At 38.5% G+C, this 72,089-nt stretch overlaps 1 protein-coding gene across 2 annotated transcripts; it reads right to left on the minus strand.

The window, feature by feature from the left end:
* Window positions 1–23,168: 23,168 nt before the first annotated feature.
* LOC137823790 (protease Do-like 9) lies at window positions 23,169–42,737 on the minus strand. 2 transcript variants are annotated; one of them, XR_016514733.1, is made up of 9 exons: window positions 41,858–42,523; window positions 40,078–40,277; window positions 39,798–39,978; window positions 35,110–35,301; window positions 30,209–30,431; window positions 24,606–24,707; window positions 24,454–24,504; window positions 24,272–24,376; window positions 23,169–23,660 (listed from the first exon to the last, which is right to left on the minus strand). XR_016514733.1 is itself a non-coding variant. In XM_068629061.2 (9 exons), exons 1-9 carry the CDS (start codon window positions 42,399–42,401, stop codon window positions 23,562–23,564), a joined length of 1,707 nt encoding a protein of 568 aa, XP_068485162.1. In that variant the 5' UTR covers window positions 42,402–42,737; the 3' UTR covers window positions 23,169–23,561. The 2 variants fall into 2 exon arrangements, 1 of the variants encoding a protein (XP_068485162.1); XM_068629061.2 differs by having other exon boundaries at window positions 30,209–30,441; window positions 41,858–42,737.
* Between the last annotated feature and the right edge of the window lie 29,352 nt (window positions 42,738–72,089).

Genomic DNA, 72,089 nt, shown 5'->3' on the forward strand with positions numbered 1-72,089 from the left:
AGTATTCGGGACCACTTTAATTCAGCTACTTTCTTTTAATGATAAACAAACTGAATGAATTCATATCTAGTTTGTAGTACTAAGAATTGAGGTGTCGATCCTGATGGAGATATTCCCCATCTTGGTCAGGCTATGGTCAAATAGGTCAAAGTGGGACTTATTGCAGTGTATCATAAATTCATAATAACTTAAGAGTTTAGCTAATTTCACTTGCTTGATGTACTAAATCTGAAGTTTCATTACATGCATTAGCTAATGTGTTTGTTATGCTTTGAGAATTCTACAAGAACCAAACCTACATCATTCCTTTAGAATCTACATCCTGACACTGGTTTCTAGATGTCAAATTCCCTTATAATTCTCACTCATGAAAGTTTAAAAAAAATAATAAATAAAAATAAAGGCTAAATTTATGGAACTTATACTTAATTCTTAAATTTTGTATACCTGTGTCGAGACAAGAACATTTTTGTTAACAATGACACTACTTCTTGCACTATTTTTGGTAGTTGAGCTTCAAGAGACAGTTTTAAATGTAGTGCTAGTTTGTACAATATGGTTTGTGTTTTTTCACGTGCACGATATTGCTAGCTCACTTCAATAGTAATTTGTTGGCCTTGTTTGAAACAAATTAATTTGTTTGTTTTTCCTTTATTATTCCTTATTTGTTCTTCCTGTGATACAATATGTGGAAGTCATTGACTGGGTTGGGTGGATAAGAAACCAAAACCATTGCATTGGATATTGTAGAGATTTTTTTTTCTTTAATGTTCTCTGTTTTTTCTGGATCTTATGGTCATAATTCTCGTAATTTATTTCATTTGATTTAAATAAATACAACAGATTATTCTCTGTGTGATTGTTTCAAATTAAGTATGTCTTGTCAGGTTTGATTGACTTCACTTTTGAACAAAATATATTTATTTTAACATGTGATAATAGCTTCATTCACCAAAACACTGTAACATATGGGTATGCATCCCCACAAATAGATCTTTACTAGTTGTTGACTTTGTAATTTATTATTGCCATCCTTTCCTGATGATATAGGAAATTTTTTGCTTTCATTTAATAACTGAATTTCTTGTCCATGGCTAGATACTGCATTTGTTTTGAATCCAATGTGTGCATGCATCTAGTTATGTTAGTATAATTTATTTTTGCTGGATTTGTGTGTCGAAAATACAATAAATAATTTATGTGGAAGGATCAGGGATGATAAGTCTAGTGATGCAACTTAAGAATTAGAAGAAACCATTAAAGAAACGAAACCTATCCTTATCTCTTTCCTGGTAAGTAAATTTTTTAGGACGAAAATTTTTCTTGTTAAGGAGAATGTAAAGACCGAGAAAAATAGTCTTAGAGTAGAAATGGTACAATTAAAATGACACCTGAATATTTTATTATTAAAGTGAAAAAGTTATATAAATAGAAAATTAGTTATTCAGGTTTCATTTTAAAAGAACCACCATCTCTCTAGAAGTTTCCTTTTCATTTCCTCTCCCTTCTCTCTAAGATTCTTACCTCCTCGCTCATTTGTTTGACGATCGGAGTCCACCATTAGACTCCTAGTAGCGAGATCTACAAGACTGCCCGATCAGATTCTTTCATAGAATAAGTTCATTTTTTCCTTTTTCCTTTCCTCTCCCTTCTCTCTAAGATTTTGACATCCTCACTCATCAATTTGATGATCAGAGTCTGTCATTGGACTCTTGGCAGTGAACTCTACGAGATTGCCCAATCAGAATCTTAGATAGAGTAAGTTCATTCTTGGCTCATTTTCCTTTGAGTTAGTTTTGATTTGGTTAGGGTTGTCTTTTAGTTAAGTTTGCATGTGAGGTTTTTATCTTCAGAATTAGTCTTTGTTAGATCAAAGTCATAGTGATATAGTTAGATTTGTGATCAGGACTTTGTGGTGCTGGTTAGGCTATCGTTAAGCTTTTGGTGGGTTTGGAGCTCTTAGTGAGCATATGCTCAAGTCCAGGTAAGGGAAGCTAATTTTATTCTTTTATATATATAGAACCCTAGGTTAGAAGATTTGGATGTGGGGGTGACGTGGTCACCAGTTCAAATTTTTGCTTGCAAGATTGTCTCTTTTGAAGAGTAAAGTAATATATTGATTGAAATGGTTAATTCTGAATATTTTATATTGATTAAGGTGAATAAGTTGTTGAAAGTGTTTGTGTTTGAAAATTTAAAATGTTTGAATGATAATATAAATGAGTTGAATTGTTTTTGAATATTTTGTTGAATTACTTAAATGAGATGTTTGATGAGAAGTGGTTGTTTGATTTTAGATGATGATTGGTTTAGAAAGCATATATTTGGAACTTAGTTATGTGTTTAAGTGAATTTTTAGATATAATTGAATTGTTTAGAATGGTTTAAAATATTTATATGATTAGTGAATGAATTGTTGTGTGATTTGGAAATTCTAAACTTTGGTATGATTTGATCGTGTGATTTGGATATATATTGTGAGAGTCAAAATATGAATTTTAATCAGGACATAGTATTTTCAGGAAAGAAAATACCGTGTTAAGATTGTTTAGGATGTGCATTGACTAGGGATTCATCTAGAAGGAGATATCCTGACTCTCCTGAGATAATGGAATCATATAGATGAAGTTATTCAGGTGGTGAGAGTCGAAGGAGGTTTATATGAATGGATAAGTTGTTTGAAAGATGACTAACTTGACCTGTTATATGAATTAACCCTGTCATACTAGGAGAGAGATGATATTGAGATAATTTATGCACATAGCTGTGTGGATTTCACAGTGAGATAATATGACAGGTGCGGATCTCTGAGTCTAAGTCAACGCACGAGTCTTCCGGAAGTAAAGTCAAGTGTCTATGAGTTGTGAGTCAGTAGAAGACTGACATGAGAAAGATGAATATTGAAATTGTTGATAGACACTTGATGGTTATGTGAAATGCATGAGAAATGATGGATTTATGTGGATGTTTAAAGTTATATTTATGTTATAAGTTTTAAAAATACCTAGCTTACCCTTTGTTTTGTTTTGTGGTTGTTTTTCTTTGATCTGTGATGATCGTGTATTTTACACGGGAGCAGATGATGTTACAGGTGATAGAGCTCCTAAGTGAGAAGTTGGATGATGAAAATATTTTATTTTCTTTTGAACATTTGTTTGAATTTTATGTAAATATTTTAAATCTTATGAAGAGAGAGATATTTTGAAACAGTATATGAAAGAATTGTAGATATATTTGTATTACGGTTATATATTTATTTTAATATTTCATACAAGATTATGGTTATTAGATATGGAAAATATAGGGATGTTACAGAGCCAAATTTTATGACAAAATGTTATATAATTTGGACAGCCTCACTGCCAGTGGCAAGTCTAGTGTGTTTTTGGTTTTTACTCTATTTTAAAGCCATTCTTAAGGTCACTTTTGTTTTGTGCTAGCCTTTTATTCTTATCTTTAATTGTTGTTTGTCATTTATTTTGTTTTCCATTTTAGTTTGTCACATTAAACTCTTTCTTATATAGCTTTTCAAATTGTATTTTTCTTACTTTATTTCTTGATTTCCTTGGTTGATGAAGGATTTGGAATTTGCAAGTTATTGGTATTGATAAAATAGGATTCTTAGGTCTATTCCTTGAGGTGATCCTTTTAAAAATAATATCAAAGGAGAGAGAGAAGGCCACAAGAGAATATATTTTTAATATGTACAAGGATTTATGAAGCCGACAAATCTATTTTTGAATAACCTTAAAGAAAGTAGCATACTAGTTTTGGGATGTTTGTCTTAATACGTACAAAGATTTATGAAGTCAACAAATCAGATTTTCCCCCTGTCAACGAAATCCAGGAGGAAGCTCCATCTAAAAAATTTCATGAACGTCACCATGCAAAAGTACATTTTGTACGTCAAGTATGTAGGTTTAGGGTTTAGGGAGATGCTTGAGACATGTAGAACGTTGAAGTGGTTGTGTAGAAATATCAGGGGATGAATTAGGCATAGGAGATTTAGTGGTCATAGGTTCAGGAATAGGCTCTATGGGTGGAATGGGTTCAATGGGTATGGATTCGGTAATGGACTCACTAGGAGAAGTTGGTGAAGTTCATTGTGAGTTCCTTAGTGTGGTATGAAATGTAGAATTTTTATAATATAAGTCAATGATCAAATTTGATAGGACAAAAGAGTGTGAGAATGGTGTTGTTTCATGAAAAGGAAAAATGGTTTCATATAAAACTACATCCCTACTAACAAAAATAGTGTTGTCTTCAAGATCATATATAATTTATAGCCTTTATGATTAGGTGGATATCCAATAAAGATGCACCGTTGAGCGCGAGGATCAAATTTGTGTTTGGGATGATTCACTTTTGCATAACATAGGCTGCCAAAAATACTTAAATGTGTAACAAATGAAACTTGGTTGTATAATAGTTGAAAGGGTGTTTTATCTAACAGAAAAGGTGTTTTATCTAATGGGGAAGGTAAACAATTAAGGAGGTAAACCGCGGCTAAAACACAATCTCCCCAAAAATGAATAGGTAAGTTAGACTAATAAAGAAAAGATCGTGCAACTATGAGGATATGATGATGTTTGCGCTCAACCACCCCATTTTGTTAGGGGTATAGACACATGTACGTTGACATTTAATGTCGTGATCAAGAAAAAATTGACGCATGGAAAAAAGTTTTGTACCATCATCTGTTTGGACGACTTTAGCACGGGTGTGAAATTGTGTATATGCAAATGTGATGAAAGATTGTAGTAGACGCTGAGTATCAAATTTGTTGCATAAAAAAAACCCAAGTGCATCTAGTGAAATCATCAATGATGGTTAAAACAAATTGTGCATTTGAATAATAGGTGATTTATGAGGACCCTAAATGTAACAAATCTAATGGATGTTGTGTATTTATTGTACTAGAAGTGAAAGGTAGTCTTGCATGTTTAGCAATAGGACAAATATTGCAGTTATGAGTAAACATATTGAAAGAAAATAATAAAGATGCCAATTTTAAATGGGATAAAGATGGATAGCCAAATCTCATATGCCAAAGATCTGTGTTGCTGGAACATGAAAAGAGTCGGGCAATGTTTTGGAAGGTTTCATATAATAAAGATCACCTCGTTGTTCACCTGAGCCAATCATCCTCCCCATAGCTAGATCCTGTAGGATACAACCATTGGGAAGTAAGACAATACAACAATTTAGAGCTTTAGTGAATTTACCTGAAATAAAATTTAAATGAAAACAGGGGACATATAAAGCATGCTCTAATTTCATATCCCTATTAAATTAGATGGTCCCTTTAGACGTGATTGGGGTGATTGAGCCTATAGGAAGGTTTACTAAAGAAACTGGTGATGGAGCTTAATTAATAAAGATGCCAATTTTAAACGGGATAAAGATGGATGGCCAAATCTCATATGCCAAAGATCTGTGTTGCTGGAAACATGAAAAGAGTCGGACAATGTTTTGGAAGGTTTCATATAATAAAGATCACCTCATTTTTCACCCGAGCCAATCATCCTCCCCGTAGCCAGATCCTGTAGGATACAACCATTGGGAAGTAAGACAATACAACAATTTAGAGCTTTAGTTACTTACTAAAATAAGATTTAAATGAAAACACGAGACATATAAAGCATGCTCTAATTTGATATCCCTATTAAATTAGATGGTCCTTTTAGACGTGATTGGGGCGGTTGAGCCTGTATGAAGGTTTAATAAAGAAACTGGTGATGGAGCTGAATTAATAAATAATTATGAATTTGAAATAATATGATAAGTTGTCCCACTGTCCAAAATCCATAATTTTGTGAAAACAAAATTTACTGAAGTATTAAAGTTCATGAGAAAATCTATTGCATTTGCGTAAACATCATGTTTACTCGAATTAATCATTGAAATTGCTTTAGCAATTTCTATAATATGTAAAGCCTGGAAATAAACAATTTCTAGAATTTTTAAAGCCGCATTTTTGTTGTGCACGATCAAATTGGCCATTCTTAAGCCATCACCTATCTTTTGTATGTCCTCACTTATCCCAAAAATTATAATGAAACTTTAAAGTCCTATATTTATCAATCGAGTGGTCACTCCTCGAACAATGTTCACAATACTTGTCTTTATAATTTTTCTGATTCGTCCATCCCTGTCCATGATAGTAAAGTGGATATGCCTGTTGAATGTTAGGCAAGGGAGACATCATCAAAATATTAGATTGGACACTTTTATAGGTGTCATTGAGACCCATAAGAAATTGCATTAAACGGTCTTCTTCCTTCTTGTCATTGTGTACTTTCATTTTATTACAAGGCCAGGATGAACGATATGTGTCTAACTCATCCCATAAGCTTTTGATTTTTATGTAATATGAAGAAATAGACATTGTACCTTGAGTAACTGAGGCAATGACTTTCTATATCTAAAAATTTGCATGCACATTCTTTTGTGAGAACTAATCTTTCAAATCTTTCCAAACCTGGTGTGCTAATTTCACGTTTATGATGCCTTTGGCCAAATCTGCTTCAACAGAATATGTTAACCATGAAAATATCATGCTATTGCATTGATTTCATATAGCGTATTTTGTTAGCTGCTTGATCTCTTAAGGTGCACTTATTCTACCATCAATGAACCCTACTTTGTTCTTGGCTATAAGGGCATGAGTTATTGATTTGCTCCACGTTGGATAGTTTGAGTCATTCAATTTTTTTGGGACAAGTAGGTTTTCGAGTTGATCTGAATGATGTATGTAGTATGAATTTGATGTATCCATAATTGCGTCTTTGGAGTTTCCGACAAACATGGCTGTCGAAGAAAAAGAAAAGGGCGAAAGAAAATTTTGTAGAGTCACCAAAAGCGGTGCTCTGATACCATATCAAATATTACGGAAAATATATTTTTATGTATTCATTCGACATATACCTACTGTTTATATACAATCATATTGGAGAGATATGCTCCATATAATTCACTACTCCATATATTATGCTTATATATCAGCAATTACATTAAATTATCTATTGTCTTATTTTTACCACATATATTATATATTGATACACTTATATATATATATATATATATGAAAAATATAATAATTCCAATATGTATTGCACTCGTTGAAAATTGTTATCAAATCATCATCATTTTTAGTCAATTGAAACTCTTAAAAACATTTGTTAGAACATTTTTTACATGCCTTGTACTGAATAGTAAAGTTGTATCCCAAAAACGTTGGTAACAAGTAACCATTGTTGTTGCTCTAGTGTTTAAAGATTCTGCACCAATAATTGTTTTAAGTCTTTCTGATAAGTTTTAATTACAATTTGTGACCAAGATGGGTAACATCTCTGAACTTGGCAAAAGCCTCAGTTATGGCATAGAACTCTCCGATATAAGTGGATTTTTTTTGAATATGTAATGATAACTTTTTTTGAAAAATAAGATATGGGATGATTTCCCTTACTTAAAACTACCCTAATACCTGAAGCAAAGGCATTTGTCTCCATCACAAAAGGCTGTTAAAAATTCAAAACAGCCAACACTAGCGCAGATGTCAATGTACCCTTCAATTGATGAAATGCAACAATGGTCGATTCAATCCAATTGAATGAGTCCTTTTTAATAACTCAGTCAGTGGAGTTGCTATAATATCATTATTCTTGAGAAAACACCTATAATAACCAATCAGACTATTATATTTTGGGAGGGACCATAATCATGTCTTTCTATAGTAACAATTCATTCCTATTGTATACATCCATGTGCACTCGTTGAAAATTTTCATCAAATGATCATCATTTTGAGTCAATGTCACTATATTTTGCAATCAAACTCTGGATAAAGAATTTGTTGGAACATTTTCTTTCCCTGCCTTGTAATGAATAGTAAAGTTATATCCCAGAGAAACTTTGGTAACCATTGTTGTCGCTCTGATGTTTGAAGATTCTGTACCAATAATTCTTTTAAGACTTTTCTAATAAGTTTTAATTACAAATTTGTGACCAAGATGGGTAACATCTGAACTAGGCCAAAGCCTCAATTATGACAAAGAACTCTTGAATACAAGTGGATTGTTACTGCATATGTAAGGATAACTTTTTTCTGAAAACGAAGATATGGGATGCTTTCCCTTACTACTACTACCCTAATACCTGAACCAAAAGGCATTTGTCTCCATCACAAAAGGCTGCTGAAAATTCAGAATAGCCAACACTACTGCAGATGTCAAGGTGCCCTTCAATTGATGAAATGCAACAATGACCGAATCAATCCAATTAAATGAGTCCTTTTTTAATAATTCAGTCAATGGAGTTCTTATAATTGCATTATTCTTGAGAAAAACACCTATACTAACCAATGAGAGCCAAAAAAAAACACCTTTTTATTGTTTAAGATTCATTGTCTGAGGCCACTCCTTAACAACAACTATCAAGACAATTTTTCTTAATATGTCCTTAAAAGTATCATTTACAAGACTCCGAAATGTGGTTGGAGAGTTGGTTAGCCTAAATGACAATACAAGCCATTCATAGTGTCTGTGCTGAAAAGTTGTATTATGGTCTACCCTCCAAATTTAGCAAAGTTTGATGGTAACCCGATCGCATATCCAACTTAAAGAAATAACAAACCAAATAATTGATAAATAAGTTCATCCACCGTACGAATAAGAAAACAATCCTTAATTGTAAACGGTGAAAACCTTGCAAGAACCAATTGTCTTCTTAACCAAAATTATTGAAGATGTAAAAAGACTTTTAGTAGGTTGTATAATGCCTACCTACAACATACCATCTACAAGTTTTCTCAATCTCCTCTTTTTACTGTGATGATATTTATAGGGCTTCACTCTCACTAGGGCAGATCCCTCCACTAAGGAAATGGAGTGATCATGAGTACAAAGAAAAGGAAGGTTTGATGGAATGGTTAAAACGTAACTATAAGTATAAAGTAACAGCCAATTTTGGCTCCAGATAAGTAAGGATCTCCAAGAAAGGAAATTGTGAAGCATTTGGGTACAATAATTGCATATTCTAAACTTACACTATAATTAGTACGAATCAACCTGCGAATGTGATACAAATAAGCTTAAGTAAGGAGTTGATCCACATCATACAAATAAGCTTGAGTAAGGAGTTGATCAACATCCCCTTGTACCATAACTATATTGGACAGGAGTGCTCGGGATCTCGGTCCAAACATTTGGGTGTGGTCGGCTGATTTTGGATCCAAAGGGCGGGTCATGAACCCAGCCCAAATTTAATGCTAAGTACGGTGAAGAATAATTAAAGTAGAGAAAATATTAAATTTGATTATACGTTAATATAAAATTTGTTAGTTGAATATATATTAATGAATATATAAATTGTTATTAATTAAATATAAGTCAAAGCGGTTGAAATAGTTAGCACCTTAGAGTGATGGTGCACATGTAAAACTGAATGTTTTCTTGTTGTTGGCACCAGAAGATAAGAGGTGCACGTGAGCAGGTGGTTGTTCTGTTATGATTAAATACTTTTAGTTAAAATTATATTCTCATGGATGAAAGTTGTTAAAAGGATAACTATAAAAGGGGTTTGAGTCTCCCAAAAAAGGTATGTTGTTTCTGAGTACTAGAGACTAAAATTGATTATTAGTTTGTATACTCTCACTGACTTGATCGTCAGAGTGTGATTAACAGGTAGAGTCCCCTCTGTCCCAACGGAGCGTTATTCCAGTGCACCAAGGAGGCAAACTAGAAGCGGATCTTGCCCATCCATTCAACCCGAGGTCAACCGGCGACAATATTTGGCACCCACCGCGGGGCATGGTAAAACTTGATCCCATCTGCATTTCTGATTGAGCCTTCTGACGTGATGAGAAACACAAGGCAAGGCCCGTAGGGATTTGAAGGAAGTGATGCCCCCTTCTTACAACAACTCATGGATGCCATAAGGGCTCTTCAGGAGGCCAACGAAGAGCACAGACGAGAACAAGAATGAATCCAAGAGCGGATCCAAGAAGAAGCCAAGGCTAAGCATGAGAGGCTACAAGCGGAAGCCCGAACTGAGCAGGAAAGGCTACAAGCGGAACCCGAGCTGAGCAGGAGAGGCTACAAGCGAAAGTCCGAGCTGAGCAAGAGAGGATACGAGAGAAACACTACAAAAAAAAAGTGTATATTATGGCGGTTATTTTCGTATAAACTGGCGTTTATAACCGCCACAATATACGCTTGTGGCGGTTTTCCAAACTGCCATAGAACTGGCCGCCACAAAGTTTAATGTGGCGGTTTTACGCTACCGGCCGCAACACCCGCCACTTTAAACATAGTGTAAATAATGGCGGTTTTTATATGTAAATAGTGTCAGTTATAACCGTCACAATTTACATTCATTGAAGAAGATTATGGCGCCATAATATACGTAAGTAATGACATTTTTAATTGACGTAATTTTAATTCTGAATAAATAAAATTTAACCACTATTTTTTTATAATCTTTTTTATAATCTATTTTATATAATTATAAAATTTAACCATCACTTTTTTATAATCTGTTTTATACAATTATAAAATTTAACCAGTTTTTATAATTTGTTTTATACAATTATAAAATTTAACCACCACTTTTTCATAATAAAATAAAATAATGTACAAAGCTATAAACATCCATTCATTTCATTGAAAATTAAAGCACACATAATAATGTTCAAAAGTTTATATGTAATTGAAAATTAAAACACATAAAATGTTCATAAATCCCTAATCAAGTTTAAAATTACAACACATAATTATTTAAAAGTTCATACATCCATAATCAAGCTTAAAATTAAAAAACACATCACTAATCAGTTTTGCTTCCAGCACTTGATCATTTACTTGATTAGGTGATGGAGCACCACTTCCATAATCTGATGCCTGAAATAAATAATTTTAAGTTAATGAATTTGTATGTTTATAATTATAAAATAAAAGACACCAATAAATATTTAAATATATTAATACTAACAAAATTTCTAGCCAATGAAAGAAAACTTGTAGAGAAAAGATGTTGAACCTAAAAAGATATCACTTGCAAAAGAAAAATACAGAGATACCTAAACCTTGCCAAAAGAAAGTAGGAGGAAAAAAATAAACACAAAAGAAAAATTATCTTTTAAAACTCATCTTTTTCTTATTTTTACTTTACAACTCTTTTTAATAAATTTTTTTATATTTAATTAAAAAATAAATATAAATAAAATTTTGAAATAAAATAATAATATTTTTAGTTGTTAGATAGAAGTATAAAAAGTTGATGGGTTCAAAGTAAGAAGTTCCAAACACAAAATGGCAATGAATGGTGACCCACTTTTACTACAAATGCAACAAGAATAAACCCTCTCATCCAGAGTAAACATGCAACACCACTGAAATTATGATCAAATGACTGAAACTGGCATGTAGAGAAAGCAATGCATGACAGTGGTCCCACTTTATGTAATCAACAAGAAAAGACACCTATGAAACATGGAATCATATGATTTGTGTAAAGGATATGAAATTGTACCAATTCACTCATGTGTCATAGGATTCAAAGTAATCAGAAATTCATCTTTAGATATGAATCAATAGGTGGCATATTGAAGGAATTACATTGTGAACCAGAAGATTCTTACAACTATAAACAAGACTATTTAAACATCAACTCCCTTGTTTATGGTCATGGATAAGTTAATACAAAATCATAAATATCATCCCTTCATACTGCGTGCATTACAGGGATTAGAGACAGGGATTAGAGAGAAGCATAATTTACCTTAAGTGCTTTTGCCAAAAGACCTTCCTTTCCACAGACATCCTTCCATCGTAGTTTATCCAAAGTATTCTTCTTTAGCAAATTAAGCTCCCATTGACCTTCATGTATCCTTTTGTACAGTTCAATCAATCAGAAATGAAGCATTTTTTTTCAATCTTTTTCTTTATTGTCAAGCATAACACAAATTGTGATGAATTCAATGAAATACATGCTAGAAAATAAGGAAACTATGTAGTCCTTACCCAATTTAAATTCCAGCCAAACTTTATGTACTGTTCATGTGAAGCAGAACCTAGTTGACTAGATTTACTAGGGAAACCACTCCCGAAATCCCAGTTTCCAAATCAGCTCCATAAAGCACCTGGAAGTGATAGAAAATTAAATGTAAGCAGAGAAGCATATAATAAAGGCAACAAATAGATACTAGTTTCGTGCAGCAGAAAATTATTGAGTTTCTACATAATGTGACCTCAATTTCTTCAATAGGACTCTCGATCATCCGCCAATATTCACCTTCAATGCTCTCCATAGAAGGCTCTGAGGTACCATTTAAAATTGTTGTATTAGCATCCTAAAGAGATACATTCTCATTTTTTCTAAAGTATTGGAGCTTAAAATCTTCTGCATATCTCTGAAATGTTTCCAAGGTAAATTTTGGACCAATTTCAAACCCAAACCTTTCCACTTCACAAGACCCTGTATTGGGTCCTCTTCTAGTGCCATTATCCACCCCCATTCTGGTGCATCTTCTCCTTTTCCTCTTCATATTACTTTGAACCCTTGACATTTTTCTCATTGAATCATGATTCTGAAGTTTGTGAATCCTCTGTACACGTGTAGAGAAATTAATAAAAAGAATAAAAAAAGCGACGGTAAAAGAACTAAGGAGTCGACATAAAATCATAATTTGCACGCCTAGGCCAACACACACAAAAAAATGGATTTTATTAAACTTACTTTGATAAGAAAAGTACTTATGAAGTGAAAGACGTGGAGTTTGTGGGTTCTCTGAACTTCCACTGCTAAGTAGCTGGAAATCACATCAACAGATGTTAGTTCAAGGTCCCGGTAACTTCATAAATTGTTAGAATACATCAATTTGAAATAAGTCACAATAAACAAATAGAGTCAGCTCAGATAAGGAATCATCATGCAAGACAATATCTTGATTTTCAATACATTATTTGCTATTTAGTCAAAATTGTTATCCTCGTTCATCTCAGACTAAAGCTCTAACTATTTTCAATAACGATATTGCCATTCTTTCAATAGAATGGTAGATCTAAAAGAAAAGACATATCAAAACTTCAATATGTTCTTTTTTGTTAATATTCTTGTTGAATCGAATAATAATAATTGACAAACAAAGGACAAAGCTTAATTTAAGATGGTGCATCATCTACATGCAAGTACAGAACCAACATTCTTGATCTCTTTCTCACTTATCCCTCTTTTAATACTTATATTTACTCTTTCTCAACCAAATCCCTAGTTCACTACATTTCAATAGCCAGATCATGAGATAATATTTTTAACATAAAAAATCAATGATCACCGACAGGATCCCAGATATAACCTAAAAGATCTTATAAAATAAAGAACCTTCACAAACCATGGCTACCATTACCTGAACTTAACAATACAGATGCATAACAAAGCAAAGCAAAGATCATCATAAACTCACTGCAACAACATTATTTGCAAATATTAAATTAACAGACACGAATCAAAAGTTAATAATTAATAGTAATTAATAAATAAAAACTTAGTCATTTTTACTATAATCAAACGATTTTGTATTGATTAGCTCTAATCCTTACAAGAAACAAAAGACCACATTCTATCAGGAGTTACCTATTCGAAATCTTGGAGGAATTGCGGTTTTCTATTGTACGGTTGAATACGTGGAAAATCTTGGAGAACACTGAAAGGGGCGAGAGTGAGGGTTAGGTTTAGGGCGCGCGAGAGTGAGAAGACAGTGAAGGGAAGAGTAAGTGAAGGCGAGAGTGAAGAGCGACAGTGAAGGGAAGGGAAGAGTGAGTGAAGGCGAGAGTGACAGTGAAGGGAAGAGTGAAAAGAGGGTTTCCTTCCAAAAGAGATGGTTTCGTTCGTGAAGAGTTTGCAGAGAGAGGAGAGGGAAGAGTCACGTTTAGTTCACTAGGTTTCCAGGGAGTGAAAGGTGATTTTTTAAAAAAAATTGAGAGTAATGAGAAAAGGTATGGAGGGAAGGAAAACACTAGGTTTTAATTTCAAAAGGGATAATTGTGACACTTCAAAACGACACATTTTGAAGAATAATTATGGCGGTTATTAAAATGTCGTATTATACAGAAATTTGTGGCGGTTATTAATAACCGCCATATTAAAACCGCCATATTAAAACCGCCACTTTATACATGATTTTTTGTAGTGAAAGCCCGAGTTGAGCAAGAGCTTCTGCAAAATCGCCTGATGGTAAAAATTGAGGCCTCTCAGGCAGCGATAGAGGGGCATGAGTAAGCCAATGAGGAATTGCACAAAACCAATGAAGAATTATGCAAGAGCCTGCACCAACGTGTCCAACGTTCCACCAAGGAACGACCTCTAAGCTTGCCAGCAATGAATAGTTCCAAACCATTCTCGAAGAAGATCATGGATGAACCTGTGCCAGTTCATTACATCACATCAAAAATCGCTTTTTTCACGGGGATAGAGGACCCTGAAAATCACCTTAACACATTCAACGCTTAAATGATTATCTTTGGAGGAATGGATGCCATCCAATGTAAAATGTTCATAGAAACTTTTACAGGTACAATCCTACAATGGTTCAGTGAGATCCCTGATGGCCAAATCACCTCTTTCTCTCAGTTTTCCATGATGTTTAAAGAGCAGTTCTCTGCCAACAACGTAAAACCCCGAGGATATATAACCTCTTCAACATGAAACAAAAGGAGGGAAATTCGTTGAAGGATCACCTGAATAGGTTTAGTGCGCTTACGGTAAGACTTCAAACGCATGATGAACATATGATGATCGTCGCTTTCGACACAACGGGATCATTCAGCGACTCGTTAATTAAAAATCCAACGAAGACATTTTTTGATGTACGAAAACGAGTTATCGCTCACATCAAAACAAAGGAGGTCATAGTCGAAAAGAACAACAACTCGCACTTAAGGCAACCTAGGCCTAAGGAAAGCGCCTGAGCTCGACCCTTGCAAGTCAACAAAACCTCGCCAAGAAGAGAACGGACTCGAGGTACGTGCCATACGTATCCAGGAGGAACGAGCCCAAGACAAAGGTCAGGGAGGAGTCAACAACTCGGCCTAAATTCCAAGAGTCCTACAAAGAATTGTTAAGTATGCCAGGGGTAGCAGACAAGCTGATGTTTTCCCAGAAGACAACGAAATCTAGGATCACGAAGAGATTCCTGGTATGATTTCTACAAAGTATTTGGGCATAAAATGTCGAGCGATGCATAGCTTTAGGCCACCAACTCGCTAGCTTGGTGAAGGAAGGGTTCCTGAAAGACTATCTCAAGGCTGACCAGGGAGAGCCAAAAGGAGTGGTCTTTCTCAGGGACAAAGCACATGAGACACCAGTCCATGGAGAGCTGAACACCATCCCGGAAGGATTTTCAGGAAGAGGAAACTCTTCTTCCAAACGTAAGCGACATGCGTGAGTAATGATGTCCATGGAGGCGAGGAGACCTGATCATCCCCCGGAGCCCACTCTCTGCTTCACGAGCTCCAACCTTGAAGATGTAGTTCCTCACGAGGATGATCCGATGGTGATATCTGTTGTCATGGGGAGCAAGGTGCATAGAGTCTTGATTGATCAAGGGAGCTCGACTAATGTGATGTTTTAGGGAACATTCACTAGCTTGCATTTGTCCCCCAACCAGTTGAGGCCATATGATGGGTGCATGGTCGGCTTTGCAGGAGATCAGGTGGAAATAGGAGGGTACGTTGAGCTGAGGACGACCTTCTCTAATGACATTGCGGCTAGGACGATCATCATCAGGTATATCGTTGTTAACGCGTCCTTCACTTACAATTTGTTTTTTAGGGTGACATTCCTTGAACAGATTGGGTGTGGTGGCCTCAACGACCCATATGAAAATGAAGTTGTCTTCTTCTAAGAGAGGAGTGATTACCATAAAGTCCGACCAGAGGACGACACAAAAAGTGCTACAAGAATAGCCTAAAGAATAAAAAAAGAACGAATGCAATCACCGTTTAAGCAAGAGAGCTAAAATGGATTGCGGAGGTAGAAGTCGTCAATGAAAGGCGACTTGCACCTGTTGGAGAGGTTCAAGAAAGGGAGATAAAAGGGATGAACTTTAAGCTCGACACCTCGTTGGAAAAAGAGCTCGAAGATAAGATAGCTTATGTGATATCAGAGAACAAGGGTACTTTCACATGGTCATCCGCACACATGCCCGGGATAGATCCAGACTTCCTATGTCATTAGCTTACCATGGATGATAGAGTAAAGCCCGCGGTTCAGATGAGAAGGAAGTTCAACGAGGGTAAGTGCCTCGTCATCCGAGAAAAGACTCAAAAGTTGTTGGTTGTTGGCCACGTAAGGGAGATCCAATATCCTGAGTGGCTGGCAAATGTTGTGTTGGTAAAGAAGGTCAACGGGAAGTGGAGAATGTGTGTCGACTTCACTGATCTAAACAAGGCGTGTCCCAAGGATTTGTACCCCCTACCTAGCATAGACTCCTTGGTGGAATATGCCTCAAGTTATTGGTTGTTAAGCTTTCAGCATGCATTCTCGACATCCAACCAAATTCGTATGCAGCCGAAGGACGAGAGTAAGACAGCTTTTATGGTTGAGTTCGCCAGCTATTGCTACAAGGTCATGCCCTTTGGCCTTAGAAACGTTGGAGCTACCCATCAAAGGATAATGGATCGAATTCTCACCCCGATGCTCGGGAAAAACGTACAGGCGTATGTAGATGACATGGTCGTCACGTCAGAAGAGAAGGACCAGCATATTGCCAACCTAGTAAAGCTATTTAGAACAATAGCAAAGTACAATTTGAAGCTTAATTCAAATAAGTGCGTATTTGGGGTGAAAGCTGGGAAGTTATTTGGTTTCTTACTAACTGAGAGGGGCATAGAGGTGAACTCCAACAAATGCATTGCAATCATAGGAATAAGGAGCCCGACTAATGTGAAAGAGGTCCAGCAGTTAACTGAGCGCATGGCTGCCTTGTCTCGCTTCCTGTCAATCAATGGTGATAAAAGTTATACTTATTTCCAATGCCTCTAGAAAAGGAACCGTTTTGTATGGACCAAAGAATGCGAGGAAGCCTTCACCAAGTTGAAAGAGTACTTGGCCAGTCCCCCTGTTTTTGGTAAGCCAATCCCAGATACCCCTAATCGTCTTTATTTTGTGATTACAAATCGAGCGATTAGCTTGGTCATTTTGCAAGATCAAGACTAGGGCCAAAAGCCAGTCTATTTTGTGAGAAGGTACTGCAGGGACTAGAAACTCAGTATCAGGCTATCAAGAAAGTTGCTTTAGTCATGGTGTTTACAGCTCGGCGACTTTGCCACTACTCTTAGAGCTTCACCGTGATTTTGATGCATTCGGAAGGTCCTTCAAAAGCCCGACATAACTGGTTGGATGGCCCATTGGACGGTGAAGTTATCTGAGTTTGACATACAGTATGAGCCTGGAGGGCCGATCAAGGGTTAGGTATATGTTAAATCAGGTAGAACATTCATATAACGACACCCAACTCGATCCCAATGATTTCTAGTGGGTTCTTTCAGTAGATGGATCCTCCAATCAACAGGGAAGTGGGGTTGAGGTCATTTTAGAGGGACCAAGCGGGTTGTTGATCAAGCAAGCCCTGAGGTTCGCATTCAAGGCAAGTAACAATCAAGCTGAGTATGAGGCCTTAATAGCAGGGATGTTACTAGCCAAGGAGTTGGGAGCTCGGATTTTGTTGGCGAAGTGTGACTCGTTGCTTGTCACTGGGCAAGTCACGTGTGAGTATCATGCCAAGGATCCGCAGCTCGTCTCATATCTCAGGTATGTGACAATCTTAAAAGTAGCCTTATCTACGTTCGACCTCGTTCACATTTTCAAACACCAGAACTCTCGAGCATACATGTTGTCTAAGTTGGCTAGTTTAGGGAAGGGAGGTCGGTAGAGGTCAGTAATTTAAGAGACATTAAAGTCGTCCAGGACAGTTGAAGGAGGACCAACCGAGGTCAGCCACGTGGAGGTCCTAGGGATCAACTCAAGAAATGAGAGAAGGTATCGGTGGATGACTCAGGAGACCCTGAGAGTCCCAAGGATAACTACCTACGAGTTGTTGGGAGATGAGTTTCTTGAGGTTTTTCAGGTCGACACCACAAAAACTTGGTTAACACCTTACCACTGTTACCTAGCTGATGGGTTACTTTCTGCCGAGCCTATGGAGGCTAAGACAATAAAGAGGAATGTGGGGAGGTATACCCTGATATATGGTAAACTCTTTTGTCACGGCTATACCTACCCAATCCTTACTTGTGTGAGGTGAAATCAGTGTACCCGCATCATGGTAGAGCTCCATAAAGGTATTTATGGTAGCCATATAGGAGGATGAGCTCTCTCGTTGAAGGTCATTCGAGCTTGGTATTATTGGCCAACCATGAAGGAGGATTATGTGAAGTATGTCTAACACTGCGAGCAATGTCAGGAGCACACTGATTGGTGCCACACGTCAGCCGAGGAGCTGAAGTCCATTTATAGCCCATGGCGTTTCCATACATGGGGAATAAACATTTTAGGTCTTTTTTCTTTGGTGATACGACAGATGAAATATCTCACTGTGGCCATTGAATACTTTGCCAAATGGATTGAAATATCTCACAAGGTGCAGCATTTTGTATGGAAGAACATTGTGTGTCGTTTTGGGATCCCGAGGCACCCAATATCCGACAATGGAACCCAATTTTCTAGTCACGGTTGAGAAAGCTATGTTCGGAGCTCGCGATAAAGCATATATTCACCTAAGTGAAACACCCTCAGACGAATGGCCAAGTTGAATCAGCTAACAGAGTCCTAATGAGAGGGTTGAAAAGGAGGTTGGAGAAGGCAAAGGGAACTTGGTCAGAGAAAGTTCCCAGAATTTTGTGGACCTGTCACACCACCCCTCAGTAAACAACCAAAGAGACGTCTTTCAGTTTAATGTATAGGTTAGACATCATGATATCAGTAAAGATACAAGAGAGCTTTCCTCAGTTCCAAAGCTTCATTGTTGAGGAATCCAACGAAGTAAGGAAGGTGAACCTGGACTTGCCAGATGAGGTGCGTGATAAGATGACCCAGCTCGGGAAGGTATGATTATCCGAGTAGGCGCTCCGCAAAGCAAAGCTTGGTGAGATCAAGGTATATGGCCCTTTGCCAAGTTTGTGGAATACACCTATGCAAGCTAAGATTGAGTATAGGCTTATCTTAGTTATGGGTGTATAGTTCATCAAAAGGTTAGTTCTTTATTAAGTGGGAATTCTACGTTTTTTCATGCTTAGATTCACCTAAGTGGATTCTTGTTATCTTTATTACTTCATGCTCAAGAGGTAAAGATGAGTTAGCAATAGAATACCGCGTGTGTGTTGGTAGTAGTTGTTATACTTAAGCTAGTCGAAGTGTGCTATATAATAAGTTAAGTATCATGACATGCATTCGTAAGGTTTTAAGATAATTTTACATGTTAAAACGATTCGAAGGTAATAAGTAAAAGTATTGAGAAAAATATAAAGTGTTCAAATGTCAATGACAGTTAGCATATTACAGACCATTAAATGTTTAAATTACTCCTCCCTTAATTGGTCGTCAACCACGGTCTTACTCGGGCCTAGGAGGAGAGGTCAAGGGTTGGGTGCACTACAGTTGCTTGTTCCAAGGTTGTTTCAAAACTTGCAAGGAAGGATCGAGTAGCATCATCTTTGAGGGTTTCGATTGTCTTGGTGGCATTTTCTTTCTTGTGTGCCATCTCTTTCTTCAAGTTTTTTATCTCGCCCAGTAGTTTTTTCTTCTCCTCGGTCAGAGCCAGGGCTTCTTGGGTCTTCTTGATGTAAAGGTGTTCAGTTTTCTAGCGCAGGTCTTTGAGTTGGTTGTTCACTATTCTGAGGTTGTCCATCCCTGTGCAGAGCTCCAGCATCTCCTTGGACTTTTGTGCTTCGGACGCTTGGCGATCTTGAGCTTTGTCGTCAGCCAAGATAGCCAAGGCAAATGTTTGACTGAACAACTTCAAGGAGTCGCAACGGAGAAGGCCTTCACCTTTAATGGGTGCCTGGCTTTGTCTTCGAGAATAAGAAAGGAGGCCTTGTTGTGAGCGAGAGAGTGGAACCAGCATCCTATAAGCTCTTTTTGTGGCCTTCAACCTCTTGAATGGTGACGACCTCCTGATATGGAGTTCGACCATCCGAGTTGGAGTGTTCAGTGGAGGAAGCGGCTTCTCGTCTTTTTTTCTTGAAAACAAGGTCCGATTTGGTGTGCTCGTCCTCATCAGATGGAGTGGGAGTGACCTCGATCGAAGCCTTCCTTTTCTAAGCTTGAGAATCCTTGATTAGGCTGGTAGTAGCTTTCATCCTCCTGATACATTCTGCCATCTCCAATTTTTTGATGTCGGACAATATCTTTTTTGCAAAAGAAAACAAGTAAGTGGTTAAGCATCGTAATGAAGTTTATGTTGCCAAAGGTAGGAAACGAAGAGTATCAGTATAGGCTTTCAAAACACCAGAAAGGTACTTTTTGTTCAGGAGGAAGGAAGTGTCAAAAACAACCTTCGGGTTCGCCAAGAATTCGCATACTCCCTGGTCTTGTGGGGACAATTCGTCCAGGCACCAAGCAATCTAGAATCTTGGTTCAAGGGTCTAGTATAAAGGAAAGTCATCCGGAAGGGTTTGATCTCATTTCTTAGCTCGGATTTTTAGAAACTTGCCTTTGAAGCTTTTGTAAGAAGACTGGAAGAGTGTGAACAAAGCTCTTCCAAGGGCACCGTTTAAGGATACCCATAATTGGCGGCCCGAGTGGTTGGCCTCAAAAAAGTAAAGGAAAACTTCCACAGTCAGTGAAATGTCGAGCTGTGAACACAAAATAGTAAAGACACGAATGAATGCCCAGTTGTTCAGGTGTAGCTAGGCAGGAGCAACGTTGAGCTCAGTTAGCATATCCTTTTAAACAATTGACAAAGGAAGACGCAAAAAGAATTTCTTAAAAAGGGTGGCATAAAAGAAGCAAAATGAACCTTCAGGGTCCAAGGATTCATCACAACATACAGGCTCATCTTCCCTACACTCTACTATTATTATGAACCTATCGTGCCTCTTACCAAAGGAGCAACCACTCTTTCTTAAACTCCTAATACGTTCATGGGTAGTATAGAAAGAGGTTTCGCTTAAAAGGTCCTTCTTGGCCCAGGGGTACATGGCATTGTAATTCATTGCAGTTATATCTAGAACACAAACACAAACACAAACCAGGAATGAGCACAATTCAGGGCAGAGAAAATGGACCCAAAGGAAAGCACAGTTCAGATAAAGAAAGCAAATTGAAAGAAAATCCATTTCAGACAATGCAATCAATAAGTTGAGTAAGTATTCATAAAGGAAATACCTAATGAGATGGTAGGTTGAAAGAAGAAGTGTGAAGAAAAAGTTCTTTAGTGTGGGAGAGGTTTAAGAATGCAAAGATTTCTAAATAATGAGGGTTACATGAAGAGTAAGTGAAGAAATGGCTTCTTTAATGTTGAAAGAGGGAAATGAAGCGACAGTTCTTCCTGGTCGTTGATGTGTGTGCCATGTGGACGTCTCCGATTTAATGTGGTGAGATGTCTTGTCAGGGACGCTTCGGTAGTCGTGCCTCACCAACCACCTAAGGAAAACGTATCGTCAACCACCAAACGCTAAGGAGCCTCTTCACCAAGACAAGCTTGGCTCGAGCCTGGAAAACTTGTGTACTAGACAGGAGTGTTTGGGACCTCGGTCCAAGCATTTAGGTGTGGTCGGCTCAGTTTTGGGCCCAAAGGGCGGGTCATGAGTCCAACCTAGTTTTATTGGTAAGTATAGTGAAGGGTAATTAAAGTAGAGAAAATATTCAATTTGGTTACACATTTGTTAGTTGAATATATAAGTGGTGAATTAAATATAAGTCAAAGATGTTGGGAATAAAATAGTTAGCACTCCAGAGTGATGGTGCACATGTAAAATATAATGTTTTCCTATTGTTAACACCAGAAGATAAGAGGTGCACGTGAGCAAGTGGTTGTTCGGTTATGATTAAATGCTTTCAGTTAAGATTATATTCTCATGGGTGAAAGTTATTAAAGGGATAACTATAAAAGGGGTTTGAGACCTCCAGAAAAGGTATATTGTTTGAGTACTAGAGACTGAAACTGACTATTATTTTGTATGTTTCACTGATTTAATCGTCGGAGTGTGATCAACAGGTAAAGCCCCCTATGTCCCAACGAAACGTTGTTCCAGTGCACCAAGAGGAGACAAATTAGAAGCGAAGCTTGCTCATCCAATCAACCCAAGGTCAATCGGTGAGAACAGTAACCATCTTGCCATAGTGTATGAATTTCAATTTCAAAGTTGCTTAATCAGCTAAATGAGGTCCAAATGTCTTCAACCAGTTTAGTCTCCGCAGAAAGTTGCTTAGTATGATTAGACTGAGCTAGATCTTGCAAATCCAACAATTCTATCACCTGACGAAGTTTCTCACTATGATTATGAACTTCAGTATGCAATACTTTCAACCTCAGTCATGAAATCCAACGAAGGCACCAATGAAATAGTTCAATAAATTTTAATTGAGTCCAACAACATTATAGAAACAACCTATAGGACCTATAGAAACATTATAGACGTCTAGTTACCGCACTTATGGTATCACCATCCACATGTCCCACATCATCTTAGCATTGTCAACTTGTTAGAGATTGCTTTGTGATTCAAACTTCCCTATCCAATAAATCCTTTCACCTTTTGAATCCAAGGTTAGAATAATTCCTTGAATTCAAAAGGAGGCCTTGCCTAAAAGATTCAAACGAAAAAAGATCCATATAAGTTGGAGATTTGTACCAGCAGTTATTATAGTTTCTTATTCGACAAAATGCGCAAAACCCATTCTTATCCTAGATGTTGTATTGTAGGCCTTCCTCGTCCTTCTGCACCCCATAAATTTGAAAATTCTCACTCTATTCTATTTGAATTATACAATGCAGAAATCAAAGTGTCTATTGGATTGCACAATCCAAAGAGACTTTCGGATTACAGAAGAAATGTATGAAGTGCAGAAAGAAATATCCTTGTTTACAATGTTCAATGAGATGTACATCCGTGTTGGTTGCCAAACGGCAAATAACACCCTTAATCTACAGAAAAGAATCCAAACGTTACGTTTCAAATAAAAAGGGTCATAAGCATTAACATCCTCAACGTCAAATTTTACATGTCTCTCCCATCTTAAGAAAAATTATACATATGAATATCATTTTTTCGCGAATTGATCCAAACAATCATTCTTCTGCACAACATAAATTTTGTATCAAAAAGGAATAAAAAATAGAATGATCAATTTAAGTACAGCTCAACTTGAAATGAGATAAATTTAACGAAGCGATGTATTTTGCCAGATCCTCCCCCCATCTTCTGCTTCTGTAATTTTCATCGTGAGAAGAAGCCTTTATCTCATTGATCAGTGCAGAATCTATAGTGGTAGTAAAGGTGCAATACCACTTAAAAGAATATGCAGAGGCAATTTGCGTAATTTAAATAGCATGCACCAAAACCTTTATGTGTTCAGGTCCTCAGACATTGCAGAAGGTATACAATGTGTGGTGAGGATGTCTAAGGTTGCAGCCTTTGCCGTACTGGCCTTTAACACTACTATCTGCAGAAAAGGGTAATTAGAATTTCAAAATCAGACATATGATAGCAATAAATTTATAGAACACTATAGATTTAATTTGAATAACTGGAAAAGAATAAAATTTATAATAGATATGTCCAATAAGTTAAAAACCTTATCAGAATCTTTTCATCTCTCTTCCCTCGTCTGAATAGTTTCACAAAATTTTCTTATGTGCAATGTTATGAAAGAAAACAACACACAAGATTAAAAAGCACGGTAATCTTCATATAAATTAGTACCTTCTTATTTAAAATAGTTGTGTAACTTGTTAGGATTATAAGTATGGTAACCATATGTTGGATAGTCGTATTAATCGTTGTCACCCCTTGCCTGCCTTAGTTGTGGCCTTAAATGCAACTCAAGGGTGTTTAGTTTCACATCAACTAGAGATGTGATTAAAAAAAAGTTAATAAAACTTGGGCAATCCTCATTTCACAAGTTGATTCTGAAGGGTTAAGAGTTAGATACTGAGCCCAAATTCTAAGACCATAAAAACTAACAATTTTCTTTCAGACAAAACAAGTTAGAGACATATTTCTATTTAATGAGGAACACAATGAACCAATTGGAATATGTCAATGAGGGAAAACCTGTTGGTATTCCAGATCAAACTTTAGATATTCATCATCACAGCTCTCCACCATGCTGGCCAAGTTCTTCAGGTTCTTCACAGGTTTACCATTGAAAGCAAGAACCTACACACGCAAAGAACAAAACTTAATAGACACTACAGTAATACAAAAAGGTAAAATCTACATGAAATAACTCTTACCTGAGTGTTAACTATCTCCTCATATCCAATATTGATGTCAGACACAAGAACCTAACAATATAGCCCAGTTCAAGTATTAACACCTCTCAATCTGGTGATAAAATAGTAATAAACAAACTAAAAGAATAATAGAGGTAAATCAATGCAGAAACCTGAGAAACAACAACAAGCTGTTCATCAACAGACTGTGCCATAGAATGTAGATGCTTGTTCAAAAGCTTAACCGGTGCATCAAATTCATAATCTTTACCATACTGGATATATGTAAGAAAAAAATCAGAGATTAAAATAATAATAAATCAATGATTAAAAACTAAAGTACAAGATAGTTAAAACATATACAAATTCCCACAAGAAACAGACATATCTGTTTCTCATTCTTACACAAACTATGTAAGCCAAAAATGTAATGCATCTATAACTGCTAAACAAGAATAACATCCATTATCTCTAAACAAGTTGGGGACTTGAATTGATAGTTAATGACTTTTGTTGACATTTGTACTTGGGTCACTTGTTTTCCTTCTTAAACACAAATTTAATGTAAGCAATGTCTTTCAAAATTTCTTCTCAGTTATTAAAAATCAACAGAAGGAATATTTTAATCAAGATTTCACTCTTTTTTTGCCAAAAAGGAATAATTCACAAGTCTTCTTGTGTCCAAACACCATACCAAACTGGTGTTGCAGAAAGAAAAACACACCAATTAAACTAAACTGGAGCATTGTTTTGTTTCAATAAAATGTTTCCAAAATGTTTTTGGAGGGAGACTGTTCTAACATCAACATATCTTACCAGTAAACTACCGTCTAAAATTTTGGGATTTAAGAGACCTATGGATGTGCTTTCCTCTTTTAATCCGTACCTGTCCACTTCCAGTAAACTTCCTCCAAAGGTTTTTGGGAGTCTCATTTATTTGTTCATGTCCATAGTCAAGATAAGGGTAGATACATTTTGTATACGGGCTTGCGCCCATCCCTATGTAATGCTTTGTATGTATATATGTTCCTCAGTTGTGCTAATTGAAAAACAAGGATTAAACACATGCATGCATACCATTTCTCTCTTCACGGTATCAAATTGCAAAAATAGACACCTTATTGAAACAACTCAAACCCTTTTACTTCATGGTTGCGTTTTTCAACAATTTTTGGGTGTTGTTTTAAGTTTTAACAACATGATACTTATCAATGCATGCCATCTTCTATTTTCAACAGCCAAATACCTTACTCTATTTTGTTTCCTTATTAATTTTTCCACCCTTTAACTCCTCATGTCTTTGAGTCCACCTATTTTATTCACAATCTCAGTCCTGGTCTTTATAAACTGTCAACTAGGTTTGGTGTGTCAACTTACGCTATCCTTATTATCAAAGCAGATATAAGTGTTTTCCCTTTCATCGTAATCTAATTTCAGCTTATGTCACCTTTGAGTCTTCTCCCTCCTTTGCATCAATTTCCTTCCCTTTTGAGACTTCCCAAGCCCCTATTATGACCCATCTTGTCTTTGATTCCACAAACATATCTAGTGTATCACCAGATCCACCACCGCAGCCTCCCCTCCAGGTTTATCATCACAGAAAGCATTCACGCATTCCTATTGAAACACTATTGACTCTACTGTAATGCCACCTCCTCTGATTGTGCTTCCTAAGTAAGCATGATCTTCCTATTGCCCTTCATAATGGTACACACTCCACTCATCTTCACTTTGATATATCATTGGTTGTCTCCATCCCATTACACTTTCTCTTCAATTTCTATGTCTATTCCTAAAATTGCAGGTGATTTCCATTTTGGTTGTAGATAAGCCATGCTCGATGAACTATGCGCTCTTCAGAACAATGGTACTTGGAATCTTGTTCCTTTGCCTCCTGGGAAGTCAGTTGTTGGTTTCCAGTGGGTCTTCACTATCAAGGTTGAACCTGAAGGCACAGTTGATTGGCTTAAAGCTCGTTTGATGGCAAAAGGTTATATTTGGATATTCAAGTTAGATTTTGGGGACATGTTCTCTTTGGTCACCAAGATGGCCTCTTGTCAGATTATTCTTAGCCATGATTGCTTTCAACGTTGGCCCCTCTACCAATTAGATGGTAAAAATGTCTTCCTACATGCTTATTTGCTTGAGGAAATATATATGGAGCAACCAACTAGGTTTCTTGCTAGGGGGAGTCTTCTAGCCTACTATGTCGTCATTACAAATCTCTATATGGTCTTAAACAGACTCTCATGATGACATGCTTTGGTACATTCAATGCAGAAGTCCAACAATTTAGTGAGACCCAAAGTGAAGCAAGCTATTTTTGTGTTTCACCGTCGATTGTTGGATGTATCTACCTAATAATCTACGTAGACGACATTGTTCTTACAGTTAGCGGTGAGCATGGCAACTAACAAATAAAATAGCACCTTTGTCCTCATTTTCAAACAACAGATCTTGGTAGACTTGGATACTTCGTGAGGATTGAGGTAGCACAATCCAACAATGGAATTATTATTTCCATTAGAAGTTAACATTGAATATTTTAGAGAAGATTGGGCTAATTGCCACACCCATGGTTCCTATTGCCAAATTTCTACTAATCCATAGGGACTTTCAAATCCTGAGGGATGTAAGAGACTGGTTGGATAATTGAACTACGTCACAGTCACTCATCCTAACATCTCCTTTGTGGTCAGTTGGTCTCTACATTCTCCATGTGTAGTACATTAGAATGCAGTCATTTGCAATCTAAATTCCATGAAAGCAACCCCAAGAAAAGGTTTGTTATATGGACATAATAGTCATACCCAATTTGTGGGATACTCAAATGCAGATTGGGCAGGCTCATCTACTAACTATAGATCCACTTTCGGATATTGCGGCGGGCAACAATTGCAGGTAGCAAGTGAAGTATTACGGAAGAAGAAAAGATGAGAAATCTGGTGTGAATTAGAATTATTAGGGAGCAACACTTGTAATATTTTAAATGGGCCAAGTAAGGCCCAAATAAACCTTGTCTAATTAGGGCTTAAATTAATATTGCAGCTCACTTCCTTTTGCAGCGCCACACAACACATCTCCTTGCATTGAATTTGAATAGTTAGGGTTGCAATGATTAAAATATTTGAAATGGGCCAAGTAAGGCCCAAACATATTTACTGCCTCTAAATTGTTTGATATAGGTTTTCTGAAATTAGGGTTTTACTTTTGGGTAGCAGCTCCTTCACTTTCATGCGCCGCACACAACACAAAATCCCATTTATTTTCTCATTTTCTGCCATCTTCACAGCCTCACCGGAGCGCACGCTGCAACCGCGCAAGATCATCAAACCTAGCGCCGATGCTGCCGCACAACATCACCGGCTAAAAACCTCATTCTCTCTGCCTTTTTCACTATTGTCGTTAGTCGTTAGCCTCCCGTGATGCAAAAAGTGGCTGCCATGACAAATTCACATCACCACCGCCATGTTATGGCGGTGATCAGAAAATCTGTTAGGATCCAAGAATTATAAAGAGAAGAAAAAGAAAGGTTTTTATTGAATAGAAAGAAAAGAACAAGAAATAGGAGAGCACTCTCTCCTCCAAGGGTTTCCCCTTCACAAAGAGCTAAAGCTCAATCTACAAAAATATTACACACTCCCCTCCCCCTCTCCTTCTTTCTTATTTATATCTAACTAGCAAATCAAATAACAAACTCATGACTATTCTAATTCTAACTAACTCCTCCTCCTTTATGTGTAACCTAACAATACACTCTTCCAGAAAACAACCTTGTCCTCAAGGTTGGAACAGTGGAACCTTTTCTCCGAGGCTCATCTTCAACACCATGATCTTTATCTACGCTTCCTGGAAGTATTTTGTGATATTGTCTATCTTAGGGAGGGAACCCATTGGCTACTGCATGCAAATTCAGGTTTGGAGGCTTAGGTGGTGGTGGGAATGAGTGGGGGTTTTGTATAAAAGTCTCTGCACCCAGTAAGTTGAAATTCCAAGATTCTGATGTCATTGATGTTCTAGCCACCTTCATTATCAAATCTTGATTCCACAATGATTTCTTATGCTTATGAAGTAAATCTGAATTTGAGAAAAAATGATGCTTGGTTGCATCTCCACCTTCAAATTTCTTACTGGATAGCTCTATAATTGGCCTCTCAAGAAAAAGATCATTACAGCACATAGTCTTCACTTTCTTTATTGATGCATCCCCTTCTGCCCTTATCATTTCAGTTTCTCTTGCAAATCTCACTTCATTTTTGGTTTTTTCTTCGCTGCAGAGAATGTGATTCTTCATATCTGAACCTTCTCCAACATCTTGGATCCTCTTCTCTTCATCATTAACATATTTCTCTCCTCCCTCCGAGATTTTGTCCCCTTTCTTGATGTCCCACAACAATTCTTTAATTTCTTTCAAGTCCAGAAGGCTTTCCTTCAAGAACATTGTGTCCGCTCTAACAGATTTCTTTCCTCCCTCAGACATTTTGTCCCCTTTCTTGATGTCCCACAGCATTTCTTTTAATTCTTTCAGGTCCAGCTTCAACCCAGTAATGTCTGCTCTCATTTCCGCAATCCATCTTCCTTGTTCACTGGTCAACTCCTCCAATGCAGCGGTCCTCTGTTCCATCCTCTTTGTGTATCCTAACAATCTCTCTTGTTCAGATCCGGCAGGTCGGACCAATTTGTTAGGATCCATGAATTATAAAGAGAAGAAAACGAAAGGTTTTTATTGAATAGAAAGAAAAGAACAAGAAATAGGAGAGCACTCTCTCCTCCAAGGGTTTCCCCTTCACAAAGAGCTAAAGCTCAATCTACAAAAATATTACACACTCCCCTCTCCCTCTCCTTCTTTCTTATTTATATCTAACTAGCAAATCAAATAACAAACTCATGACTATTCTAATTCTAACTAACTCCTCCTCCTCTATGTGTAACCTAACAAAATCCACCACTGCTTTCCGACATGGCGCCGCCATAATCAGTTATTAATTACACTGGTAACAACTTGACCTCCTAGAAAAACACGAAACAGAATTTGGTGGCAAGATCTACTACAGAGTGATGGATTCTACCTCTTGTTAGCTTATTTGGCTCAAAGAGTTTCTTAAAAGACTGAGGTTTGGGGAAGTTACACAAATGACTCATTTGTGAAAACAAAGTTACTCTTCATATTGCCCCAAATTTAAGGATTTCACTAGAGGACCAAACATATCAAGCTAGAATGCCATTTCATTTGAGAAGAGATTTTATCTGAAGACATTACCACTCAATTTGTTAATGCTAACAAGCTTGGTGCATATGATTTATACACTCTAGCATGAAAGGGAATGTAAGATATACTATAGATAGATTTTGTATATGGGCTTGAGTCTATCCCTGTGTAATGCTTTGTACAATATATGAATATATGGTCCTTGACTATGCTTATACTCAACGTGATTGTATTACATGAATGTATACCATTTCTCTCAACATATAACCAATTCATCAGCTATGAACTCCATAAAGTGTAAAGCCCCAAGAAGCATCATAAGTTCAAAACAAACAATTACATGAGTTAACACAAATATTCTGCTTATGGCAGTGAGATAAGAAAACATGTGAATTCAATCCATACAATAGCAAACAATTGTTAGCTTACAGCTCCCCATAAATCACAAGAAAATTAGGCAGAAAGAGAAGTGATGAGGCAGACAAAACAGAAGGGTATGGGACTCAGCAAATTTGTACAGGCAGCATATGCAAAACCAGAAAAAACAAGCACTAAAGATCTACTCACCTCAGATCGAAGATAGGGGACAGAAACAGCAGTAAAAACAAATCCAGCAATGATGTAATACGAAGGAGGCCTGCCTTTGATGTGTGCTGGAACAAGTCGCTTATGTGTTGCAAGTTTTATGTTAAATTCGAGTATCTGTGAATCCCGGAGAACCTTTACTTGAGCTCTATCCCCAGTGTACTTCTGAGAGACAAGGTAACTGAAACCAATGCGCTCCCCATGCCTGAATGGAACTACAAATTTATCCCAGAATTAGATTTTACAAACTGCTAGTACAAAAGGCTGCAGTTGATTGGTAAGGTTCAGGAGAAGCAAAGCAAAACATCAACAATGGTTTCCAGTGGTGCATTGAATTAAAAAATATGGAAAATATAGCAATTTAAATCACATTTTTAACATCATTTCTAACATAAATCATAAATCAGCAACACCTTTTTTAATATCTTTTGTATTCCATCCAATGTTTTCAAATGTCCCAAAAACCATTAGGGAGAGGGAGGTGGCAGGGTTGAGTAAATATTAAGTGTTTATAAGTGAGGTAAGTGTATCTTACCACCAAGCTATGATAATTGTTCATATGAATTGATATATCTCCAGTTAATAAAGTTAAATTATCGTGATTTATTACTATTTTATTTTATAACTTAAATACTAATGTCCTCTAGAGTAAATAACTTAAATATTAATATATTTTTTATCTTTCCATAAGATATTTACTTCTGGATTTTGTATTGATACATTTCTATCTCCATGATATATGAATATTTGATCTGGGTTGAAATCTGTTATTAATGAGAATAGTAACTGTAAGAAATACAATAGTTCAAAATATTAGTATAGGATTCAAAAAAAGCTCGAGTAACTTGACAGAGCACTCAGCTCTGTGTGTGTGTATTAAAACATCAAGTTGAGTACCCTAAGAGAAAGAAAAGTACAAGAGACTGTGCCACTTATGGCAACAGGTTACAACCAGAATTGAGAATAGAAAACAAGTTTTGCAGTCATTATGACAAAGAATATATAAAAACATAAGTCTAACACTCCCCCCATCAGTATGAACCAAGCTTGAAACATATGAACTGAATTTGAGGCCCTTTCAAAGGCTTGGTCAAGACATCAACATTGTTGATTATTTGAGCTGATGAAGTCAGTAGAAATTTTCTAATGTTGGAGATCGCACATCAACTAGAGATATGGTAAAATTATAGTATATAAGTGAATGCAAACTTCACCTTACAAGTCAATTTTATGAGGTTGATTTATGCTTAAAGTCCACTTTCTAAGATAATATAAGAGTCTATCCTAGTGAGATTTATTGGATGTAATGTGTCATCTTAGTGAGTTTATGCCTAACTCAACCTTACAAAAATGGCTTGTAAGGTAAGGCTTGCACCCTACTTATATATTATGATTTGGTCATATTCCCATTCAATGTGGGGATCTCCAACAAGTGGGTGCAAACCTTACCTTCCATGCACAGATTTTGTGATATTGAAGTAGACTTGATGTCCACTATCTAAGACTTAAAACAGCAATCTCTCCCAAAATAAAATGACAGTCATCTTTACATGCTTAGTTCTTTCATGAAACACTAGACTACACGTAACAGAAGAGCTACCTAATTGCCACAATATACCTTAATACCGACTAGCACATTTAGCTAATATGAATATTACAATGGACAATTGTACACTAACAATTCTCACCTAAACACCTGTACATTAACATACAAGCAAACAGCTGGACAGCTGTACACTAACAATTCTTACTAACAGTGTTGAATATCACCAAATGGACCCAAGGCTTCTTCTACCCGTGAGACACCATTTCTGAACAACCATTTTGTGATGCCATTCCGCGACAACCAAAGTGGCCCCCATGGACCGCCATGCAAAAACCAATTTGCCACCGCCTTATTGTGGCGGTCAATGATAAATCTAGCACCGATTTCAACCATGGTGCCACCATGGTCGATAATTGATACCACTAATATGGGCTTATTGAAATAACATTTTTTTCTTCAAAATATTTAGTTGCCTACTATGACACCGAGGGTGGGGTGTTTAATACTAAAAAAGGTTAATTCTTTGTATCAAAATACCATACAATTTTGAATGGGTAGTGGATCGAACTAAATTGGTACAAAAATTAGAACATGTACAACACACCGCACAGGCCAAAGCCATCGAAACACAAAGAATCTTTAAATTCTAACATGGCCTCAACCATGACTATGACCCAATTATGGTACAGATCTTAAGGAAAGAAAAACTGCCTCCTTTGTCAGAAGTTATTTATATTGTACGGAGATAAGAAACTCGAAAGACTATCATGCTTAATGGAGGAATTTCCCTCCAACACAGGCTTCACCACAATAGGAAAGGGGCCTCCTATGTAGTCTATGAATAGTTTGATAGTTTATAAATTTGTGCAAGTATCATACTCACTATGTTTAAATTTATGGATAGTGAACCACAACTTACCTCTTGCCTTACCTGATCAAAAATTGTTGTTATATAACATAATAAGGACTTATTTGGTAGCCAAGATATAATAAGATTATATTTCCTATTGTAATAAATTATTTGGTACATCGACAAAATTTGATTTCCTTATCCTATTGTCTCTCCGTTGGAGAATCCACATCAAATCCAGATAAGGCTAAATTATAGTATACAAGTGAGGGCAAAACTCACCTTACTAAGTTGGTTTAGTAAGGATGAGTTAAGCTTAAACTCACTTCCTAAAATCATATCAAAGTCATTCAGAGTCTATCCTAGCGAAGTTTGTGGAGCCTATTATGCACCTGCTATCGGGCCACTATTAGACCACTCACATTCCACACACCCTTAGCGTGTTAACTCAGTAGTAAACTCGGTTTTTATTAAACTCGGCAAAATTGGAGTAAACTCGGTGAACTTGATTAAACTTGAGACTCTTCTCCGAGTTGGCGAATTCAGCTAGGTTTTCGTTTTAACCCAAAACAGTGTGTTTAGGTTCACTTTTCGTTTTGGTTTCATGCTCGTTTTGGTGTTGTTGCATCTTCTCTGGAGTGCGGAGGTCGTGTGTCATCTCTGAACAAGTGCGGCGGTGGTGGCGATCAAGCAGAGCAAATCACGTGATGGTGGCGATTGTGCAGAGCAGGTCGCACGGTGGTGGTTTTTGTGCGGTCGTGTGGTTGCAGTGGTTGCGCGTTGCGGTGGTCGCGGGTGGCAGGTCAACGGTGGTGTTGTTCATCATGTAAGAGAGATGGGTAGTGATGTGCTGGAATTAGGGTTGCATTGTTCTGTGGTATGATTCAGGGAATTAGGGCTCTATTTTTTTTGTGGGCTGCACTAAATTTGGTTTTTTTTACTTAACTAAAGTGCAGATTTTTTTGTTTGTTGTACTCTGTTTTTTGTTTCCAATTGGGAAAACTTGGTGTAAATATTTTTTTCATGTGAAGTAAACTCTTACCAGTTTACGAGTTGAGTCGATGAGCTCCCACGAGTCTACGTAAACTGTCGAGTTTGACAACCTTGATCTAGTCATGTGCTCGAGATGCACATGTCTCGACATGAGAGGGGTGTGTCACATTAACTAAAGATAAGACCAATTTACAGTATATAAGTAGGGGCAATCTCACCTTACAAGCCGGTTTTGTGATGTTGAATTAGGCATAATCCAATTAAGACTATCTTATCTTATTAGTGTAGTGTATTTTTTATCGTAAAGGGAACCAAGTTAGCAGGCAGCAAGATAGGATCGTAGACTTCCTTCCAACTGTCACACCACTCCACCTCCATTACAACCACCATCCTCATCAACCTAGTCATGGTTGTTCCATTGTAGCCACCACCTTCATAGATATTGCCTCCATTATAATCATCATCTCAAACATAGCAACGATCAGCACACCACAGTTGTTATAACAACCGCCACCATTGTTGCCAAAACTAATGTCACAACTTTCACCATTGTTATCATCATTATTTTTTTGTCATCGTTGTCATCATGTATCTCTATCGTAACAACCATCACTATACAATCACAACCAACATTGTCACCACTTCCGTCATCATCATTGTAACCACAACTACCATCAACAACCACCACAACCTTCACCAATGTTATTGATGTCACTGTCCTCATCACCATCATCATCTTATTATTTTATCATTGTCACCATTGACATTTTCACCATTGTTATTGATATCACCATCATTATCGTCACCATTGCTACCATCTCATTATTATTGTCGCCAGAACCACAATTTATTATTATTGGAACATTATCATGGTGTGCACCAAACATTGGATAGGATTAATACTTATTTTGCTTTTAACATATCATGTTTTTATCCTATCATTGTACTTCACCTGCTATCTTTGTAATTTTTCCTATCTTACTATATTCTGCCCAACAACAAAAATCCTAACGCGTAACATACATGGAAAGTACCACCTTAAATCAATTAATTTAATGCTTCCTCATTTGATTAAAACATCAAAATAAATTATCACAGCCCACGCTATTTCTTGAAAATGCAGTGATGTCTGAAAAACTTGAATTCATGGTCAGCTATTTGTTTACAAGAAAAGCACGTGGCATGTGTTACAGTTATAGCATTAAAGATTGCATCTTTATAATTACAGAAATAGAGATCACATAGAGTAAATACTCAAATTGGTCTCTGAAATATGAGTGTTGGCTGTTAGTTTCTTGATTAAAATTTACATGTAAATGGGTTCTTGAAAAATTAATTTTCTTGCATATGATACACCAAATATATTACCATGCTATCATACAAACACACTGTTTCAACTCAATGCTTCTATTTTTTTTCTTATAGTTCAACAACATGCATAAATCATCTTAATGTGATCACTATTTGTTACTGAATAAAAACAAGGTAGATTACCTGTTCCATCATTGGCAATATTGACCCCATCAAAACTGAGAATTATATCAGATGGCTTCAAAACATGAGATTCTGGAGCCGTTGGTTCAATTCTTCTAATACGCACACCTTTTTTATCTGGTCCCATACCCATTGACATTCGCAAATCAGGATTTTCCATCTTCTGCCACTCAACTCCAAGGATTGGAAATCCTGACAGCCAAGTTAAAGACAACTTTATTTAAAATCATGTTATAAAAGACAAACTAGAGTAGACAAATATGTAAAAGCCATTAGTTGAGGAAAAAACTACAACATAAACAATAAAAAAACTAAGGCAACAACAGTTCAATAAATATTGTCTATAGAATTCCAGTTATTCTTTCTACTTCACTTAACCTATCTATTTATCATGTATCTCTATTATCTATTTACTCGTTTTTATCCGAGCAAATTTTGGTCTTGTCTTCCCCTTAAAAAGAATTGTGTCAGGCACAATTATAAAAGCTTTATAGAATGGAAGGCACTTTCTAAATGAAAAAAAAAACATTAACAAGTAAATGAGGAGTTTTTAGATAGATAATTTTAGTAACTTTCTTTCTTATTCTCTATCCCATACCGAGATCCAAGAATACATTTCCAAAAGTTTTAGCATAAAAACTAACTTTTAAGCTTCTTAAACCATAGGAAAGATAGAAGCATTGAGCTGAAACCGTGAGTTTCTAAGATAGCACAGGTACTTTATTTATATTGAGAAAAAGGAATTAGTACAATAAATACATTATATCTTCTAATAACAAAATTTTGATACAGAAATAAATAAAAATATTTCTAATAATACATATAAAATCTAAATACTCTTGATTATATAAAATCAATTCCTTGTATCTATAGTTATAACACTCTTCAAGTTGCAGCATATAAGTGATGTGTCCATCTTGTTGCAAATATAATCAATCATTGGTCCTCTTAGAGACTTGGTGAATTCGTTAGCCAAATCTTCACTCAAGTTGACAATCTAGTAGTGATGTCTTGAGACTAGTATTTCTCTTAACCCACTTTAATGTTTGGTCCTCTCATGAAAGACATGATCAAAGGCAATGTGTAATGCTGCTTGATTGTCACATACAAGGTGCATATAGGAACTTTCTTCAAATTTAAGCTCTTTGAGGAGTTGTTATAACCCTATGAGATCACAATGACTAATGTCATTGCCCTATACTCTGCTTTTGCACTTAATCATGCCATAACATTTTGATTCTTATTTCCCCACAATATTAAATTACCTCCAACAAGAACACAGTACCCAAAAGTGGAGCATGTATTGCTTGGTCACTGTACCGACCAGGTAGTCGGAAGTGATGACGTGGCAGTAAGCGATAATATAGGCGTGTTGAGCGGAACACCTGGTTCACGGAAGGGAAATACATCGGGAAGTCTGTCTAGTCGCCAATCGTTAAGTTGGCGTTCTCCGATCTCTAGCATATCTAACCGGCGGTCACCAGGCTTGTGTCATAGTCGCCGTATGTGAGCTTAGGCGACCAAGTGATCAGAGACCGCCGAAAGAGGGACATTGCCGAAAGATCAGGAAGGCTTGTTTAGGGCCTTCAAGGGGTACGAGTACGAAGGACGAGGTTATCAGATGGTCATTCCTTGGCCAGAGGTCGAGGCAAAGGAACAGTTTACCAGAACATGCATGATGTGCAAGTAAAGCAGATCGTGATAGCAGCAGGCGAGACCACAGAGAAGGTGTACATGGTGACACCCCGTACTCGCCGCTTAAGGGGTCGCGCTCCAAGGAAGCTGTAGTTACTCCTCGCATGGGTAACTTAGCCGAATAGCTTGAAAAGTAGAGGTGACACTCAAGTAGAAGGTGGCTCCAGATGGTGACACGTGTACAGCTGGATGCGAGCCACGTGTCCAGAGGTGTAACCGTCAGGAAAGAGAAAATGCACAGGTATATAAGGAATTCTAATGAACTTCTGAGGTACGCGCGTTTAGAACACTTCTTTACGCTTTTGAGAACACTTGAGTACGCTGAGAGAGCATTTGCACGGTTCCTTGAGTTTTAGCTTTTTTCTCTTAGTATTTGGTGATTCCGTCACTGACTTGAGCGTCGGAGCGCGATCGGCCGCAGTGGCGCCACTCTGTCTTTTTCAGGTACTTGCGGAGAATCGAGGTGTGAAGGACGGAAGCTAACGTGGTGCGAAGCTGATCGAGAGAAGATACCTTTGATGTGGCAAGACTCTTGCACTCGAGTCAACCGGCAGGATCAGTCACCCTGACAAATCAGCATCAAAATACTCAACTATTTGAGTATTTCACTTATCTTCATAAATGAAGCCTTTTCGAAGAGCTTTCTTACTATACTTCAACCAAATGGTATCGACAAGCAAAGTTTAAAAATTGACTTACTATGCTCACTGCAAAAAGCAATGTCAAGACAAGTCACAGTGAGGTTATTTAGTTTACCAACGAAGCTGCGACATCTCCCAGGATCAAAATATGGTTCTCCATGGTCAAGTACAAATTTGACACTCAGATCCATTGGTGTGCCCACAGTCTTAGCATTTATCATCTATGTTTCTTCTAGAATGTCGAGAGCATATTTTCTTTGAGATATGACCAAACTATCCTTAGATTGTGCAACTTCTCTACGAAGGAAATACTTTAAGTGTCCAAGACTTTTTGTCTAAACTTTTAAGGAAGATATTATTTAAGTTGTGCAATATTGTCCTTATCATGTGATAACAATGTTGTCCACATATACAATAAGATAGATGCATCCTCAAGGAGAATGATGATAAAACAGAGAATGATTAGCATCACTTTGTATCATTCTAAATTGTTGGATGTGTCACCAAAGATGCCCACACCATGTAGGGGTGATTGCTTATTGCCATATAGAGACATGTATACAAACATACTATATTAGACGACTTCCCCTAAGCAACAAATCCAAAAGGTTGCTCCCTGTAAACTTCATCAAGATCACCATAGAAATGCTTTTTTTATGTCAAGCTACAAAGACCAATGGTGAATAGTTGCAATGGAAAAGAGAAGTCAAATGGATGTCATTTTGGCAACCGGAGATGTACAATATTGGCCATAGATTTATTTGTATCCTTTGGCAACCAACCGACCTTTATAGCAATCAATATTACCATCAAGACTTGTTTCAAAAGTATACAACTAGCAACACCCAACAATTGATTTGCCCGCTAGGAAAGGAACCAACTCACAATACCACTACTTTGAAGGGCACACATCTCATCAATCATCACTTGTCACCACATTAGGTCAGATGAAGTTTCACCTAGAGACTTAAGAATATAAATACAAGGTAACAAGGACAAACAAGTACAATGTATGGTGGAAAGTTGATGATAACTAAGGTTTGTAAAAAGAGAAGGGTTACGGATAAAACATGTACCTTTTGGCACATGAATAGGCCAATCATTTTCAAAGGAGACTAGATCTAGAATGGATCTTGTACTAGAATTTCAATAGACCATGAACAATGTTGATATACCTGAAGAGCTACTCGAAAAGCATCCCAAGTTATGAACAAGTCATTTGGTGGTGATGAAGGAATATTGACAATGGTGAAAATATGACAACATATGTCATCATTAGAATGAATAGTTACATATGGAATAGACTCAAAAAAAGACTTTAATAGATACAAAATACCTACGAAGATCAAGAGAGAAACATTGATACCCTTTATGATAACGATTATATCCCATGAAGAGGGCATTTGAATGATCGAGGGCAGCATGCAGCCACCCAAAAATAAGCAAAGAAAGGACCCTTAAAATGTAGTCAAGCAAGACATGTTAAAGGATCGTGGTACACGCTGAACAAATGTTGTGTCATTGGTATAAAGGGCATGGGCCTCACTCCTAATTGATGCACATGTCTCATGGGGACGAAACATTAGTTTGAGATGTGAATAGTGGATTTGATAAAACTACATAGTTGAGTATCAATCTTTATCCATTGTTCTCAACTTTCCATAGGAATGTATTCAACAATGGTAGTGAGAAGGGATTTGTAGCCCAACCCACTAAACCATTACCCGATTTCAGAAGAAGTGGAATAGTTAGATCCATCCATCTTCTCAATACTAATAATATGGTTAGAAAAGATGGGAGAATTTGTTTTGGAGGTTGAGAAGTGTTGGAAGACAGATTTTTTCCTAAAAGCTGGAAAAAAAATATAACCTAAAGAGAGAGAAAAGTAGATCGGACCACCAAACGAGGATGGGTGGCTTGCATCCACAGTTGGATAAATTGTATGGTGCAATCCCAACATTGTGTTCACCGGAACAGTAAAGCATACCTAGGAGAAAGGCTAAAAAAACAAAATTGCTTCGAAGATAGTGAGTGTATCGGGCCAACATGGTTTAAAATAGGCTCTAGATACTATGTTAAACTCTAGGAAAGAGATAAACATTAAGCTGAAACTATGTTACTTTGAGACAACACATGTATTTTATCTATATTGAGATAATGGAATCGGTAAATACATAGAGGAGAATTGATATCCTTTAATAACAAAGATACGATATGGAAATAAATATAAGTGTTCCTAATAATACATATAATAATCTATATATTTTTTATTATATAGGATCAGTTCCTTAATTCTATAATTATAAAAAAAGCTTAAAAGAACTGCAAAATTACCAAGCTGCTTTCAGATACCTGTATATGCCCCATTCTTTTCATAGTCTTGGATAAAATGTTGGATAACAGGGGTGGGTATCACATATCCTATATTCTCCACATCTTCATGTTTAAGAGACTGGAATGCAATCCCAACACATTTTCCTTTATCATTGAGAGCAGGGCCACCAGAATTCCCAGAATTTATCGCAGCATCTATCTGCATAGGAATTTGGAGAGACACTTCAACTTAACAAATAAAAATAGACAAATAGGACAGATGGAAAAGTAAAAAGGGGCGTCTTAGAACTTATATTACCTGCAATCCTAGAAGTTCCGTTGAACCGTGAACATAAGAGAGTATTTCCATGCGTGAAACAACACCACTTGTCACAGAGATTGTGTCACCTCCAATTGGATATCCAACAACTGTTACAGCATCTTGCAAGGCAGGCATATCACCAAATTCCACAGGTGAAACTCCCTCCCAGAATTCATCATCACTCACCGTCAACATTGCTGAACCATCATCAAAAGGGTAACAGACATCACAAGATTAATTAATCACATGTATCTGTAAAGTAAACTAACATCTGCAAATCTCAAAAGAAAATGCCAAAGAAATAGGAATGTGGTGGAATTAAGAATACAGAAGAAACCACACAAATTTTGACACGGTGCATCATAATAAAAGAAAAATGACACCTAAGATTGCTAAAAACGAATAAAAGTGGTACTCTCACATAAAAGATCTCCCTTATTTCCCCCATGTTCCCAACCATGCATACCTCAAACATGTTTCCTTCCCTTAACATAACTCTCTAAAATCCAAATAAGGAGTAATCATCAGCATCATTTCCATGCAAGATTTTAAAAACTCGGCCAAAACATTAAGTGTTTTGGAATCCCCAAGTCTTCACAGCTGCAATCCCACCACAATTGCAGCTGCATCTGATAGAGTATTGGGCCCCCAAGACAGCAAGCCCATCAGATAGAAGAAGAAGCCCGCATGGATGAAAGACTATGTTATTTAATAGATTATTAGTATTGTCATGTCTAATTTTGGCTATAGAACTTTAGGGCCCAATGACTTGTATCAGCCCACATCATCTCCTATTTAGGTGATGAGAATCGTAAATAAAAGACAGGAGAAAAGTTTCTTAACCCTAGAGTAGAATATTCAGAGTTAACATCTTTCTTAGCAAGCACAGTAGCTGTAACCTATCATTGGTGCTTTCATTGCTCTCCACCATGCCTCCCTCACGCCAAACTAAGGACCTTGAGGACATTCTCCTCACCATCCAAGAACGTCTTTCAGCCATACAAACACAAATGGAAACCACAGAAGCCAGGCAGACCAACATAGAGGCCAGCAACGAGTTCCTTCAAACCACACTCACCTCCTTGGTAAACCAGGTTTCCTCTAATCTCCCTCCTACTTTTTCCCCACACCAGATAGGGAATAATCATCAGCATCATTTCCATGCAAGGTTTTAAAAACTCAGCCACAATATTAAGTGTTTTGGAATACCCAGAGTCTGCACTATTGCAATCCAACCAAGATTACAGCTTCATCAACCGCATATCAAGGTTTTAAAACCTTGTTAACATAACTCTCTAAAATCCAAATAAGGAATAATCATCAGCATCATTTCCATGCAAGGTTTAAAAAAGTCAGCCACAACATTAACGGATTTTGGAATCCCCAGAATCTCCAGTGCTGCAAAACGACAATTGTTGTTGCATCAACCGCATTGCATTCGTTTTCAATTTCCAGCAATATCAAGAGTCAAAAGGAAACCCTAACTGCAATTTAAAACCTTGTTTACGTGCAAATCCATATCTCCTTTCCTACAATAATCCATTAATTTCCTACACTAGGCATGCAAGTCACATTACCCCCACCCCTCCCTCTCTGTATATAGGAAAGCATGTAAGTTGTGATCACCACATACTGGTAACAAACATAGAACAAAACAAGGCACCAATTAAAAAAATAAAGAATAACACTTACACAACAAAATGTAATGTTCATAATTTCCATCCCTAACATGACAACAAAATATTAAGAAGGATGAGATAAAGTAAAATTGAAATACCGATATCGCACTCGGTCCCGATGGCGAGGACGGTTGCCAGGTATTTGGTATCAGAACCGCGTTTCTTAAGCTTGACCTGTGTGTGATGCTCAACGGAATGCGCGTTTGTGAGAACCCTCCGTCCCCCCACGAGGAACCCGCTGCTGCTCGAGCTATACTGCCTCTTCCTCTGCCACGGCAGCGAGAAATTCGGCTCTGTATGGACGCAGAAGACCTTTACCACCGCGTCCATCGACGGCACCACCTTCACCGCGCCCTCCCACTTCGGTATCAGCTCCGCCGCTGCCACACAGTCCCCGTTCGAATTAGCCAGCCGAGAGCTGCGGCGCTCCGGCGACGCCACCTTGATCTTTTTGGGGCGGCCGCGGCGAGACCTCTGGGAATCCGGGTCGTTGGGTTCAACTGCTTCGGCAGTGGTGGTGGTGGTGGTGGTGGCTGGAAGCGAAATGGCGTCGTTTAAGGAGGCGGTGCTGTAGTCTTGGGACGCGGTTTCTTCTTCAGTTGCGGGCTTGGGCTTTCGGCCACGTTTTCTCGTTTCGCCCATGTATTTCCTTGAGTGAAGGACTCACGAATAAAGAGAAACAGGGTTGTTAGGAAAACGAGTCTACGGGATTTAGTATCGCAAGGGAGAACGAAATGGAATTGCTACCTTTTTCTTTTCCTTCAAAATCGGAGAAGGCGACCCCCAAGAGTTCGTCATAAATCTGGACTGTAGTTTGAGTTGGGTCAAGTCTTTTACTTTCTGTAACCCCATCATTTTTCTATGCACCTCCAATTTTTCCAAATGTTTACTCTTTCCTTTTGTAACTACAATCAGCCTCCATTGTTGGTCTTCGTTGATTTTGAACACTGGATACAATCAAAGGTGCTGAAAGTATTCAAGTTAGATGTGTGGTAAGTATTATGGTATATTTTGCAAAGCAATTCAAATAATAATGAAGTTTATTAACTAACTTTTGTATTTCTTTAGGTTATACAATATGCTAATTTGAGATTCATTATTTTTACTAACTTGTAGTTTTAAAATATAAATATAATCTTTCAAAAAAGTATCATCTATACTTACAATGAAAAGTTATGAATTCCATTAAAATAATTTTTAAAATTTTGAATGGACCAATTTATAAGGTAATTTTAAAAGATCGTTTATAATACATGAATTTTATAATACAAGAAGGAAATTCACGTATTCTATAATGGATAATGCATAAGACATTTTCGAATCATCTAATCTAAAATATAGTTTATAGTTTGACATTTCTAGATTGATCAATAAGTATATAGTATAGTTTGACATTTCTATATTGATCAATAAGTATATAGTTTATGTCATGGTAATATGCAAATTACACTTTCAAAATTACTTGTTTGGAAGGTAATATATATATATATATATATATATATATATATATATATTGCATTCATTTGACAAAATTATAATGAATCATCAATTTTGGAGTAAAATATGATACGAAGAAAATGTATTAAAAGGTATATATGAAGTTAATGATAACATGAAATGTAGTTCTACAATAAATAAAAATATAACAAAATAAGATTGTAGTAAAACCTTCACAATGAACAAAGTAAGTAATATATTTTGTTACTTTTGAAAATGTGACAAATGACATATATTGATATCATAATATATTTATGTGAGTGTTTGATACATGGGAGACTTACTTGAATGGGTTTGTGGAAGCATCATTTAAGTTTGAATTCTTTATTGTCATGTTGATACAACAAATGGCTAAATGGAAGAAAACACATATTTGTTCTTTGGTTGTGAATGAGGCAAAAAATATGGACACTAAAAAAGGATTTATTATTTTTTGTAACTAGATTAAGAAAATATGATTATCCATTTAAATTACATGGAAAACTATAAAACAATGATGGAGAATGGATTGTGAAGTTTCTTTGTGAATATCTTAATCTTAAATTGACACCTACATTAGTAGGTCATCCATATGCTCAGATATTAAAAATTAATGACATATTTTGTTTGCATAACTAAAAGTTTAGTGAAACCCAAAAACATTTTATTAACATTGAAGGAAAATAACAAAGATAATGTCATTGTATACAATGTGATGTATGTCTGTCAAAGATAAGAAAATGGACAAAAATTGATATGCAATAGTTAATGATGTTGATTGAGCTTGACAAGTATATTTAGTAGAATAGGTTTGATGGGACCTCGAGAGTTGTGATAGATGAATTTTGTTCACACCCTAATACTTTGAAACTACTAAATGAATTTAAGAGTGTTTTATTGATGGATAGTTCATACAAAACTAATAAATTGTCTTCACTTAAAGAGTGTTGGTGTGACATTCACGAGGTTGAATTTTCTCTATGATATTTGAGTTGTATGAGATGTGAATGAGAAAATAACTTTATTTTAACATTTGAAAGACTTAGAGGGTTATTTATGAGAGTGGATGTCATTCCCCAAGTTTTGGTTACTGAAAAGGATATTAGCTTAATAAATGCAACTACCATTATTTTTCCTATATTTTGCAACCTTTTATGTAAATTTCACATAAAGAAAAAATGTTAAAGTAAAATGTAAAGTGTTAGTGCATAATGAGTAAGTGACAAAGTTGTCCATATAACAAGAATTGGATTTCATTTTGAATTGTTTTGGAAAGGTCAACATTAATGATAAAGTAATAATTAAAGTAAGCTTAAGAAATTTCATATTCAAATATGACATCAATGTGTGCATCCACTCCTAGTTAAGACTAAGTATTATTTGGAATGCATTCATTACTAGCTAAGACAACATTTTTATGCAAACATTGTTACCTAAGACTAAGTATTGTTTTGAGCATAATCACTCCTAGTTAAGATTGATTATTATTTAGAATATGTCCAATCTTGGCTAAACAACTTATGTATTATTTAGAACACATACATTCCTCATTAAAATAACATCTTCCAAAGAAAGTTATCTAAAAGATCACATGTTCATTCACTAAAAAAAGGATGACATCCTAAAACAAATAAAATCAAGTTCACTCTTCTAGATAAAGAAATTATACAAATAATATTCTATCAAAGTTCACAAGCAAGTGCATAAGGATTTCTTATTGCTTATAGATCACAAGATTCGTTGTTTTTAATGTAAGAGAAAAATTTCTTCTTCATGTTACGAATTCATGGGTGGAGATACATTAACTGATGTGAAAAATAAGTAAGCACACAAAAAGGGAGGGTTGAGTTTGTGTTTTAATTTTATTTTTTTTTGCAATTTTCGTAGATGTCATCTAATGCTACTCGTTTAGACGATAGTTTTATGCTTGGCAGATGATTTGTTAAAAACCTTTCAAAAGTTGGGTTCAAAAACTTCTCTTTCTTTAGTTAGTGTAAGTGCAAAAACATGCAATATAAACAAGATAAAGGGGAAAGAAATTACTTAATATGTTTTTACACTAGTTCTTCAAATAACATAAATTACTTGATAAGTGTCATAATTTGGTAATATTTCATACAAAAAAATTGACACTTATGGACTTTAATTGATAAAATAATTATAATTCAACCTCTAATTTAGAAATTTTAGCCTTTTTACATATTTTTGGATTATGAGATGAATAAGAATGATTTATTCCCAATTTGTGTTATTTTCAGGAATTTAAGGAGATGAAACATATAAATATATTATGAATAAAGATGTCACTTAGCCCAAGCCCAATTAGGTTAAATAGAAGGCATGAGGCATAACAGTGAACATCATTGGGATCATTGGGAGGAACCATTGGAAGGAAACCCTAAAGGAGGCAGTCATCAAAGAGAAACACTCTAGATCTTCTTTTCTTGTTGTCAATACTTACAATAGCCACCATGAGTGGCTAATTCTTTTTTTTTTTGGATTGTGAGTAATATGTTTGAACTATTATGTATTGAGGTGTTATTTATCTATAATATTTCAATTCTTTATTGATGATTGGTATTATCATTCTATTCTCAAAGCTTCAATTATTCGTGAGCACCATTCCCTTATTGACATCAGCACATCTAGCCAAGTTGGAAGATTATTTGTCAGGCATCCTAAGATCTTTTAGCCATTGACACACATGTTTTATGTGCTAAGTTGCAAGTGTGTAATTTGCTTTCGGCTTTGAACATCTTTCCATGAGGATGTGACTTTAGTTCCAATTCTTTTCGCCTACAATACAAACTTAAGTCCATTTGTGTTTTCTCATTGTCCTTTATCTTCCCAAGCACATTCATGACATTGTTAAAGATGTTATCGAAGATTTTTTTTTTCAATATGCATAACATCAAGATTATGTCTTAATATATTGTCTTTCCAATATGCACCACTTTCAGTTAGTTTAGGATTAGTCTTCACTCTATTCCAAACTTGTGTGGGTGTAAACTTAGGTGGCGGAGGATCCATGTCAACTTTCCCCTTCTTGAACGTGTTCTTGTTCCTCCTAAATGCATGATCATTTGTTAAAAATCTATGATGCGAGTCAAACCAAGAATCCCCCCCCCGGAAGATGTAATATAATGCCTTTGAATACTTCATGCAATATGGGCATGCTAATTTACCATGTTTACCATGAATTCCCCAGTCAGACAACATACCATAAGTAGGAAAATCATTAATCATCCATATTAATGTTGCCCACAACATGAAGTTTTGTTTTCTTTAAATATCGTATGTTGGGACACCACTCCGTAATTTCTTCAAGTTGTTTATCAAGAGCTCTAAAAATACATTAATGCCAACCTTTGGATTGAATGGCCCTCGTAAGAGACAACTTGATACAAACCATCTCAACAGATAGATGACTAAAGACACAATAGACACTTCACGATTAAGTCAGTCATCTCAACATCCAAGACAAGGCCTCACCAAATGTCAGAAGGACCTCAACAGAAAAGACCTGAACATAGGCCAGAGCATCAGATGTTCCTTCTTATCTTTTTAAAAGACAAGTATATGTAAATAAATTGGGCTCACTTTGGGGGTCCAAATAGAAGAATAAGTTAGAGTAGGGTGTGCTTAGTAATTTAAGTAAATTGAGCTTGTGCCGGTTGACCGGGATCGTCTTTGCGCGTGACTTGTCCTTGCGAGCTGGGGCACCTTCGTCCTGCTCCGTATGTGAGTACCTAAAAGAAGTGAACAAAGGGGCTCCCTCGCGGCCGTTTGCACTCCGACGATCAAGTCAACTAGCGAGAAACACCAAAGTGACTGAAAACGGTATGATAATCTCAATGACTGAAACTGTGTGGCTAAAACTGTGTTGCCCCAATTGCCTTGTGCTCCCTGCGGGGTGCTACGAAGACAACTAGGGTTTGTGCTCTGTGTGACTTATGAGAATTAGGTTAAAACTCGTGTAACTGTAAAAACGTACCTTACTAGGGCTCTTAGTGCCCTTTATATAGGTGGAGACTAGGGTTTACCTTTGCGCTGCTGCTCTTATCTAGGGTTCCTTGGAGAAGGTCCTTGCGCCGCTATTCCTAGGATCTGAGCGTATCTGGCACATGGACTTCCCTTATCTAGAGTGCCATGAATAACCTTGTGGCCGCTTGGGTTCTAACTTGAGCGTCGTATCTCTCGCGCCATCATACTTCGTGGGTGCCCTAATTAATCACGTGTCATGCATGCAGCCTTCCCTGGAAATCTTTAATGAGCACGTGGGCATTGCCACGTGCCCCTTTGACTTGATCGTTTATTCCGTGCGGAGGGTCCCACAGCTCCGCCACCCAACTTAGGGTTATTCCATCGTGTGGGCCCTCTTCTCTACGTAATGCTTCTGTCACGCGGGTTGACTCTTCGGGCGATGTCTTACTTGGGCGACGTCTTGCTTAGGCGATGTCCTTCTATGTGTTGACTTTGATTTTGACTTTTGGTCGATCACCCCGTTATCAAAGAATGGAAGGGGTGTGTTTTGAGCCTAGAAGTTTATATTATTCTACAGAGCCTGAAGTATACATTCCCTACTTTGATGGAAACAAAAATGTTGAAGAATATTTAGAATGGGAGATGAAGCTTGATCAAACTTTTACAAAATACAAAGTGAATGAACATACTGAATTTTTCATGGCTACCCTATGTTTTCAAGAATATTCTAGGTCATGGTGGAAATAAAGGCAACTTGATGTTAAAATTGGTACAAAATCAAAAGTAGAGTATTGGAGTGATTTAAAGGCGTGTATGAGAAGAAAATTTGTTCCCCCTTCACATGATAGAAAAAAGGAAGCTTAGAGAAGAAATGAAAGAGCTTGTTAAAATAGGAAGAAAATTTGTAGATGGAGAAAAATAATATGTTAGAAGAGAAAAAGAGTTGAAAGAAAAATTGCAAACTCTTGTTAGAAAGAAAGAAGAGAAAGTGAGGAGAAAGAAAGGAAAGATAGAAAGGAGAAAGAAAAACAAAGAGAAAGAGCAATGATAGAAAAGGAACGTACAAAAAAGTCTTTTTCTGAAGATGAACCAGATATTGATAACATTTTTCATTCTATTACAAAACCTTGTGAGGATGTGCTTAAAGAAAAATATGTGTCTGGAGCTTAACCAGATATAGAAATAAACTATTCCAGCACAGAAAAGGCATATGCAGGTTTGATTGAAAAGGAAGAAGAAGAGGAAACCAACAAAGAAGAAGAGTGTTTTATGACACCTCTGCAAGCATAGCTGAGAAAGAATCCTTAAAGGAGGATTGCTATACTTTGAACTCTTCTTTTCAATTATATAATGCTCATCTTTTTCACAAAAATAACATTTTGTGATGTTGTTGCCTAGCCTAGGCAATAAACAACACAAAGTGAACAAAAATATTTTTGAAAAAGGTCTTATGTTTTACTTTCAAAAAATTTATAAAAGGCCTTATTTTTGTTCTATTTTCTTTTCTTTTAATAAAGAAAATTATCTCATATTTTTTTGATTTCTATTGTAGAATGACATTTGATCCAAGAGGAAAATAACAAATAAACAGAGGCTACTGTCTTTGAGCATCATTCAGATCTAGGGACAAATCCTTCTTAAGATGGAGGGAATGATGAAAACCCATCCAGTCTTAAAACATTTGGCTAAGAAGATCGGAAGCAGAAAAAGGATCTCAGAAGACTCTCATATCAGGGAAAATTAATTGTTGTCTGCTCTTCCATTTTTTAATCTCATTTTATAAACATTATACAAAGTAGTATAGGCTTTATTTTTGGTTTGTATTTTGGCCATGTATTGGGCCAATTAGAGTAGGGTGTAAATAGAAAAAGAAAGTGTCTAGCTAGAGTTACAATTGGGTCTCCTTAGACCCAATGCAACTCTAGACCATATTATGAGTTTTTAGGGTTAAAGCTTGCACCTTGGCTGCCTATAACACTATAAATACAAGTGTTAACTCCCTTGTAAATCAGATTGAAATTGATAAAGAAAGACTGCCCAAGTTTCTAACTCATTTGTCTACCAATTCTCACTCTCAAGTTTATTCCAACCTATGACGGAAACATGGCTAAGGTGGTCTGAATCAAATTATTTATGTTTTAGGTCCCAAAGAACATAAAAACACATAAAAATCCTAAAGAGACCTTCAATTAGAACACATGTTCTAAGTATAAAATTAAATCTTTCAAAACCACTTAAATTGATCAATGACCATAAACTCTCCACATAAACAACATAAATAATTATGTTGATCAATTATAAAATAATTTTTTTCATACCTAGGCAATGTGAAATAAGTTTGAATTCATACCTTAGCTTTCCAAATAAGTACAGAACTTGCAATATGGAAACATGATAATCTCAAAAAAGAGGCCAATGTGTGGTGCTTTGTTTAAAAGTGATGCCCGTGAACACTAATTAGGTAGCTTGGTATGCTAGTCCCCACTTATTCACCCACACATTGCCCTTAGATTCTCTGCAAAGGCTGCATCATGCATCAACACCAACTCCTTCAATTACTATTCTATGTTCATTGTTTTCTCTTTTTTCTTAGCATAAATTAACAATGAGACAAACCATCTATCAAGGCCAAACACAAAAGACAACAAAAACGTAGATGTCCTCCATATAATGAATGACCAAGGATTGGTCTTGTTTGATTACTAAAACATATATTTTAAAGGAGTTGGATAACATTAGTTGGTTGCATAAATGGTTGTTAACATTCATATACAATTTGTAAAGATCTACTGATAAATGAAGAGATATTCATACTCAAATAATAATCATGAAAAAATAAAAATCTATTTACTTAATTTTTAACTTTTTATGTTATAAAGATAAACTCTATTAAACTAAAATATTTCATACTAAAGTTTATCAAATTAAATGATCTTTTTTAGTTGGTTGTTTGTGTAACTTGACAAGATCTTATTAATTAACTCTCAAGTTTTTTCCCCTTAAATATCAATTTCTTAAGTAATTAAAAATCAAACTTGGATTAACACTACCTATCAAATAAGTAATGAGTTAAACTCTACTCTTAAATACTCAACTCAATAGGTAATTAATCTATAACAAAAATAAACAAACATTTCTAAGTGAGTTTTTATATTTAAGTTTAAAATTATAATTTTCTAACCATAAAACATTAAAAAAGTATAAAATCAATAACAAAGATAAAAAAGTATATTCAAATAATTAAAACTAATAAGTCAGAATCTTGTCATTTAAGAATATAAATGTAAGAAAACTACTAACATGACGTAGGAGATGTAAATGTACTTTAGGAAGTAAAACTGACCAATTGTATAAAAAATTGGAAGGTAATATCATAAATTTCTTGTGCTTGCTTTCTGGAAACAATAGAAGAGTGAGGAACACGTAACAAAAATGGCAATAAGTTCAAAAAAAATCTGTTTTGGTAAAAAAAATAATCCTTTTGGCTCTCACCTTTTCCCACCATATTTTCCTCCCATATGCAAATGGTAATAAGGACAAAAAAAACTGTTTTGGTAAAGAAAAAATCTTTTTGTCTCTAACTATTGCCACTCTCTGAAAATTGGCTCACAGTCTCCACACCCACTCACTTTGCACCAGTTGCATCATGGACACACCCTTCTTCCCCGAATCCTCACTACTCTGTCATTTCCCTCTCAACTTCCCACACCCACCACCTTCCATCACCTACTTTTTTTTTTCTTTCCACTATTCGGCAATATAAAGATAAGTAGCGATAGAGAAAAGGGGATGAGAGAGCGAAAAAGGTTATGAAAAGAAAAGAAAGAGAAAACAGTGCAGGAAGCCACCACTTATGGTTTGTGATCCGGTCGGTCATCGGTAGTCGATGACGTCAGCAGCAGATAACCACGTGGACCACTCGCAGGGTGACACGTGGATCAGGTGGCAGAGAAATCAGGGAGGAGATCACCCGGTATGGTGATCGGTGGTCAGTAACCGAGTGGCCACCGACAGATCAGTTCCAAGATAAACACCCGGGGAGAACGCGAGAAGCAATAGAGCACCGATCAGTCATCGGGGTTTCGTGTTACACGCAGTTAAACTGGGACTGAGATTCCCAGCGAGAGCGTTACGCATGGACCTCGCATGATCATACCTCAGAGAAAGAAGAGCTCCTCGCTGGTATAATCGTGCACGAGAGTGGCCTGAGGGAGTTAGTAAACCAGTCAGTGATTGGTGACTCTCTCAACCCATTACGTGCATGGCATCGTGAAGGGGAAATCGTGTATGCAGAGAGCAATGCTTGGTGAGTGTGCCTAGTCTAGCCACACCTGGCGTTCTCCTGGGAATTAGCGATTCACCCAGATGGAAGAAACGCGCTAAGTTACTCCGCAAGGGAATAACTTAGGCGCACAAAGAGATGCGCTAGAGCCCTTCAGGTAGTGGCACGTGTACGGTTAGATGTGAGTTGCATGCCTCCACGTGTCACTGTCTGAGAGGGGCGCGGCCCAGATAAAGGTGCACTCCGCGTCGTGAAAGGTACACACAGAACACACAGACACCCACGTCTTTACTGATTGTGGTACGTTTTCGCACAAAAGCATAACAGAATTCTGACACACGCAGAGAATCGCGTAACAGAATTCTGTTAGGCACAGACACAGAAAGAGAATAAAAAGAGAGAAACAGAGAGGGATAGACACATTACTTTTTGTTGGTGATTCTGTGACCTAACTTGAGCGTCGGAGTGCAAACGGCCACTAGAGGCGCCGTCTGTGTGTTTTGCAGGTTGCGTTTGAAGTTCCCGGAGAAGGTTCTAAGAGCATTCTTGCAGATAGCACAGTTGCATAGGCGGGGTAAGGAGGCGACAAGGCAATTCCTCCACGTTAGAGTTGGCAGCAGGATCATTTGGCGCCCACCGTGGGGCACGTTTGAATCGTGGTCCCAACCACACCAAAGTTTCTGGAGTTTCTCAAAGTCTTTGCTGAGTTTTTGCTGAGAAAATGAGGAGAACAAGACAAACATCACCTGAGCCATCTGTTGAGGAAGGAGCTGTGACAATGGCGCAGGTCCTGGAGATGATGCGTACGCTGCAGGACAATGTCGCAGCGTCGAGAGCTGAACAAGAAAAGATGCAGGTGGAGTTGGCTGCATCGCAGAGTAGGAATGATGAGCTGAATTGCGTTAATGAGGAGCTGAGAAGGACATTACAGACGTAGAAGGAACGGGTAGTTGGAGAAGGGATGCCGATGCCACCATCGCCTCCGAGAGCGTTCCCTATGTCGTTCTCCCCTGAAATCATGCAAACCATGGTACTTCCCAACCTAGTGGGAGTGAAGGCGTCGTTCACAGGGGTAGAAGATCCAGAAGCGCATCTGACGGCGTTCCACACTCAGATGATGCTGTCTGGGGGCTCAGATGCCGTGTATTGCAAGATGTTCATGAGCACTCTGAGTGGAATCGCCATGGAATGGTTCGTGAGTCTGCCAGAGGGTCATATCACGTCCTTCCATCAGTTTTCGAAGCTTTTCACTGAGTAGTACATCGTTAACAGAGCACCTTCAGTGGTGTCGTACGATCTGTTCGATGTACGCCATTATCAAGGTGAGTCGATGAAAGACTACCTCAATCGCGTCGAAGCACAAGTGGTTAGATTGCCCAGCAAGGACGAGGATATGCTGGTGCATGCGTTTAAGAAGGGAGTGCTGCCTAGTCCTTTCAGTGAGTCGCTCATCAGAAGCCATCCCAGTACCTTCGCGGAGATCCGGCGACACGCGGTGGCGCACATAGTGGCAGAGACAGAGGTTTCTGAGAAAAGAGGAAGTGTTGCACCGCTGAAGCCGCGTGGAGGACAGGGGAAGCAACAACAGCACACGAGGGTGCATGAGGCAAAGGAGGGAAAGAAGGTGCAGGGGAAACCTCGTCCTTATGCACCCAAGAAGGACCAGGGCAGGGGGCGCGCAAGGGAGAACAATGCACCCCCAAGATACGATTTCATGGTAGGGTTGGCGGATCTGATCGCCCTTCCTGCCATAGCCGCGAGACTCCGAGTACCAGAGAAGACAGACAAGGTACTAGGGAGGAAAAAGAACGAGTGGTGTGAGTTTCACCAAGCCTTTGGTCACACACTTCACTCCTGTTTGGCGTTGGGGCACCAGCTGGCGGAGTTGGTAAAGTCTGGATTCCTAGCAGATTACCTGCGGGAGGCACAGGGTGATCGCGCATCGGGGTCCCAGGTAGGAGAACAGCAACATGAAATCCCTGTGCACGAGGAGGTGCAGACGATTGCGGGGGGCTTCTCCGGTGGGGGATGCACCGCATCACAAAGAAGAAGGTATGCTCGATCGGTAATGGCCGTAGACTCGGTGGACGAGGGCCATTTCCCCGAGGTAGATATCACTTTCAAGAAAGCTGATCTACGGGACGTTGTACCGCACGACAACGATCCTGTGGTCATCTCCCTCATCACAGCAGGAAGGCGAGTGCACAGAGTGCTCGTAGACCAAGGGAGCTCGGCAGACGTCATGTTCTGGCCGACGTTCAACAAGTTGCAGCTGTCCCCCGATCAACTAAGGCCGTATACCGGATGTCTTTACGGCTTTGCAGGGGATCAGGTAGAGGTGCGGGGGTACATTGAGCTGAGGACGACGTTCACCGATGGAACAACAGCCCGCACCGAAAAGATAAGGTACTTGGTGGTGAACGCCCCTTCTGCGTACAACATCTTGCTGGGAAGGCCAACACTCAATAGGCTGGGTGCAGTGCCATCGACGAGGCACATGAAGCTGAAGCTGCCGTCGATGAAGGGGACCGTAATAACCATCAAGTCAGATCAGGCTGAGGCTTGGCGCTGTTATGTGAACAGCCTCAGGCAGAAAAGGAGCATATGCCATGTCACCTCAACACCACCACCAGGTGTGCTCGAAGAACGATCGGTAGTTAGGGGAACGCCTGACGATCAGGAGATGGAGGCTGCTACGCTGGGGGGCTCCCAGGTAGCTCAGGTGGAAGCAGAGGAGGAGGGCATGATCACTCCTCGCGAGTCAGGGATCGCGAGGGCGGTCATCGCCAGCGAGAGAAGACCCCACCCAGCTGAAGGGTGGGTAGAAGTAGATATAAGGGGGAAAAGTTCAAGTTGGGAGGATCGCTCGGCGAAGAAGAACGAGGGCTGATCGTCGGGGTGATCGAAAAGCACATGGGCGCGTTCGCATGGTCAGCATCCGACATGCCAGGAATCGACCTTGACTTCCTTTGCCATCGCCTGTCGATGGATCCTAAAGTCCGACCGGTGCGTCAGAGGCGAAGGAAATTCAACGAAGAGAAGAGGAAAGTGATCCACGACGAAGCGCAAAAGCTCCTTGCCGCAGGGCACATCAGGGAGATCCAGTACCCAGAGTGGCTAGCGAACGTGGTACTGGTTCGGAAGCCAAACGGCAAGTGGAGGATGTGCGTGGACTTCACTGACCTCAACAAGGCATGCCCCAAAGATTCCTACCCTCTACCCAGTATAGACGCTCTGGTGGATAGCGCATCAGGGGGAAAGCTCCTCAGTTTCTTGGATGCATTCTCAGGATACAACCAGATCAGGATGCACCCCAGGGATGAATGCAAGACAGCATTCATGACTGAACGGTCTTGCTACTGCTACAAGGTAATGCCGTTCGGGCTGAAGAATGCGGGGGCTACCTATTAGCGACTTATGGATAGGGTGCTCTCGCCCATGCTTGGAAGAAACGTGCATGCATATGTAGATGACATGGTGGTCACATCCCGAGAGAAGGAGCATCATGTGGCCGACCTGGAGGAACTATTCACCACCATCGCCAGGTACAGGTTGAAGCTCAACCCTGAGAAATGTATTTTCGGCGTGGAGGCAGGGAAGTTCTTGGGATTCCTCCTGACAGAGCGTGGAATCCAAGCTAATCCAGAGAAGTGCGCAGCAATCGTGGCAATGAGAAGTCCAACGACGGTGAAGGAGGTGCAACAACTCACCGGTCTGCTGGCAGCATTATCCCGGTTTATGTCCGCTGGAGGGGAGAAAGGTCATCCGTATTTCCAGTGTCTTAAGTGCAACAGCAGATTCCTTTGGACACAGGAGTGCGAGGAGGCCTTCATCAAATTGAAGGAGTACCTGGCAAGCCCACCGGTCTTGCGTAAACCACAAGTGGGCACCCCTCTTCGTCTATACTTCGCTGTGACGGAGAGAGCAGTCAGTTCAGTCCTGGTGCAAGAGCAAGATCAGGTCCAGAGGCTTGTGTACTTTGTGAGTAAGGTACTGCAAGGCCCTGAAACAAGGTACCAAGTCCTCAAGAAGGCTGCCCTGACGGTAGTATTTTCAGCAAGAAAACTCCGACATTATTTCCACAGCTTCACAGTAGTGGTAATAACAGATCTGCCCATCCAAAAAGTGTTAAAGAAACCAGACGTAGCGGGAAGGATGGTCAAGTGGGCGGTGGATTTGTCAGAGTTCGATATTCCGTACGAGCCCCGAGGACCGATAAAGGGGCAGGTGTTCGCCGATTTTGTGGTCGAGCTGTCGTCGGTCGCTACACCTTCAGAAGGGTTAGACATCCGATGGGTATTATCAGTGGATGACTCTTCCAATCAGCAGGGAAGCGGCACTGGGGTCATTCTGGAAGGCCCGAACGGAGTGCTGATCGAGCAGTTCCTCCGCTTTGCCTTCAAGGCTAGCAACAATCAGGTGGAGTATGAAGCACTGATCGCAGGAATGTTGCTAGCAAGAGAAATGGGAGCAAGAAGTCTGGTTGCTAAGAGTGACTCTATGCTAGTCACCGGGCAAGTTACAGGGGAGTTCCAGGCGAAAGATCCCCAGATGACAGCTTACCTGGAGTACGTACAGCTCCTGAAGACGTCCTTCACCGAGTTTGAACTAGTTCATGTGCCGAGAGAGCAAAATGCCAGAGCAGACCTGCTTGCCAAGCTGGCCAACTCAGGCAAGGGGGGAAAACAGAGGACCGTCATTCAGGAGACCTTGAAGGTACCGCGAGCGTTCGTGTCAGACAACCAGGTACTTCAAGTGTACAAATCGATGGAGCGTCTGGCGATCGGTCATCGTTCACTGACTCAAGAGACGTTGAAAGCGCCGAGGGTTAGAGCGTGACCGGCAAAGACCGATGAGGCGATGGAAGTCTGCGCTGCTAGGGAGCCCGACACGTGGATAACACCATACCAGTTGTATTTAGAAGATGGTGTACTCCCACTGAACCCGACAGAGGCAAAAAGAATAAAGCGGAGCTCGAGTAAGTTTACTTTGATTGATGGAAACCTGTTTAGATTTGGGTTTTCTCATCCTGTGCAGATCTGCGTGTATGGCGAGCAATGCACTAGGCTTATGTCGGAGCTACACGAGGGGGTGTGCGGAAGTCATGTAGGTGGTCGCGCTTTGGCAAGTAGGATCCTCCGCGCGGGTTACTACTAGCCAACGCTGAAGGAAGACTGCGTGAGGTATGCCCAACGTTGTAAACAGTGTCAACTTCACGCAGATTGGCATAAGGCACCTCCCGAAGAGTTGAAGTCCATCCATAGCCCGTGGCCATTTCACACATGGGGAATCGACATCCTGGGACCTTTTCCCCTGGCGATAAGGTAGATGAAGTTCCTCATCGTGGCCATCGAGTATTTCACCAAGTGGGTGGAGGCAGAACCAGTCGCGCACATCACCGCACAGAAAGTCGAGCACTTTGTCTGGAAGAACATCGTCTGTCGTTTCGGAGTACCCAAGAGGCTGGTCTCCGACAATGGCACCCAGTTCACAAGTCATCAACTAAGGAAGATGTGCGAGGAGTTAAAGATACAACAGGTTTTCGCCTTGGTGGAACACCCACAAACCAATGGGCAGGTGGAGTCAGCCAACCGAGTACTGCTCAGGGGGCTGAAGCGAAGACTAGAGAAAGCTAAAGGAAAATGGGCAGAGGAGGTCCCCAGAATCGTATGGTCCTACCATACCACTCCACAGTCCAGCACCCATGAGACACCCTTTAGCCTTGTCTATGGGACAGATGCCATGATTCCCGTGGAAATACAGGAGAGCTCCCCCAGGTTTTTGAATTTCATTGCCGAAGAATCCAACGAAGAGCGAAAGGTGAATCTCGACCTACTGGACGAAGTGCGAGAAGAAGCCAGAGTTAGTGTTGAAGCCATCAAGAGAAGAGTAGAACGAAGGCACAACTCCAAGGTGAGGCTCAGGCGCTTCCAGGAAGGTGATCTGGTGATGAGAAAGGCGCATCAGAATGAAATGGAAAACAAGTTGTCTCCCAAGTGGACAGGTCCATACAGAGTGGTCGAGGCATTAGAGAATGGAGTTTATCGGCTGGAAACTCTGGAGGGAGGAGCAATCCCCAGAATGTGGAATGCCACTCACTTGAATTTTTATTTCAGTTAAGTTGTAAAGTAGTTGCGTTCTCGCGCTAAAGACACACTCAATGTATATCCTAGAAACAGTTGAACAGATAAGGGGGCACTCTTTTCCCTAAGGAGGGTTTTTAACGAGGCCACCCAATGAAAAGATTATCAGCATATCAAGTGTGCGAGAGTTTTCAAGTTAAAATCCCCCTCGCCCCAGGCGCGAGTGCAGGTGATCGGTTAGGCCTTATTCGCCCTAGGCGCGAATATGGGCGCTGATCTAAGTCCTCCTCACCCCAGGTGTGAGTGCAGGCGACTAGGGCTCGAAAAGCCAGGGGTGCTAGTAAGACCAAGAGAGGGAAAGGAAGGATTTTGACAAACGTCCTTACCCACTTGGCATATACCAATATTGGCCCAGTAAAGCCCTTAGTTTAAACCCTTCTCACCCCAGGAGTGAGGAAGGGAAAGAACGACCCGATCCACTCAAGGTTGATGACCTTGGGGAAGATAAGAGGGGCTATCGAGAAACACCCTTCTTCCCCCGAAAACAAGGCATTACCGCTGACGATCGATGTCAAAGTCCTCTATGCACTTAGCGTTAGAGCGACAAAGAAGCAAGGTGAAGACCGAAGAACGATGACTGATGAGTTGTCGGTGGATATGCTAGTGCGTAGCGCCTTGTCGGAGGAAGCTTTTTCAAACAAGTTCTTACACAACAAGCCGAAGCAGCCAGACTATGCTCAGTCGGTCATCTAGTACGAAGCTATGCATAAGAACCGTTAAAGACAAAGCTAAGGGAGTAGTTAGTCGTGATCAAGGTAGAGGCCAAGATCAAAGAGTACAGATCGCGCTAAACCTAAGCTAGTTAACAGTTAGTCGTGTGCAAAGAGAAAGATGAAGCTTAAGAAGGTACGAAAGAAGAAGCATATAGCTGAAACGAGTATGTATTCACACCAAGGTTTATATACAAGTTTCAAGTACACAGAAATATGAAATTACAAGAGGAAAACTTAAGAAGCAGGAATGAGCTTTCCATCTACCACTTCGTGGTAGATGCTGAACTGCGACTGGTCCACGTTAGGAAGAACGCAACGAATCTGCTCGAATGCCAACTCGAACCCATCAGCAAGGGCGTCAGCACCCACGTTCATAAGTTCGGCGTTGTCAGCTTCGAGCTTTTGCTTTGAACTCTCCAAGGCGTTCTTCTCAACGGTGAGGGAAGCAATGGAAGAGACAGCTTCTCCCAGTTTGCCCTTTGGTTCGGCAAGCTCGACCTTCATCGCAGAAAGCTCGTCCACTGCCTTCTCAAGTTTCCTCCCCCCTTCAGTGGCCTCCTCCTTGGTGGACTTGAGATCCCCTCCGCTAGTTGTGAGTTCAGTTGGCGTAGGGAGGAAGTCTCAGCCTCCAAGTTGATTACCTTGCTCCTCAGCTCCACCACTTCGCTGTCCAGAGCGTTGACAGCTTGTCCCATCAAAATCTCAGTCTTGATGGTCTCTTGGACCTGCGATAGGTACTCTTTCCTGGACTTTTCCACCTTGTCCCTCATCAGATCTACGGACCCTTGGGCAGCCTCAAAGTCACTCTGCAGTGACTCCTTGTCGTGCTCAAGCTCCTTGATCCTCTTCTCCAGGACTAGTTGCTTGCGGTGCTGGGTGGAAAACTCTAGGGAAAGCACTATCTGCTTGGCCCGCTGGGGGTGGAGGTGGAAGTGATGCTGGAGACAGAGGTTGAGGCGTCGGAGATGGTAGGCGCTGAGGGGAGGAAAGAAAGTTGGTGCTGAGGCAGGTTGAGTAGGAGGAGGTGGGGGTGAACCCTCCTCGATCTGCACCACTTCAATTTCCTCAGGCCTGAGAGAAGAAGCCCCCCCAACCTCTTGGTGTTTCCTCTTGCGATGTACGAGAGGGGAGCCAGAACTCTCCTCCTCGGTTGAGGGGGTAGGATCAGCAGCGACCACCACAGTGGTGGGAAAGGCCTTTACTAGCCTTCTTCTTTTCCTCTCTGGCTCGGGGCCTTCAGCTGGCGCGACCGAGAGAGGGGGAGCTGCGATGGGCTCGGTGGTGGAGGAGGAAGAACCAGTCCCCTTGGCTCCGCTGGTCCGGGCAAGCTCCAGCAATGCCCTCCTCCTATCTTTCCCTGAAGTCATATCTACATCAAAAGTAAAAAGAAGAATTAGATGGCATAATTAGGCAAGTGGATAAAATGTTATGCAAGTATGCATGAGAGTGTGCAAGTATTCTAAGGGGTGCAAGAAGAAGAGCCTACCTATGTACTTCTTCAGAGACACCACATCAAACTCGTGTTTGATGAGAAAGGCCGAGTTATACTTTGCCCCTAGGAGCAACCTACACAGCTCGCGCTCGTAGGGGGCCATGGCTTCGAGGCCCCGGGGTTTCTTGAACTCGACTCCAGGAACCCAATAAAGGGGAAACCCCTCGAGCAGCGTTGGGCTTTGCTGAGTAGCAGAGATCATGTAGAACCTGCCCTTCCAATCTTTAAATGATTGCTGCTACAGGCCCAAGATCACTCGTCCAGCAACTCCATTCAGGCTGACCCAAGACCTATCCCCAGGGTTCTTCGCCTCGAAGAAATGCAGGAAGACGTCTACTGAGGCATTATGCCCAAAGTAGTTGCAGAGGATCTCGAATGCCCGTATGAAAGCCCAGGCATTCGGGTGGAGTTGGCAAGGGGCTACGTTCAGCTCCATCATCAGCTCCTTCTCAAAGAAGGTGAAAGGCAAGCGCAGCTTCAACCTTTTGAAGATGGCGGAGTATATGAAGGTGAAGGGCACCCCATTGGTAGCCCTGTCGTCCACACAGATAGGCATCCCTCGAGGAGGAATGCGTATACGAACGTTGAAGTCGTTCTCCCTGTCGATGGCGCAGGAAGGCTCAACAGGGTCGTTGCTCAGAAGAGTCTTGAGATGGTTTTTAGGTAGTTGGGTGGAAGTTTTGGCCAGCAATGCCAGGGGAGCCCAGTCGTAGACCCTGGCGTAGTCCTGATAGGGAGCTGCATCAGGAGGAGGTGACGCTGGTGCACTTGTTGAAGGCTGCGCACCAGAGGAGGAGGCAACGATGCGAGCGGTTTGCTTCAAGCGAGCCATTGCGAGGTAACTGCAATGGAGGAAAGCAAAAGGTCAGATGAACGGAAGAAGAGGGAATGATGAATGGTTCGGTGAAAAACAGAGGAAGGGAAGAAGAAAAAAGGTCCAGGCGAAGAAGAGGAAGAGCGAGAAGTAGAAAGTGAAGTGAGAAACGCAAAAACCCTAGCGCGGGTTGAGAAGAAGAAAAACAGACAAGATGAATGCATGGTAGTGAAAGAGATGAATGCAATCGGTGAAAAGAACTTAAATGGACCAAGGAAGAAGAAAAGTCATACCTTTAGATGATCGCAGAAGGTCTTGAGGTAGAAAGCTCGAAGAAAGTTGGGCGCGCAGAGAGGAGTTTTGAAGTGTCTGAGAGTTGGAGTGTTGAAGAAGACGATGAAACAGTGAAAGCGCGCGCCTATTTGAATAAGGGAAGCGTTAGCGACACTCCACGCTGGCCGTTGATGCGTCCACGTGTCGCGAGATCAAGGGAGGAAGTCATAACGTCAAAAGGCAACACGTGAGGTGGCACGTGATGCGGCCCCACTTGCCACGTGGACCGAGAGCGCGACCACTTAGTCTCTTCGCTGAGAACGAGTTCACAGCTCGAGACTAGGGGGCTTGTGATCCGGTCGGTCATCGGTAGTCGATGACGTCAGCAGCAGATAACCACGTGGACCACTCGCAGGGTGACACGTGGATCAAGTGGCAGAGAAATCAGGGAGGAGATCACTCGGTATGGTGATCGGTGGTCAGTAACCGAGTGGCCACCGACAGATCAGTTCCAAGATAAACACCCGGGGAGAACGCGAGAAGCAATAGAGCACCGATCAGTCATCGGGGTTTCGTGTTACACGCAGTTAAACTGGGACTGAGATTCCCAGCGAGAGCGTTACGCATGGACCTCGCATGATCATACCTCAGAGAAAGAAGAGCTCCTCGCCGGTATAATCGTGCACGAGAGTGGCCTGAGGGAGTTAGTAAACCAGTCAGTGATTGGTGACTCTCTCAACCCATTACGTGCATGGCATCGTGAAGGGGAAATTGTGTATGCAGAGAGCAATGCTTGGTGAGTGTGCCTAGTCCAGCCACACTTGGCGTTCTCCTGGGAATGAGCGATTCACCCAGATGGAAGAAACGCGCTAAGTTACTCCGCAAGGGAATAACTTAGGCGCACAAAGAGATGCGCTATAGCCCTTCAGGTAGTGGCACGTGTACGGTGAGATGTGAGTTGCATGCCTCCACGTGTCACTGTCTGAGAGGGGCGCGGCCCAGATAAAGGTGCACTCCGCGTCGTGAAAGGTACACACAGACACCCACGTCTTTACTGATTGTGGTACGTTTCCGCACAAAAGCATAACAGAATTCTGACACACGCAGAGAATCGCGTAACAGAATTCTGTTAGGCACAGACACAAAAAGAGAATAAAAAGAGAGAAACAGAGAGGGATAGACACATTACTTTTTGTTGGTGATTCTGTGACCTAACTTGAGCGTCGGAGTGCAAACGGCCGCTAGAGGCGCCGTCTGTGTGTTTTGCAGGTTGCGTTTGAAGTTCCCGGAGAAGGTTCTAAGAGCATTCTTGCAGATAGCACAGTTGCATAGGCGGGGTAAGGAGGCAACAAGGCAATTCCTCCACGTTAGAGTTGGCGGCAGGATCAGTTTCCAAACGTTGTCATTCATTTGTCCACCATTGCCTTTCTATTTGATATGATCGTTGGCATATAATGGACAAGAACAAGGACACAATGGAATATACAATGCAAACAACAATTAGGATAAAGAGCAAACTGAAACTGACCTCTGTATTGTTTAGGCCATCAGACCGAGCTTCATCATCTTTGCTTCACGGTTGAGCTTCACGATCCATTTCTGAAGTAGATTTAGGACACAGGTTTAAAGGCAAACTGAATGCGTTGGAGTTTTAGTAAAGAAATGACAAAGGGTTTAAAATTTATTTTTTAATAAATAATTTAAAGAAATTTGTATGTAACATACGTATACAATGGATGTCCTTTTTTACATATGAATAGAGTTAATATTACATACGAATTCATCCTTCAAAACTTTTCCTGTCTCAATGCGCCAACCTTACATACGGATATGTTGTACAAAATTTATTTACCTTTACTTATTGAAAAAATGGTACGTGTAAGCAATTTACAAACTGCTTTTCATCCATATGTAAATCCATAATTATATACGAATCTAAATTTGTTCATAATAATCAGTGTGTAATGAGCAAATTTCTTGTAGGGGAACAAATCCTAGCTAACCCAGTATTCTTTCAGATTACAATTGCTTCTAGTTGACTCTGTCTTAGATTATTCTTTACTCAAGTCATTCTTGGATGACCCTAAGTATTATTTGCCAAAAAAAAAACACTTTTTGCGAAGATTTGGAGGTCTATTGTTTAATGATCTACTGGTCTGATAACTAGGCGGGATTGCATCTGATGACGAATACAATGTTTAGGCTTTCTCTCCTAGTTCAGATCATCTTGTTCTCTAAGAAAGATAGTGTCTTTTGACGTCTATAAGGATTTGACCATAGGTAGCTAGACAAACATTCTAAGTGTTTTCCATTAAGTCTCTCATGATCCTCATACATTAGTGTATTTTAGCTTTAAAATCCTTCTAGGAAGCAATGAGGTGTGCGTTATCATCTGCTCCACATATTTGTTGGGTGCAATCTTTGTTCTAATGGCTTAGAGGAGTGCTTTTCATTTGAGAAACCATATTGGCATATGATATCCTCTCTCCAATATATCTTCCTATGTTTGTCCTTCCTCTTCTTGATAAATTCCTTTTTATAGGCTTGTTGAATGAAGTAGTCATTTGATGATCATTTATAATTATTTAGCATCTTTAGCCTTTTGCGTCCATTTTGTGTTTGAAATTTTTTATCATGATTGTTGCATTTAATGTAACCTCGATCTTTGCTTCTTTTTTTTACAACGTTCTTAAAAAATCACAATGCTTATCTCTCTAGGTAGCGTAAAATATTGCATAATTTTATGATTGATGTGCCTTCCATATAGGATAGACAGTTGAGTCAAAGTTGATATATCCTTGTGTTAAGAAGTTGACGAAGAAAGAAAATTTAGCTTGCATCTCGAGAGATAACTTAATATCTAAATTCAAATGGATCTCTTTGGTAGTAAGACATTCCCTGCAAACAGTATAAGCACAAGGATATTTAATTTTAAATATAAGGTTTGCTTAGCTTATGCTTATAATTTGATATTTGTTTTCACGTTTCATTTGTTCTTTTATGCCTCTTATCAAACTCTGAGAAAAGACTACACAGTGTTGTATCTTCTATCAAATGAAATACTCGTGTCTTAAATGATTTAGTGTTCTTATCGTCTTATAAATGAAGTGTGAACATATTTTATACCTAGTTTTTTTGAAGCAAAGTCTATGTCGCAGACCTTTGTAATGTGAAATTATTATATTTCTTATAACATAGGCATAGGTTAGTGGTTTCCACAAGGTATCTAAAGATCCATGTAAAAAACTTAATACGAGACTCCTTAGGATATGAGTGAAATCCATGTTATGCATAATGTTAAGCCTATTGGAAATAAGAAAGAATAGAGATCCAATCATGCTTCTATAGATTTTTTTATCTAATTTCTTACGATTTTCATCCTTACTTACGATTTTAGATGTATGCATTAGTGTTTTCATAGGTTTTGCATCTGACATATTGAATTTCTTCAATATCTCCTTTATGTACTTTTATTGGTGAATAATGATCTTTCTTTCTCTTTTTCAAATTTGGAGCTCCAAAAAGAACTTAAGTGCTCCCATCATGCTCATTTCAAATTTTACATGCATCAACTTAGAACAATCCTTGCACAAGGATTCATTAGTAACACTAAAGATAGTATCATCTACATAAACTTGCACTATTAGAAAGACTTTGATGCACTTTTTCTTGAATAAGGTATTATCAACCTTTCCTATTTCAAAATGACTTCCAAGAAGAAAACCACTCAATCTTTCATACCAAGTTGTAGAAGCTTATTTAAGACCATATAAAGCCTTTTTAAGTTTAAATATATGCTCTCTTTTTTTATTAAATGTACTCTCAATACCTGGAGGTTGTTTTTCATAAACTTCATATTCAATAAAACCATTTAGAAAAGCACTTTTCACATCCATTTGATATAATTTTATGTTTTTGTAGGTAACAAAGGCTAATAGTATTCTTATATTCTGAAGACGAGCAATTGGAGAAAAAGTTTCAGTAAAGTCTATACCTTCTTGCTAATTGTACTCATGTGCTACTAATCCAACTCTATTTCTTATCATTTTTCCTTCTTCTTCTAATTGTTTCTAAAGACCCATTAGGTATCGATCACACTCTGATCAAATGCAGGTGACACTAACATCCATACATCATTTCTAGTGAATTAATTTAGCTCTTTCTCCATGGCAAGAATCAAGTCTTTATTTGACAACGCCACTCAATCTTTAGTTACTTTGTTAATGTTGTGATTGTTAGAAATGATGGCAGTGATAACTTTTTCTATCTAAACTTTAGATAAAATCTTTCCTTGTATTTATGATTCACACACAATACATTTGATTATATTCATTAACGTTGATGGAAACCATCCAGTCACCACACCTTTTGTTAAGAGAAAAGAAGAAGATGAAGTCTCACAGAGGAAGACTCTGCATTGAATAGTAGAAATAATAAAATTTTCTTCATTCTTCTTAGTCTTGTAAATAAAAATGTATAGACGCAGCAGAGTTGTAAAAAATTATAGAAGTAAAGTACTTTGTATAGGCATAGTTTTTCAATGTATTTTGTAGAGGCATAAATGCATAAGTGGACCTCCACGTGGGCCTTGTTTGAGGATCAAAACCTTAGAAAGCTAGGTCAAAACACGACAATCCAAGGCTTGTACACGACCATGCATTCTTGTCCAAGGCTAACACATAAAGACTTGAATTTGCATCAGTTTACTTTATGCAAGACTTCCAAGCTTGGTACGTCGATTTTGAAGACTGTGTGCAATTGCATTTTGCCTTGGAAAATTAGTCCCACATCCCTTGATTCATGAAGTGCAAGAGGGTCCAAGTATCTATATATAAAGTCACGTACCTCTTGTAAAATTTACCTTGAATTGAATAGAATTGAGTTGCAAAATGAATGTATTCTTCTTGTTTTTTGAGGTCACTAAAATGGGAGTAATCTTCTCCTTTCCTCCTTCAAGGGTCATTCTTGAGGAAAGGAACTTGAGTTTCTTTTGAAACTTGAAAGTTTAATAATTTTCTAAGTCTTACGTTGGGTGCTTGGAGATGCTTCCATTAGCCAAACTTAGAGGTCAAAAAAAGTTAATTCTCTTTTCTTTTCTTTCTTTGTGCATTTTCTTCTTGTCTTGATCTTAATTTTTTTTTGTTTAGGTTAGTTTAAATTCCTTTTAATACATCTCAATTTCGTTGCTTAATTGATTCAATTATTAGTTCAAAAATTTCTTGACTCAATGCCATGTCTAGGTTTTCTATTGCATGTTTAACCTAATTCTGATTTTTGGTTTTAATCATTTTACTTATATTTTGTATTTATAAATCCTCCAAGAATGTTTAGTATTTTGTTTAGTTCTTTACTTGTTCATTAACTCTTTAGTAATTTGGTTGCATTCTTAATCTAGACCTATTGCATATGTTCATTTTGAGTGCTTTCCTTTGAAAGTTACTTTAATTTTTGCTTGTCTTTCTTTGAATCTCTCTGTGTTTTGTCATCTCATCTTTTATTTTAATTTTTCCTTTCCAAATTAAGTATTTTCTTGATTTTACTTTCATATGTTAGAATGTATGACTTTAAATAAGAGGGGGGTGAATTGTTTAAAGGAGGTTTCACAATCTTTTTAAGCTAGAATGAATTTCTTTGCAAGAAACCAAATTAGGAATTCAGTTAGCCAAGAAACAAAGCACAAAACAGTAATGCAACAGAAAAACAATCGGTTGTTTCGCAGAAACAATCGGTTGTTTATACCAGTAAATAAAACAACAACTGAATTTAAAGAGTTTAAGGAAGAGAGAAATGCACAAACAGTTTATACTAGTTCACTCTTAAACTAAGAGCTACATCCAGTTTCCCAGAAACCACTAGGGAATCCACTAGGTAATCAAAACCAGATTACATACACACACCACCAAAGAAGTGACCTTGATCCCCTCAAGAAACACACTTCCTTTGGCTCAGCACACACACACCAAGAATGTTGATCTTGACAACCTCAAGAGCACACAACCCTTCTTGGCTTTACAACACCAGAAAGTACATAATTCTTTAGAACGAATTACACTGTTACAAAATCAACTGAAATCAATACAGAGTAATCTTATTCCACTTATCTCTTGAATAACCAAAGCTCAAAGTAAAAACTCAAATCTTTGAAAAGCTCTTTGAAAAACTCAAATTTGTTTTTCTTTCTTGTTGCTTGTTATAAAACATTAACAAACTATTTATAGTATTCAAAACTTGGTCAAAGCATTTAAAGAAGGAGCGTATTCGGTTATGAAATCAATTAAAGCTCACTTAACTAACAAAACTGTTTCTGTTAGGATTTCAAACAAACAATTGGTTGAAATAGCGAATCAATCGGTTGTTTTGGTTTGACAGCAAGTCAACCATCCAAAACAGTTTTCAAACTTTTTCAAAAACACCTAAGTATAAAACAATCAGTTGTTTCCAAAAACTTGATGACTTTTTACGGCAAGTGCACCGCTTTGTCAGAAGTAATAATTGTCCCTAAGGACGGATATCGATCCCACAAGGAACAGTGAATTATCAAGTACAATAATCGCTAAATATAAAACAAAACAATTAAAAGTGTATTGAAAGTGGTTGGGTTGGCGATGATCAATAAGAAAACAGACAAAGAATTAGTTGTTTCAATTGGAAAAATAGGGATTAGGTTTCATCTCTCTCACTTTCATGTATTTTGATTATCATGTCAATATTAATTTCTTTAATTGAAATTGATGCCCGTATAAAAATCATTTATATCGATTCCTCGCATATAAAATCCTTAAGAATGTTCCCTAACTATCGATCCCTCGCATAATTATAAGAACAACTTAGAACGAAGCTCAGACGTTAATAGCAATTAACATTTCAAGTCTATTCCTAGCATTCAAATATGCTAAGTATTGTTGTTTAGGTCCAAACCCTAAAAATACCTCCCGGTCAGATTTAAGATTCTCAATTTGTCACGAAAAATTAAAAGTAAAACAACAATACCAATAATCAATTAAGAACTGAATATTAATATGTAAGATATCACCTCAATACATAAGAGTTTGAGCAGATTACTCCCAATCCCAAATGGTAGAATTAGCCACGCATACTTCTATCACCTTCCATTCTCCCAATTGGGTTACAATTCACTCTATGGTGTTTTTCTCTCAATCTGGCACCCTAAGGTTGAGCCTCTAGCCCTCTATTTATCCTAGTTTTCTAGGGTTAGGTTGTTTCCTATGTCGCGCTAATGGGCTAAATGATAAAACATAAAAAAGGTCCAATCTTTCTTTGCATCTTTTTCCATTCTGGGACCTTCTATCTTTATCTTTTTAGCTCCAATCATTCATCTTTAATCCAAATCTCCAATCTTCCTTAGAAATCTGCAATTAACACCAAATTTGGGAATAAAATACTCTTATTCAAATAAAGATCATAAAAATGTAAAAAGGTATAAATTCATAAATTAGGGATTATTTTATATGTAAATTAGCAATAAATCCTCATAAGTGCCTATATTTTAATATGAAATATTACTGAAATTAGACACTTATCACAAAACAATAGGTTGTTTTTCACTTAGTTTGAAAAACACTTTAAACTTAAAAGATTTGAAAACACTTAAGCTTTAGATTTAACAAAGAGTGGATTACAAAGATAATCTACCCTAGATCATATTCTAAAGCACATCAGCAGCTCCAAGCAACTTCAGCCTTCCATCAAACGCTAGGATTTGGATTTTTCAAAGCTTTGATCACACTTGATTCAACATCATAGTCCTAGGATAGAATATGACTCATGAAGAGCGAGTCACGCTCCAAGTTAGGGTATTTACCATAGCGTGTGCTACAAGCTATTCCTTCCCTCGCATGTGATCATCCTTGGTTAACCTAAGGTTACTACATGTGTTTACTAGGGGTAGGGTTAGGTAACTTGGGCTACAAGCTACCTTTCCCTATAAATATGTCTTTCATTTATTTTCAAGATAACTTTGAATTCATTTCATATTTGTTATCAATGAGTGCACAAGTTCTACTTGTTTTTAGCTCCCGCTAGGTTCTTTCTTCTCTAAGAATCAGTCTAGAGTCTTCTCAAGAATTGGCTTAACCTCTATTGAGCTAGAAGAGTAGGCCAAACCTTTATTCTTTTCACCAAAATCGTAACCTTCCAAGACTCCAATTCACTTCCACGATTTAATACATTCATCTTCATCGACTATTCATGCTTCCGCCAAAATAAGAAAAAAGGGTTTTAACAAAGATTATTTAGCGGAGGTTAATATAACCCTAGGAATTGATTTAATTAACAAAGGTTTTTTTAACCTTTGTTAAGCTCCAATGGTTATTCTAAAACCTTAGCAAAATAGCGGATTTTTTTAACCTTCATTTTCAAAGGTTTCTAAATGGCTCACTCTTCACAAAGGCAAGGTGGTCAAGGTGGATTAGGTCCCAAACAAAAATCTCATAAACAAATGATTTTACAACGTTCTTCTTTGCAAATTTTCCAAATGGGTATGAAAAACTGGATATGATCAAGATTTTCAGAAGATGGGCTAGGGTTAAAGAATTGTTTATTTCAAGAAGGCTTAACAAATGGGGGAGAAGATTTGGGTTCGTTAGATTTTTTTTTAAGTGAGGAATGTGGGGAGGTTGGAGAGGAACCTAGATCAAATATACATTGGTAACAAGAAGTTGCACATAAACATTCCCATAATTAGGAGGAGTGAGGTGAAACCCAAAAGGGTGGAGGGTAGGAACATTAGGAATGTGCAAGTGGAAGCCCCTGTTTTACAAGAACAGAAAAGAACAAAGGAAGTGTGGAAGGTAAAGTCAGGGAGAAAATCCTTCGTTCATGTTGTCAAAGGTGATCCGCAAAGGATGTGGAAGGGGCCAATCATCAAAACATAACAACAAGTTTTACCATGGATGGAGTGCAGTGTGATCAAGCAGTTTAGAGAAGAGTTGGACTTTGAACTGTTGAACCAAGTGGTGTTCAAGCTTTGAAGAATCCAAATCCTTTGAAGGATGTTGAAGCCTCTGCTGTGCTTGATGTTGTTGTGCTGGTTTAGCTTAGTTCTAGGGTAGTTTATATGTTGTAATCCACCCTTTGATTAAATCTAAAGCATTAGCATTCTCAATCTTTGTGAAAGAAAAATGTTTTCAAACTAAGTTAAAACAACCGATTGTTTTATCGAAACAACCGATTGTTTGTACTTAGGTGTTTTGAGAAAAAGATTGAAAATTGTTTTTAAAATGGTTGAACTGTTAAGTACCAAAACAACCGATTGATTCGAGGAAACAACCGATTGTTTGTTTTGGGACCATAACAGAAAAATTGTTTTCTGTTTGACTAAGCTTTAAATGATTTAACTGCTTACGCTCCAGTCATTAAATGCTTTGACCAATCTTTTAAAGCAATTTAAGAGTTTGTTAAGATTTGATAACAAACTACATCTTTGAATATATTCAGAAAAACAGATTTGCAAATTAAGAATCTTTGACAAGTTTTTGCTAAGAGTTTTTGAGTTTTTCAAAGAGCTGAGATTGCTAATAGTTTGTGATTGATCAAAGTGCATGGAATAGGATTATGCTTGTATTGATTTCAGATTATCTTCTGTAACAAGTGTAATCCTTGTACTCTGTTGAACAAGTATTCGTTTCTGTGTTTTGCTGAGTTTGGCTGTGTGTTCTTGAGGGGATCAAGATCAACAATCTTAGTGTTGGTGTGTTGACCAAGGAGAGTGTGTTTCTTGAGGTGTTCAAGGTCATTCTCTTGGTTGTTGTATAAGTGATCAAGGTGTGATTGCTTAGTGGATTTCCTCAGGATTTCTGAGAAGACTGGATGTAACTCTGGGTTTGGAGTGAACCAGTATAAACAACTGTGTACAATCTCTCTATCTCTAACTCTTTAAATTCAGTTTATTTGTTGTTTGCTGGTATAAACAACCGATTGTTTCTGCGAAACAACCGATTGTTTTTTTGGTACTACAGCTTTTGCTTGCTGTTTTGGCGAACTGAATTTCTGAATCAATTGTTTCCTGAGATAAATTCATTCTTGTTTTAAAAGATTGCGAAAACCCTCTTTAAACAATTCATCCCCCTTCTAGTTTAAAGCCATCTTTTCTAACATGAACAACTGGGAGAAGAGTTTGTGAAAGGAGGTATGAGCAGGGTTAGAGTGAGGTATTTGGGGGATAATCTTGTCCTTCTTACTTCGAGAGAAGGGGACAACATGGAGGAGTTGATTAACCACAATAAGGAGTGATTTGAAAGTATCTTCCAAAACATTGAGCCATGGTCGGAGGAGCATGTAGCGGGTCACAAAATTGTATGGGTGAGATGCTACGAGCTACCGTTAACGTTTTGGAATAGGGATTGCTTTTCAAAAGTGGTAGGAGAGGTAGCGTCTTTGGTATCAATTGACGAAGCTACGACGATGTGGGGAAATGTAGAATATGCGAGACTACAAGTTCGGTTGCTTAAGAACTGTAACGCTAAGATGGCTAAAAGTATAAGGTTAAATGATCAAGTGTTGTCTATTTACATAAAAGAAGAAGAACCTATAAAATTTGGTGGCTAGTGTGTGTGTCATCGGAATTTCTATGGTTCCTCTGATAGTATCCCTTCCTCAAAGACATATGTAGAGGAAACAACTTTATCGGTGAATAATGGTGAGGAGGAGATCGCAAGTGGAATGGAGGTCCACCGTGTAGAGGAGGAGATGGAGGGAGGAGAGGCTCTGAGTTTGAATAAGACAAATGTTTCCTTTTCTAAGGAATCTGCTACGAAAAGCTTTGCCTCACAGAGAAAAGCATCTCTGTTAATCACTAAAGAGGTAACTAAGGGTTGGAAGGAGTTTGCAGAGATTGCTTTCTTCAACCAGGCTGAACAAGCATGTGCTCTTTCACAAAATTACCTTTTTGTGCATGCTGAGTTGGCCAAGTTGGTAGTGGATATTGAATGTAAGGGCCCCTAGAGAATGCCCAATATAACGTTGGGCCAGGAGTGGAAACAGGAGGCCCAATTAGGTTTTGAGGGAGTCGCTAGAGAGGACCATTCGCGAAAGGGAGAAGACGAAGCGCAAGATGTCATCCCAATTTGAAGGAAGAATGGATTAGAGGAAGATGGTGGTGATAATCAAGCAGGAGGATTAGAGATGCCTATTTG

This window comes from Phaseolus vulgaris, chromosome 8 (genome assembly GCF_051622355.1).
Source record: "Phaseolus vulgaris cultivar YP4 chromosome 8, ASM5162235v1, whole genome shotgun sequence".
Taxonomy (NCBI): domain Eukaryota; kingdom Viridiplantae; phylum Streptophyta; class Magnoliopsida; order Fabales; family Fabaceae; genus Phaseolus; species Phaseolus vulgaris.

Coding starts and splice junctions, on each gene's coding strand:
- LOC137823790 (XM_068629061.2), bottom strand. CDS start 42,401: ATGGGCGAAACGAGAAAACGTGGCCGAAAGCCCAAGCCCGCAACTGAA. Junction 39,979..40,077: donor CGGAACTTCTAGGATTGCAG/GTAATATAAGTT, acceptor ATTCCTATGCAG/ATAGATGCTGCGATAAATTC. Junction 23,661..24,271: donor TTGATCTGGAATACCAACAG/GTTTTCCCTCAT, acceptor CCTTTTCTGCAG/ATAGTAGTGTTAAAGGCCAG.